Source organism: Rhinichthys klamathensis, unplaced genomic scaffold (assembly GCF_029890125.1).
Source record: "Rhinichthys klamathensis goyatoka isolate OS25496 unplaced genomic scaffold, OSU_Roscu_1.1 h1tg000485l_1, whole genome shotgun sequence".
Lineage (NCBI taxonomy): Eukaryota > Metazoa > Chordata > Actinopteri > Cypriniformes > Leuciscidae > Rhinichthys > Rhinichthys klamathensis.
Genome location: NW_026606972.1, coordinates 1,892,840 through 1,964,928, shown reverse-complemented (window position 1 = coordinate 1,964,928; position 72,089 = coordinate 1,892,840). Strand labels below are relative to the sequence as shown.

The following is a 72,089-nucleotide window of genomic DNA, read 5'->3' as shown; positions in this document are numbered from 1 at the left end:
TTTAAATGATCATGAGCTGCGCTCACTCCGCCCCTCTGTTCTGTGCATACACCGTTTGTAGCACAATAACACAATAACCATAACGCGTTGTTCAGTATAAACGTGGAATTATGAATTATATTGAGAACGTCATACATAAAACATGCCGTAATGTACCCTGACTGAGTGTAAACCTTAGACACATTCATTGTGAAGCGTGCAGCTAGCGATTTGCAAAGATTAATATATTAATATAAAGTTTAATAAAACGTTTCACTCACTTCCGTTCTTCTGGAGGTTCAGCAGGAACACGAATATCTGGTACCGATCCTTTTTAGCAAAGCTTCTTAGCAAATCCAGCTTTATACCCCTCGTTTATAAAGCAGTCTGGTGTGTGAAATGATTCGCGCAAACATGAAAGCATTGACGTTGCTCGTGTGGAATATTCCCTTCGAAAACAAAACTCAGCCACTGCGTCTTCAGCGGTTCGGATTCAGGAACATTAAAATGACTGTGTTCGTTATTACACCCAAGAACAGAACACCACAATCGCTTAGACGCCATTCTGCTCATAGACAGTGCTCCGGCATATCAACAATGACCGCGCCGGTCCGCGCTGCGCAGACTATGATTGACAGCTACCTCATGTGCGAGGGCGGGTCTGTGTTGAAACGCTCCTGTCAATCAACAATCGTGGGAGGGGCGTCCGTTTTATTGACGTCACAAAAACGAACGGCTCGATTTGAGGCAGGGGAAAACATATAAGGAGATTAAAACAAAACCACTGGATGGATTTTTATCATTATATGATGTTTGTGTACAGGCACTGCCAACACACATTTCAGTACAATCAACTTGTAAAAGTGCATGTACCATTATATGACCCCTTTAATGCAATTATCTAATCAACCAATCACATGGCAGTTGCTTCGATGCATTTAGGGGTGTGGTCCTGGTCAAGACAATCTCCTGAACTCCAAACTGTATGTCAGAATGGGAAAGAAAGGTGATTTAAGCAATTTTGGGCATGGCATGGTTGTTGGTGCCAGCCGGGCCGGTCTGAGTATTTCACAATCTGCTCAGTAACTGGGATTTTCACGCACAACCATTTCTAGGGTTTACAAAGAATGGTGTGAAAAGGGAAAAACATCCAGTATGCGGCAGTCCTGTGGGCGAAAATGCCTTGTTGATGCTAGAGGTCAGAGGAGAATGGGCCGACTGATTCAAGCTGATAGAAGAGCAACTTTGACTGAAATAACCACTCGTTACAACCGAGGTATGCAGCAAAGCATTTGTGAAGCCACAACACGCACAACCTTGAGGCGGATGGGCTACAACAGCAGAAGACCCCACCGGGTACCACTCATCTCCACTACAAATAGGAAAAAGAGGCTACAATTTGCAAGAGCTCATCAAAATTGGACAGTTGAAGACTGGAAAAATGTTGCCTGGTCTGATGAGTCTCGATTTCTGTTGAGATATTCAGATGGTGAGTCAGAATTTGGCGTAAACAGAATGAGAACATGGATCCATCATGCCTTGTTACCACTGTGCAGGCTGGTGGTGGTGGTGTAATGGTGTGGGGGATGTTTTCTTGGCACACTTTAGGCCCCTTAGTACCAATTGGGCATCGTTTAAATGCCACGGCCTACCTGAGCATTGTTTCTGACCATGTCCATCCCTTTATGGCCACCATGTACCCATCCTCTGATGGCTACTTCCAGCAGGATAATGCACCATGTCACAAAGCTCGAATCATTTCAAATTGGTTTCTTGAACATGGCAATGAGTTCACCGTACTAAAATGGCCCCCACAGTCACCAGATCTTAACCCAGAGCATCTTTGGGATGTGGTGGAACGGGAGCTTCGTGTCCTGGATGTGCATCCCACAAATCTCCATCAACTGCAAGATGCTGCTATCCTATCAATATGGGCCAACATTTCTAAAGAATGCTTTCAGCACCTTGTTGAATCAATGCCACGTAGAATTAAGGCAGTTCTGAAGGCGAAAGGGGGTCAAACACAGTATTAGTATGGTGTTCCTAATAATCCTTTAGGTGAGTGTATATATATATATATATAATATATATATAATGTAATTCTGTGAAAGCATCAGTATGGTCTCATCAATCTTCTCTGTATGTCTTTTAAAAATATTTGTCCCTGTCTTACTCCATTACACACAGATTCAGATCCCTAAAGATTGATGAGCGTTTGAATAATCAGGGAATTATGTAACCCCTCACCCGGGTTCACCACAGCAACTACTAGCTGGCCTCCGTTACATATATAAGCTTGAATCAACTCTGGTCTGCTTCATTGACCTTCACTCTGTTCAGTAAGTCAGTGCTGGTGTGATGAACAGCATGTTTTCTGTCTGGACTCTCAGCTCTCTGATCCTCAGCTACACTCTTGCGTTTCCCATCTTCAATAACACAAGGTAAGATATTTTCAAGCAGAATTGACAAGTTGTGCTAAAAAAAAGAAAAAAAAAGAAGAAGAAACAAGTATAAGAAAAAAAAAAAAAAAAAAAAAGACCATTCTTTTTCAAATTTGTGGTGTATTTTTTTTTTAGCAGAGGATCTTATATGGAGACTTTCCCCAATGTCACAGAGATTATGGAACACAATAAGACCAGACTTGCCACTGGCACAGTGGTCGAGGACAGGAGGTATGTACGTGTGCTGTGTTGACATTCGTGTTACAAAACATATTATCTCTAAAACAACATGCAATGAATCAAATAATTCAACCTCGAATATAAATAATTTTGACATTGTGTGTGTTTAGAATTGTCTATGTGGCTTGCTTGTTATAAAGAAATGCTAGTAAAAGTTACTGGTTTGTTTTGTTTGTCTTTTTAGGCCATTTGATGACATGCCCTTAATGTAAGAATTTATAATTAACATGACAAGACTGAAATGTGAATGTTATGAATAAGTTTATGTCATTCACATGAGTACAATACAATTAAGCATGCAAGATTCTTCCTGCTCAATTTCTTCTTGGAAAAACGACTATATGGCATTCCAATGCATGCTAATATTTATCTGTACCCTACAGCGCCGGCTCATGTCCACTTCCTAGCTGTAGCCTGCAAAGACTGACCGACAGCCTTCAGACTGGGGATGAGAAAGCGGGAAATACCGCACATGACCCATGGGGGCCTGGGAAAAAATAAGAGATGTAGAAAAAGGAGAAAAACTTTTGATTGTTTTTAGATAGATTTAATTGCAAAATGTCTATCCTTTGAACCTTGCTTAGATTCAAAAGTACCACATTTCCGTTGACATTTCATTATTTATGCAAAAAGAGCAAATATAGAAATGTATCAACATTTTGCTAATGTCATCTCTTCACACCAATGAAGAATAAAATCATTTTTAATACTATCCATTGACTCCTTTTCCTTCCTTGCTTTAAATAAAATAAAATAAAAACTCACAGTAAAAGGAAACAAGAGATTGTGGCAAAATAAATGTAAAGCTGCACTTGCATGAGACTACCAGAAGAGGGCCCCATGCTATTAGAACACACACACACACACACACACACACACACACACACACACACACACACACACACACACACACACACACACACACACACACACACACACACACACACACACACACACACACACACACACACACACACACACACACACACACACACACACACACACACACACACACACACACACACACACACACACACACACACACACACACACACACACACACACACACACACACACACACACACACACACACACACACACACACACACACACACACACACACACACACACACACACACACACACACACACACACACACACACACACACACACACACACACACACACACACACACACACACACACACACACACACACACACACACACACACACACACACACACACACACACACACACACACACACACACACACACACACACACACACTCTGAATGTGTATGTTACTGATGACCTCTAAGCAGTGGCACAGCTGGCACCATAAGACATTTCACTGTTGTATGTGCACACAGCTCAATTGTATCAATCTCCTTCAGTGGACAGGTTTTATGACACCATTTGAAAGCTGTACAAATAAACAGAGTAACAGTGAAGCGGTCAAGCTGTGAAATTCTGAAGGTCTTCTAAAGGGCTCATCATAAGAAATTAAGACATAATACAATAAACTTAATTTAATTGAAATTCACTATCCAGTATCTCACAAGACAAGTGCAATTTTATATCTCATAATTGTGACTTTATATCTCACAATAAGACTTTGTATGTCACAGTTTAAGCTTCATTTCTCCTAATTGCAATTTTATATCTCACAGTTGTGACTTTATATCTTACAATATGACAATTTAGAATTGCAACTTTTTTTTTAAAAATAACTTTGTTTCTTGGAATTGTGAATTTATGTCTTGCAATGTAACTGTCCTATTTTAAACATTAACATTTTCTCACCACTTGTCAGAAAGGGGGGGGGGGGAGGGTGCATAATTTTTTTCTTCGAAATTTGGTTAGTGCAAAACATCGTTCTTTTTGAAAGCTGGTATATATACATGTATAGCAATCTTAAATCGTATAAAATCATAATATGGTTGTAACATCAAGGTAAATGTTCCTCATTTCAAAGACACAAGATCACACAGGGCATCACAATGTTTTTGAAGCCCTGGAAGTTTCAGATTCCAGATTTACGATAAGAGCATTATGGAAGAATGAAGAATTAGTTCCGATTAGTTCCACCCACTTTCCAACCTTCTGAGCGATTCCAATAATTCTGCTGCCACTCACACGCTGAGAGCTAGGGAAGAGGACAGCAGATTTAGTGAATATTGAGTTCTAAGATGGGAAAGACACCATTATCTGTGATTACTTTGAGTTAATCAGAGGGTCTTCATCATCAGATTCACTCGTCAATCAAAGGTGAACGTGACACATCATGTTGCTTATGATTATCAGCTTCCTATAAAGGAAAGGAAAGAGGCCTCAAGTGGTTTATGTGTCCTTGGAAGACCTATTCCAACAATATGTTCATCCTCTGCAAAGGAGGACACACACACACACACACACCACTGAAATTTGGAGTTGCACAACTTGCACTTCACAGCCAGCAGGCCAATTTCACGTCATTAAAGATGTAAAAATGGCTTGGATTCAAAAGTGCTAACTTTCATTAGACATTTTATCATTTATGCAAGAGAGCAAATATAGAAATGTACGTTCTCAACAATAATGTCATCTCTTTGTACAAATGAATAAAATAATTTTTATTACTATCCATTGACTTCTTTTTTTATGTTGATGATAAAATACTCCCAATATGTAACAAGTAATGTTGCCTTATTAAACTAGAAAGTAAATGTTGCCAACCTAAAAGAAATGGCAAAAATATATATTTTTTGCACATGGTATCCAAATAAAATTCTGTATTCTATATAGAACCCTAGAGTTCTTGACTCAATTTTAAAGATCCCTTTATGCCAAAAAGGTTCTGTATAAATCATTACATATTACATATTACTTTAATGTTTAATGGGTTATTCAATTTTAAGTAGCCCAAAAATGCATATTTTCATAAATATTTCAATTCCTCACGCTGTCAAGAGCAGGAAACAAAAGAATGTGGGGAAAATAACTGTTTAGTTACAACTGCGTGTGACTACCACATACTATTGGAATGCAATAACACATTCAGAGATTAATATATATAAAACAATTCATATAAATATATATTGGTATTATAAATTCTAAAATGTAATTTTGTGAAAGCATCAGTAGGTCTTGTCAATCTTCCCTGATGTCTTTAAAAAATATTTGTCCCTGTCTTATTCAAGGACAAAACCCACTCTGGCCTGTGGGAATTACACACACATTCAGATCCCTAGAGATTAATAAGCATTTGAATGATCTGGGAATTTTATATAAGCTTGATTCAACTCTGGTCTGCTTCATTGACCTTCACTCTGTTCAGTAAGTCAGTGCTGGTGTGATGAACAGCATGTTTTCTGTCTGGACTCTCAGCTCTCTGATCCTCAGCTACACTCTTGCGTTTCCCATCTTCAATAACACAAGGTAAGATATTTTCAAGCAGAATTGACAAGTTGTGCCAAGTTGTGCTAAAAAAAAGAAGAAGAAGAAACAAGTATAAGAAAAAGAATAAGAAAAAAAGACCTTTCTTTTTCAAATTTGTGGTGTATTCGTTTTTAGCAGAGGATCTTATATGGAGCCCAATGTCACAGAGATTATGGAACACAATAAGACCAGACTTGCCAATGCCACAGTGGTCGAGGAAAGCAGGTATACACACACACACACACACACCACACACACCACACACACCACACACACCACACACAACACACACAACACACACAACACACACAACACACACAACACACACAACACACACAACACACACAACACACACAACACACACAACACACACAACACACACACACACACACACACACACACACACACACACACACACACACACACACACACACACACACACACACACACACACACACACACACACACACACACACACACACACACACACACACACACACACACACACACACACACACACACACACACACACACACACATGCTTGACAGAACAGAAAGGAAACAGTGTGAATGAGTTGAGATGAGACTCGGACAGAGATCCAATGGATCCAAGAGATCCAATCCAGATCCAATTGACAAGAAATAGTCATGAGCATGATCCTGAATGAGAGAATTCCAGTGATGTCTTTATGGTATTTTTTCATTTCAGTATAAAATATGCTCAAATTCTCATTGCATTATTGTCCACAAAAGCGACCAATTCTGCTTCATCAAGATGTTTTCAGCAGGGAATCTTTTATGAAGATCATTCTCAAGTTTAAGGGAAACACACACACACACACACACACACACACATTTTTTTTACATTTCAGTAACAAAATTCTCATTGTAAAATTGGTCCTCCTGTCTTTTGGTAATATTCATAAAAAACAATTTTATTGAATCAGTTTTAAGTGAACTGATTTGTCATTTCTTAATTTAAATGTTATAAAACTTATGTGTGTTGACATTCGTGTTACAAAACATTGTATTATCTCTAAAACAACAAGCAATGAATCAAATAATTCAACCTCAAATCTAAACAATTTTGACATTGAATTGTCTACGTGGCTTGCTTGTTTGTTATAAAGAAATGCTAGTAAAAGTTACTGGTTTGTTTTGTTTGTCTTTTAGGCCACTTGATGACGTGCCCATCTTATAGTAAGAATTTATAATTAACATGACAAGACTGAAATGTGAATGTAATGAATAAGTTTATGTCATTCACATGAGTACAATACAATTAAGCATGCAAGATTCTTCCTGCTCAATTTCTTCTTGGAAAAACGACTATATGGCATTCCAATGCATGCTAATATTTATCTGTACCTTACAGCGGCGGCACATGTAGACTTTCTATCTGTGGCCTGCAAAGACTGACCGACAGCCTTCAGACTGGGGATGAGAAAGCGGGAAATACCGCACATGACCCATGGGGGCCTGGGAAAAAATAAGAGATGTAGAAAAAGGAGAAAAACTTTTGATTGTTTTTAGATAGATTTAATTGCAAAATGTCTATCCTTTGAACCTTGCTTAGATTCAAAAGTACCACATTTCCGTTGACATTTCATTATTTATGCAAAAAGAGCAAATATAGAAATGTATCAACACTTTGCTAATGTCATCTCTTTTCCTTTCTTTCTTTAAATAAAAAAATGCATCTAAAAATTAAAACTCACAGTAAAAGGGAATGAGATTGTGGCAAAATAAATGTAAAGCTGCACTTGCATGAGACTACCAGAAGAGGGCCCCATGCTATTAGAACACACACACACACACACACACACATACTTGTTTGGGGTGCCTCGTGGGGGCACCAGTTATTTACCACATTTTGGGGACACCACTTTCCTGACATCCTAGAGACTAGATAAACACATCAAAAAATCTAAAAAAAAAAGTTTAATAAATACCTCTCTTAAAATGTAATTAATTCATTAAAATAAGGGTAGGTGGTAATCTGGGGACAGGTCAGGTTAACACATGTGGGGACACGGGGACAACTGCTTATATGGGCATTAACAGGAAGTCCCATCTGGGGACAAAACCCTGACCAACTAGTGTATCAATAAGTACACATGGATGTCCAATCTGGGGACAAACCAGTGTAATCTACAGACAAAGAAAGGTCATAATATGGCCAGCTGGCCAATTCATTTATATTATAAAGCCCTTTAAAACAAAGTTGTCACAGAGTGCTTTTACAAACACCCTAAACCCGACAGAGCACACAAGTAGATACACAAAAAAAAAAAAAAAATTACCAAACCAATTAAACTTATACATGGTAAGCTTACTGTTAAAAGTATGTATTATGTTTGAGGTAAAGTTAAGAATCCTGTAGTTAACCAGTAATAACACATTTGGGAAGGTTAGTACATCAGAGCTACAATTCTTAAATTGTCTAAAATTATGAACGTTATCAGTGGAATGGAGTTTTTTTGTCTTGTTTTGAAATGCTCTAAGAATTGAATATTTAAGTCATTAAAAAATTCCAAGAGAAATAAAACCACCTTGATACAAATTGAATCAAGAGCCAAATTTAATCAGTACAGTATGGGTTCCGTGCTTGCCACCAGATATTACAACATATATTTTTTATGATGTGTTTTGTCTACTGTGCCATCAGAAAATAAATCAATCAATTTAAAATTAAATCCACAACACAATTAAAAATGTGAAACGTAAAGGGGCCTGAATAAAGGCATTGTAAACTATAGGCACTCTGTCGTATGGCTACTGTACAGTAAAACTAGCACCAAATTTACAACCAACTGTTTTAACTCTTTCAAAACTTAAAGGACAAGTTCGGTATTTTACACTTAAAGCCCTGTTTCAAGATCGTTTCTGATGAAATAGAACGGTTAAGATTAAAATTTGGACACATGCTGCTGTCCCGAGAAACTTCGGTTTCTGTGGTCGCACCCCCCCAACCCTACAATGGTTGCATAGGTGCACAGAAACAATCCTTCATAAAACGCATTAAACTTTAGTTTACAAAGGCGTGAAACCCACCGAGTTGTCAGGGGTGTTCACTGATATGCTCACATAAAAATCACTTCAAAAGATGCTTTCCAACAGGTTTTATCGTAGTTTTTGTCCAAGTCCATTTTCTTCTTGTTTTTGGTCGAAGTCCACAGTAACTGTCGATTGTCGAGTTTGCGTGCGCGATCCTTAAGATCGCGCGCGCGAACTCCAGTTACTGTGGACTTTGACCGAAAACAGGAAGAAAATGGACTTGGACAAAAACTATGATAAAACCTGTTGGACAGTAGTCGATTGTCGAGTTTGCGTGCGCGATCCTTAAGATCGCGCGCGCGAACTCGACAGTTGGTATGGTATGGTATACTTTATTGTCCCCAAAGGGAAATTTGTTTTGGGCTCACAAATACAAGCACTGCAGCACCAGACATTTAAAAACAACACAATACAAAAAAAACAGAGAAATACACATTTAAAATCAAATATTTGGCCTCACAATATTGTGTGCACCAGAGGGTACCCGGCATACTGCCACTAAACACTGGAAAAATGTTTGGCATCACACCATTCTACCCACTGTAAAATGATGGGCATCTCTTCACTCTCTCCCTCCACTGGGACGCAAACGGCATCACGCCACTCTGTATGCTAAAAATTAATAGGCATCACGCCACTCTGTCCACTATAAAGTAATCGGCATCACGCCACTCTGTCCACTATAAAGTAATCGGCATCACACTACTCTGTACACTAAGAATTAATTGGCATCACACTACTCTGTACACTATAAAGTAATCGGCATCACGCCACTCTGTCCACTATAAAGTAATCGGCATCACGCCACTCTGTCCACTATAAAGTAATCGGCATCACGCCACTCTGTACACTAAGAATTAATTGGCATCACGCCACTCTGTCCACTATAAAGTAATCGGCATCACGCCACTCTGTCCACTATAAAGTAATCGGCATCACACTACTCTGTACACTAAGAATTAATTGGCATCACACTACTCTGTACACTATAAAGTAATCGGCATCACGCCACTCTGTCCACTATAAAGTAATCGGCATCACGCCACTCTGTCCACTATAAAGTAATCGGCATCACGCCACTCTGTCCACTATAAAGTAATCGGCATCACGCCACTCTGTCCACTATAAAGTAATCGGCATCACACTACTCTGTACACTAAGAATTAATTGGCATCACACTACTCTGTACACTATAAAGTAATCGGCATCACGCCACTCTGTCCACTATAAAGTAATTGGCATCACGCCACTCTGTCCACTATAAAGTAATCGGCATCACGCCACTCTGTCCACTATAAAGTAATCGGCATCACGCCACTCTGTCCACTATAAAGTAATCGGCATCACGCCACTCTGTCCACTATAAAGTAATCGGCATCACGCCACTCTGTCCACTATAAAGTAATCGGCATCACGCCACTCTGTCCACTATAAAGTAATCGGCATCACGCCACTCTGTCCACTATAAAGTAATCGGCATCACGCCACTCTGTCCACTATAAAGTAATCGGCATCACGCCACTCTGTCCACTATAAAGTAATCGGCATCACGCCACTCTGTCCACTATAAAGTAATCGGCATCACGCCACTCTGTCCACTATAAAGTAATCGGCATCACGCCACTCTGTCCACTATAAAGTAATCGGCATCACGCCACTCTGTCCACTATAAAGTAATCGGCATCACACTACTCTGTACACTATAAAGTAATCGGCATCACGCCACTCTGTCCACTATAAAGTAATCGGCATCACGCCACTCTGTCCACTATAAAGTAATCGGCATCACGCCACTCTGTCCACTATAAAGTAATCGGCATCACACTACTCTGTACACTAAGAATTAATTGGCATCACGCCACTCTGTCCACTATAAAGTAATCGGCATCACGCCACTCTGTCCACTATAAAGTAATCGGCATCACGCCACTCTGTCCACTATAAAGTAATCGGCATCACACTACTCTGTACACTAAGAATTAATTGGCATCACGCCACTCTGTCCACTATAAAGTAATCGGCATCACGCCACTCTGTCCACTATAAAGTAATCGGCATCACGCCACTCTGTCCACTATAAAGTAATCGGCATCACACTACTCTGTACACTAAGAATTAATTGGCATCACGCCACTCTGTACACTAAGAATTAATTGGCATCACGCCACTCTGTCCACTATAAAGTAATCGGCATCACGCCACTCTGTCCACTATAAAGTAATCGGCATCACGCCACTCTGTCCACTATAAAGTAATCGGCATCACACTACTCTGTACACTAAGAATTAATTGGCATCACGCCACTCTGTCCACTATAAAGTAATCGGCATCACACTACTCTGTACACTAAGAATTAATTGGCATCACGCCACTCTGTCCACTATAAAGTAATCGGCATCACGCCACTCTGTCCACTATAAAGTAATCGGCATCACGCCACTCTGTCCACTATAAAGTAATCGGCATCACACTACTCTGTACACTAAGAATTAATTGGCATCACGCCACTCTGTACACTAAGAATTAATTGGCATCACGCCACTCTGTCCACTATAAAGTAATCGGCATCACGCCACTCTGTCCACTATAAAGTAATCGGCATCACGCCACTCTGTCCACTATAAAGTAATCGGCATCACACTACTCTGTACACTAAGAATTAATTGGCATCACGCCACTCTGTCCACTATAAAGTAATCGGCATCACGCCACTCTGTCCACTATAAAGTAATCGGCATCACGCCACTCTGTCCACTATAAAGTAATCAACATCACGCCACTCTGTCCACTATAAAGTAATCGGCATCACGCCACTCTGTCCACTATAAAGTAATCGGCATCACGCCACTCTGTCCACTATAAAGTAATCGGCATCACACTACTGTACACTAAGAATTAATTGGCATCACGCCACTCTGTCCACTATAAAGTAATCGGCATCACGCCACTCTGTCCACTATAAAGTAATCGGCATCACACTACTCTGTACACTAAGAATTAATTGGCATCACGCCACTCTGTCCACTATAAAGTAATCGGCATCACGCCACTCTGTCCACTATAAAGTAATCGGCATCACGCCACTCTGTCCACTATAAAGTAATCAACATCACGCCACTCTGTCCACTATAAAGTAATCGGCATCACGCCACTCTGTCCACTATAAAGTAATCGGCATCACGCCACTCTGTCCACTATAAAGTAATCGGCATCACGCCACTCTGTCCACTATAAAGTAATCAACATCACGCCACTCTGTCCACTATAAAGTAATCGGCATCACGCCACTCTGTCCACTATAAAGTAATCGGCATCACGCCACTCTGTCCACTATAAAGTAATCAACATCACGCCACTCTGTCCACTATAAAGTAATCGGCATCACGCCACTCTGTCCACTACAAAATAATCGGCATCACGCCACTCTAAACATTAATTATTATTTCTACTTGATATTATTTAATAACTTAACCGCTGAAGGAATGAATGAGTTCTTAAACCGGTTTAGTCTACAACTAGGCATTCTAAGTCTTCTTCTTCGGTCAAAGTCCACAGTTACTGTGGACTTTGACCGAAAACAGGAAGAAAATGGACTTGGACAAAAACTACGATAAAACCTGTTGGAAAGCATCTTTTGAAGCGATTTTTGTGTGGGCATATCAGTGAACACACCTGACCACTCGTTGAGTTTCACGTCATAAGTTTTTAAAAAAGTGAACTAATCCTTTAACCGTTCTATTTCATCAGAATCTTTAATCTTGAAACAGGACTTTAAGTGTAAAATACCGAACTTGTCCTTTAAATTACATTATAATGTTTCAACTATGGTATTGAGACCAAAAAAATATAATATAATTCAACTAAAACGCAAAAACAGAATCAACAACCAAAATCAACCTTACTTTTTAGTGGTCCTTCTCTCATATGCTGTGATTCTGTTTTTTATATAATACTTCACCGCCTGCCAGTCTCGTTCACCGAGGGCTTTGGGGGCTGCTTTAATGCATGCAATGCAGTCGACTTTTCCAGGAGTAATTCCCGAGTGAATAAATTTCATCATTTTCTCTTCTACAGCTGCAATCTCCACCTCACTCCACCTTCTCTTCCTAGGAACTAATGATAAGAAAATTACATTAATTGCACTTTATGTGTTGTAGGTGCAAGACTGGATTATTTTTATACTATTTCTTTATGATGTTGTTGACCTTTTATAAATAAAGCAAATAAAAACTATTACTGGACAGGTTCCTTACCTGATGTTACTTTCATGACCTCTCGTGTCCTCTCTGGAGATCCTTTAGAAACACAATCATATACATTTCTAAATCAAACTACTTATTACTGATAGGCTGTTTGGGGGGAATTCTTGATATTCTGATTGCATTAAACATTTAACTGCCTGTTCATACATCTTACCTTCATTCGTGTTTACCGGCCTGCTGCTATTCACTCCTGAAGTGCCTGCTTGAAGGCATGATTTAATTATTATTTAACTAATGGAAATGACAAACATCTTTAAAAAATGTGTTTACAAATCTTTACCTGGCTCACTTGACGTCACATCATGAGAATGATCTGACAGTTCGTTTTCACTCTCCATCCCAGCATCAGGCTCAACGCACTCTGAAATATAGTCTTAGTATTCAGAGATATGCACAGATTCTTCCAAAATCACTAGGACACGCTTGACAGGTAGTTTAAACTCGATTAACAGGTTACATACCTGTTGGATTGATGCTGATCTGGTCAAGACCTTTCCCTCTGAATTCGTTAAGCCTTCCCTGCTCCATTGCCATCAAGACTTTGGTGATTTTTGCCAGCTGGAGTGTTCCCTCTGGTAATCTGTAATATTTCCTGTGGATACGAATGTCATGTCCCAGGAAATCAGCAAGTTGGTCCATTTCGGTGTCGTTCATGTTAAGAACTCTGGACATTGTAGAGATGTGTTTGCGCAACTTGGTGGACGATAGGGCTTTTGGACATTTAGCACCACACTCCACGGCAAAGCAGCGCAGGCAGTCTGATCCACGAAATGATGTCTCGCAGCCTGGGATTGCAAACATGTAGATGTTCTCCTTCAGAACACCGCAAACTTCACGTGTTTTAACCAGCAACTCCATGGATTTGATCATTTCCGGTGCCAAAAGTACTGCAATTTTCCTTCCGCGCTTTCCACGGATTTCTACACGACTAAAGTACTTGCATAGTGCTTGTTCAACTTCTGAGAGAGAGTCAGCAATATCAACATTTAAAGTAGATTTGTCTCGAGACTCGAATGATTGTACTGGCATCAGACAGGCTTCCCCTTGCCTTTTTCTGTTGAAGATGATCATTTGTGCAAGAGTGACTTTAGCCAGTTTTGCCCAGGTCTTGGTGTTCGGTGCATTAAAAAGTGTGCTGTAGTATTCTTGCTGTTTCTCCTTTAAATATATATGGAGTTTCTTGACATCATCTGCAAATGGCAAGATCAATGGAGCGTTGTACCTTTTTTCTTCCAGGGTATTGTGAGCATGACATGAGATCATCTCCCTCCAGCGTGTCTTATAGATGTGTTTGAAGTCCTCTGCTTTTTGAACTTTTGTTGTGTCACCGCAGATCCTTGCATCACAACTTACAATGTCGGCAACCTTCATGAGGCTCTGACCAAGTTTGTTGGCTAGCGTTGGCACCGCTATCTTATTTGTCTCACACTGAAAGCCTGTAACAGCTTTAACTGCATTAACTGTGTGTTGGAAGTTGGCTGGATCAATGTATTCCTCAAGTGATTTGAGGGGGGACACCTGCCTTCCTTTCAAAACCAGTCTCCCTAACTCACGCATTTTCTGACGGATCAGTTCATGATCAGAACGTCGGTGTCCCATGATGTTGTATTTCTGCTCGCCATACTTGAGGATACAATGGTCACTCTTTATGACATCTACCACTTCACCGTGTTTCATATCACTGAGAAGTTTCCACAGTCCCTTGCTAACTCCTTCCTGCACAGGTTGCGCAAAGGCGCAAATCGATTGGGCTCGAGTTCTACCAGGTTTTGGAAGAACACCTCGAAGTGGGCACCTTTTCATATGTTTCCAAAGAAATCTTTTTTTGAAAAGTCCTTGGCAATTTGCACAATGTAAGAATTTATTTGGATTGACATTTGGAGAACTCGCTTGTTTACATGGAACAATGACACCTTTTCCCTTTCTAATGACATCTACATTGTGTGCTCTGTCCCCCTGTTTCCTTAGTATAGTCAGTTGGAGCTTTCTTTCCTTGGAGTTCTTTGGAGATGAAATGGCTTTAGCGACTTCAGATTCATCTTTGTGAACGAGTTCCAGATGCCTGGCAATTTTGGATTGTGGTTTCTCACAAAAGAGACAGTAATGTTTTTTGGTGTATCTTCTAGATCCATCGTCAGTCTTTTGACTGTGCATGACTGTAAGTGAAGTTATGGAGCTTTCCCCAGATGTGTCAGATTCAGAGTTCCGGTTTCTAGGTCCCTTGTATGTTTTTCTATTTCCATCTTTAACAGCAGGACTGGCCATGGTGGCAGCATTTTTCTTTAATATACTGTCTCCCTCTGAGCTGGTCTCACTTTCACAATCTGACCCTGGCACATATTCATCCTCTGTTATTTCCATGCTGCTTAGTGAGTCTTCAGAATCATTTCCAAGCATTTGTTTTTTAAACTGAAATTAATCAGAATTCAGCCAATTAAATTTCCTAAATAAAAGGTCTGTGTCACTGAAACAGAACTACAATATCTCCAAATGTTTGTAGAATAAAAGTAATTCCTTCGAACATCCACAAAAAAAACCCTATATTTTAAACTGCTAAAAAAAGTAAAAGCAAGCATTTGTTACATGCACGCAATTACTGTAGTTTAATATATAATTGCATGAATAAATGCAAAATTAAATGCAAGTTATCAAGTATGAATGGGTCTAAGGCAGGGATAGGCAACTTCGGTCCTGGAGGGCCACTGTCCTGCAGAGTTTAGCTTCAGCCCTGATAAAAACCTCACCTGCCTGTATCTATCTAATCCTGAAAACATTGATTGCCTTGTTCAGGTGTGTTTAATTAGGGTTGGAGCTAAACTCTGCAGGACAGTAGCCCTCCAGGACCATAGTTGCCTATCCCTGGTCTAAAGTATCAAACAAACATTGAAAGGGTTGCCTTTTAAACTGTTACGAAAATCAGTCAATATAAAATTAACGAATTCTTCAAACTTTTATGAACTGTGGCCATCATCTATACTTTCTTACCTTGGGATTGGAGTGGGACACATTCCCATCTTCTGCAGAGCTGGAATCTGTGTCCATGTTGTTTTGGAAGGCAACCTGTAATCAGTCAAACATGACAAATATAAAAGGTATTGAGAATTTTACACAAATTATATTAGCAATAAAGGTGTCCCCATAAGGACAGTTAAAATACAGGTCAATGTCCCTAAAAGCTATCATAAATACTCATTACTACCATTACTATTACAATTTGTCATTCATAACTGTAAATGCGTATCGTAAATATGTGCAAAAAATCCAGTATGCCCTAACAGGATTGGGACAAAGCCTGTAATAATGCAATCCTCGCATCGTTCTGTCAAACACATTATGATAAACATTGTTGCTGGGAAATAATTATTACTACAATATAATGTATACTGTGCAGCTCTGAAACTAAATGGTTATAAAAAAAAAAAACTGTCTTATACCTGTGTGTCTGTTGGTGAGCATATCACAGAATTTTCTGCTGGTTGAGTGACTGGATGCAATTCTAGGCCCAGCTAAAAATCAAATAAAAAATTCAATGCTACAGAAAGAGTGTAGAATGATTATTTAACTAAGGTAGATACAATTGTAAACTGCAAAAAAAAAATGTAACATTAACACATAACATTTTTGTTATGTGCATGCAATGATTTTCTGTTCTCTACATTTATAATTAGTAGTCACTTCTCTAAAGTAATGATCCAACTTATTTGAATTGCGATGTGATTGTATTAGAATGTAGGCATGGGCCAGAACAGATTAATAATCTAGTTTAATATCTAATTGCAAAAATAAATGAAAGTTATCAAGTATGAATGGGTCTAAAGTATCAAACAAACATTGAAAGGGTTGCCTTTTAAACTGTTATGAAAATCAGTCAAGATAAAATTAATGAATTCTTCAAACTTTTATGAACTGTGGCCATTATCTATACTTTCTTACCTTGGGATTGGAGTGGGACACATTCCCATCTTCTGCAGAGCTGGAATCTGTGTCCATGTTGTTTTGAAAGGCAACCTGTAATCAGTCAAACATGACAAATATAAAGGTATTGAGAATTTTACACAAATCATATTATCATGAATATAATGCAATCCACCCTTAAACAAGGTGTCCCCATAAAGACAGTTAAAATACAGGTCAATGTCCCCAGAAGGTATCATGCAAATAATGCAATCCACCCTTAAACAAGGTGTCCCCATAAAGACAGTTAAAATACAGGTCAATGTCCCAAGAAGGTATCATGCAAATAATGCAATCCACCCTTAAACAAGGTGTCCCCATAAAGACAGTTAAAATACAGGTCAATGTCCCCAGAAGGTATCATGCAAATAATGCAATCCACCCTTAAACAAGGTGTCCCCTTAAAGACAGTTAAAATACAGGTCAATGTCCCCAGAAGGTATCATGCAAATAATGCAATCCACCCTTAAACAAGGTGTCCCCATAAAGACAGTTAAAATACAGGTCAATGTCCCCAGAAGGTATCATGCATCAGGGCATATGCGACCATTTTTTGAGAATGTGCGAGTTAAAACGTTATGTGGTCGCATTTGTGCGAGTGGGCGCTCGAGCAACAGAACGCCGTTGTATCAGCTGCTGCAGTCTGTAACTTATGTTCAAAATGAACGAGTAGGCTACATCATGAATCCATTTTCCAAACCGTGTTTTTGACTTATTCTGAATCACTACGGTACGCCTATAATAAGTGTTTATATTCTGACTATTTTATCCCGGGGTAGTCTCGGCTGTGGAGTAGCTCAGTGCCTGCCATAGACATTAATGGAGAGAAGTTCCGTCTACAATGTTCTTCCGCAAGACACGTGCAGTTTATTTATTGACGAACGTAGACGTCACGCGCATTGCACACTGATGGTGAAGCGCGCCAATTACGAATTCACGAATTAAGGCATATAAAAATGATAAAAATGGTCTCACGAAACACAGAGCCCCTTCCTCCTACGTCTTTTCAGCGGTTATATTTTCCTCTGTCGAGCGATTACTCTCATGGTCGCTCGACAGAGGAAAAGGAAATTATTATAAAATGCAGAAGGTAAGGAGTGTGAGATTTCTGCTTTTTGTTACAACTATAAACTTTGATAACGAAAAATCTGTATCAGTTTATTATAATACTCTAATCTTTTAAAATGTAATGCATACATTCGAATGTTTAATGTTTTTTAAAAGATAGAAAGATGATAATAGACAGATAGAATATGATTTAAATGTAAATAGATGGATTGTATATAATTCAAATGTAAAATGCTTAAAATTACTGTCCAATATCCATGAAAATCCTGAAATTTGGCAATGATAATTAATATTACAGGTATTTCTGCTGCAACCCAGAAAGCCTTTGCTAGCCGTGGTCCATTAAAACCACTATTCATCAGCATGCATTGATTAATCCCATGGCATGTAGCAAAAAAAAAAAAGGTGCGACCAAATCATATGCTGGTGCGACCAACTGAGAAAGTTGGTAGCACCAGTGCAACCAGTGGAAAAGTTAGTCTGGAGCCCTGTGCATACAATGCAATCCACCCTTAAACAAGGTGTCCCCTTAAAGACAGTTAAAATACAGGTCAATGTCCCCAGGAGGTATCAAGCAAATAATGCAATCCACCCTTAAACAAGGTGTCCCCATAAAGACAGTTAAAATACAGATCAATGTCCCCGGAAGGTATCATGCAAATAATGTAATCCACTCTTAAACAAGGTGTCCCCATAAAGACAGTTAAGATACAGGTCAATGTCCCCAGAAGGTATCATGCAAATAATGCAATCCACCCTTAAACAAGGTGTCCCCATAAAGACAGTTAAAATACATGTCAATGTCCCCAGAAGGTATCATGCAAATAATGCAATCCACCCTTAAACAAGGTGTCCCCATAAAGACAGTTAAAATACAGGTCAATGTCCCCAGAAGGTATCAAATAACATCACACATCGCTTGTTCGTTCTATCCTCAACTTATACATGAGCACAACAGCAAAAATAATACCTCACAATTTCATGTTGGCTGAGCGTGAGTTGGGGCAATATCTTGAATATTGCACTCTCATCATGACATTTCGATAAATAATCTTACTGTGGTTTTGTCTCTTACAAAGAGATCATTAGAGACATATTGGTTTAACGTTTAGACATTATACAGTTGTATGCAGAGCAGTACACAATCAAAATATTTCTTGGTGAGTCGCATACCTTTTAAACCCTGTCACAGTCAAATGTGATCTTCAGACCACAAAATTTCAAGAATAGTGACTTAAAAGGTAGATATTTTATGTAACCCTAATTGATAGACTTAGGCAAGTAATTAATGTTGTTACTTACAAATACACTATCTGTTCTTTCCAGTGGTGGTACACATTCGCTGGTTGAAGGAGATGCATGGTCAATTTCTGACCATACCTGCAATAAAAAATTATCATCATTTGAGGCTATGAAATTACAAAACAGATTTGGCACAGAGACTGAATAACAGTCTTACAAAACAAAAACAAGGGGAAACTAAGCTTTTCCTTTTGCTAGAGTGACATGTGACAGAAATTCAAATCCAGGAACCAGTTAACACATCTACAGTGCGCTCTGTAAGTATTGGGGCCAACACATTTTATTGTTTTTGCTCTGTACACAAGCACAGTGGATTTGAAATAAAGACCTGAGGTTATTACCAACTTCTGTTTAGAGAATGTTTCTATCCATCTTCTATGGACAGTGTATGAGGGTAGCCATTTAAATACATGGTCTCCAAATTTCAGCAGACAAAGTAATTAGACAAAAAATATTTTAGGATTTATAATGGTTTTTACTGACGGATGTACCCAATGAACTATATAGGGAAACTGCTTCGGTGCACCTTATAGTTTGCAAAAAACAGTAGCAGGATCATAATAGTTTTTGGTTGTATAAAAATACAAAAATTATATCAGCAAGATATTACATATCAGTTCCAATGGTTATCCTTAAGAGGACTAGGATTCCATCCTCACTAAGCCAAAATGTCCCCATAAGGACAGTTAAAATAGAGGTCAATGTCCCCAAAAGCTATCATAAATACTCATTACTACCTATGAGGTTAAAGTGCCGACCAAACTTTCAGGTTTGTTTAGAGGGTGTTTGTATCCATCGTTTGTGGTAAGTCGTTTAAAATGTAGAAACCGGAAATGGGAAATGTTACAAGTTGTAACAGGATTGGGACAAAGCCTGTAATAATGCAATCCTCGCATCGTTCTGTCAAACACATTATGATAAACATTGTTGCTGGGAAATAATTATTACTACAATATAATGTATACTAGGGGTGCGCCAAAATATCGATATGGCGATATATCACGATATTTACTCCCGCGATCGATTCTCGATGCGCTCTTGCCAAGTATCGATCTTAAAAGCCGTTATAAAACGCTCTATTCATTATCCGAGTTGACTGGATTTGACTAGCTTTCATGAGGCACACACGCAAAGTCTCTCGCTCTCTCCCGTGCTATGTATGTTATGCGTGCAGGCTGTTCTGTCTCGCATGCGCGCTCTAGATTCCGGGAGATTTGAACTAATTTGCTGGCATCAGGGAGACGCTATCATTATGCGGGAGACTCCCTGAACTTCCGGGAGACTTGGGATGTCTGGCTTTGCAAAAGTCCGCAAAACGGGAAACACGACCACATGTACAGACACCTCACGCGGCATCACCCGGAGCTCTGTGAGAAAGCCGTGGTTGGTGCTGGCTCGAAGCCGACACACCCCGGCGTAAACATTTTTATTACTAGGCTACTGATTGCAGCAATGTTACACTAAAATAGTGTCTGTGACTGTTTTGTTGCAACTGATAAGACAAAAGTTGTTTTTGTTATTGTGTTTCATCCCAAAAAATAAATGGAGATTAATTTTCCTAATTTAAAAGAAAATTGTATTTCTTAAAAACATGATATAGCTATTGTGAGTTATTACTGATAATATCGATTATCGCAGTATCGCCATATCGTGATATTATCGGTATCGTGAACAATGTATCGCATATCGTATCGTATCGTGAAGTACCCAGCGATTCCCAGCCCTAATGTATACTGTGCAGCTCTGAAACTAAATGGTTATAAAAAAAACTGTCTTATTACCTGTGTGTCTGTTGGTGAGGGTATCACAGAATCTTCTGCTGGTTGAGTGACTGGATGCGATTCTGGGCCCAGCTAAAAATCAAATAAAAAAAATCAATGCAACAGAAAAAGTGTAGAATGATTTTTGAACTAAAGTACATACAATTATAAAATCACTGTTGTTCCCTATCCCTTATGCCTATTAATTACAAACAGTAATGTTTAAAATGTTTTCCATCAAATATATAAATAGCAGTAGGTAAATCTTATTTTCAATTCATGCAAATCCTGGTTTACCTTAGCCTGGGTGTTCCCAGGCTGCCTTGCGCGCGATTTGATTCACGCTGCTAAGGCAGCCTGGACACCATGGACTAAATTTTCCCCTGAAAAAGGGAACCAATCACAGAACGGGGAGGGATCAGCAAGACAATGACGACATCTATGCGACACAAAGAAGTTTCTATGGATCCAACATGGCATCAGACGCGAAATTACCTTTCGATGGTGTTTTAAGTAGTTTAAAACGCAAGTTTGTTTTGAAAAAAGAGCAACTGCCAATTTCATAAGCAAGAGCATTTGATAGACATTCGTGGCGCCCAATAAACGGCTCTGGGCATTCGTTAACCACGCCTCAAATACAAGAAAATGAACCGGTGGTTCCCAGATCAAGTCTCGAATGAGAATTGGTCTGACGTTAGCCAGGCTAGGTTTACCTGCTACATTTTTTAGAACAGAAAATATTTTACCCAAGTTCTGTCAACGTACAATAAAACGACTCACCATTTTATCCAAGTTTGCCAATTGGAGTAGGAGTAAGACTCGCTGTCTTTGAAGAGCGTTTCGCTTCTCTGCCGTAGATTCATACCGAGTTTCACACCTATTGTGGTGTTCTTTTAATTTGTTAATCCTGGCCTGCAATTGTTAAACCAAATATAACAATCAGTGTACCAGAAATTATTGTTTAAAAAAAAAGAATGAAATGCAATACTACAAAAAAGTTGATAAATTAATTTGGATTTAAGTAACCTGGAATGGTCTATTACTTCAGACAGACTGACACTAGGGATAAGATTTTCATGTTGAAAATGAATTTCTTTTGTTCTGTACACCAGTAATTTGAAAAAATATAATGAAAACACATCACAAACCTTTTAAAATGTAAATATGACAGGGTGCCAGCAAAGAAATGCAGGTTTGGAAACCAGACTTGTCTTTGTTACGGTCATGCCGTATGGATTAGTTATTCGACTAAAGTCAGAGTTATCAATTCAGCCTCAAACCATCATGCTCATGCTACCAACATAAGCTATGTGTATTAATCTCTTTAATAGTTTGTTAAGTAATTACCTTACTCTACTTTATAGCACTGATTTGATGAGAAACAAATGTGGAAGTCTTTCCTACTTGCATCAAAACACCATGTATCCACATTGTAATTGTGTAATTTCAAATTTAAAGTACAGAACATGAGAAATTAGTATTAGTATAGCAAACAAATAGATGTGGAAGTGACGTTTTTGGGCTATGCAAGAGTATAATTCAATGTTCATTTGACTTTGGAACCAGACACTGGAAACTTTGACAATCATGAATACATAGTGCAGATCCACAAACTGACCCAGTCTGGGGCACTTATGTGCTTACCTTTGAGCGCTCACTCTGCAAATTATCATCTGCAAGAACAACATAATTTGTTAGTCCTTATTTATACTTTTCACTTCCCTTACACAATAAATAATCAATCAATCTATAGTTTGAGACCTGCAACAGTGATATGTGTGATGGGGAAGGGGGGCAGTTGCTTTTACCTGAGACGGGCATGTTGGAGAGGGTGTCTGTGCCAGTGAAGTGTGTTTTGGGGGCTAGGAGAGGAAACCACACAGATGGCAACAAAAGTGAAATATAGTAAGAGGATATTTACACTGAGAAACACATGGGACATCCTTGCAGAGGAGGATAGGTATTGATCAGACAGCACCACTGCATTTATTCTGCATACGCGGTTCTAATCTTTGTAATATAGGCATGTAATTCAATCATTTTTAATGGATGCATTAGTGCAACAGAAGTTAAATTAACTTTTTGCTACAACTTTGTACGTTCTAATTGTGTGTACACAATGGGTGCATACAATAGATAAATCCAAAACAGAATCCACTGTGACATCTGAACTAATGCAATTCATTAAAACTGTGGATATAAAGGTATTTCCATAAACAAAAACCAGTTGGTGTGATCAAACCTTTAGCATAGGAAATGTATCTCATAAAAACAAATTGGCCTGAACAATTAAAGAGCAGTGTTTCAGGAAAGGGTTTTAGAGTTGTAGTGGTCTATACCTGTGTCAGCAGGCTGTGAGTCTGCAGTTGTGACTGTGGTGAGTTCAGTCCCTACTGAATCAGCATGTACTATAGCAGCAGCAGACTTTATACTCCCAATCTACAAAGGGAAATGTTACAAGTTGTAATGTGCAATTGCATAGGCCACACCTAAAAGTTCAACAGCTACTCCACAACAACTCGCATGTGGGCCAATATTATGCTTGAAGTATTAGTATAGCAACAAATAGATGTGGAAGTGACGTTTTTGGGCTATGCAAGAGTATAATTCAATGTTCATTTGACTTTGGAACCAGACACTGGAAACTTTGACAATCATGAATACATAGTGCAGATCCACAAACTGACCCAGTCTGGGGCACTTATGTGCTTACCTTTGAGCGCTCACTCTGTAAATTATCATCTGCAAGAACAACATAATTTGTTAGTCCTTATTTATACTTTTCACTTCCCTTACACAATAAATAATCAATCAATCTATAGTTTGAGACCTGCAACAGTGATATGTGTGATGGGGAAGGGGGGCAGTTGCTTTTACCTGAGACGGGCATGTTGGAGAGGGTGTCTGTGCCAGTGAAGTGTGTTTTGGGGGCTAGGAGAGGAAACCACACAGATGGCAACAAAAGTGAAATATAGTAAGAGGATATTTACACTGAGAAACACATGGGACATCCTTGCAGAGGAGGATAGGTATTGATCAGACAGCACCACTGCATTTATTCTGCATACGCGGTTCTAATCTTTGTAATATAGGCATGTAATTCAATCATTTTTAATGGATGCATTAGTGCAACAGAAGTTAAATTAACTTTTTGCTACAACTTTGTACGTTCTAATTGTGTGTACACAATGGGTGCATACAATAGATAAATCCAAAACAGAATCCACTGTGACATCTGAACTAATGCAATTCATTAAAACTGTGGATATAAAGGTATTTCCATAAACAAAAACCAGTTGGTGTGATCAAACCTTTAGCATAGGAAATGTATCTCATAAAAACAAATTGGCCTGAACAATTAAAGAGCAGTGTTTCAGGAAAGGGTTTTAGAGTTGTAGTGGTCTATACCTGTGTCAGCAGGCTGTGAGTCTGCAGTTGTGACTGTGGTGAGTTCAGTCCCTACTGAATCAGCATGTACTATAGCAGCAGCAGACTTTATACTCCCAATCTACAAAGGGAAATGTTACAAGTTGTAATGTGCAATTGCATAGGCCACACCTAAAAGTTCAACAGCTACTCCACAACAACTCGCATGTGGGCCAATATTATGCTTGAAGTATTAGTATAGCAACAAATAGATGTGGAAGTGACGTTTTTGGGCTATGCAAGAGTATAATTCAATGTTCATTTGACTTTGGAACCAGACACTGGAAACTTTGACAATCATGAATACATAGTGCAGATCCACAAACTGACCCAGTCTGGGGCACTTATGTGCTTACCTTTGAGCGCTCACTCTGCAAATTATCATCTGCAAGAACAACATAATTTGTTAGTCCTTATTTATACTTTTCACTTCCCTTACACAATAAATAATCAATCAATCTATAGTTTGAGACCTGCAACAGTGATATGTGTGATGGGGAAGGGGGGCAGTTGCTTTTACCTGAGACGGGCATGTTGGAGAGGGTGTCTGTGCCAGTGAAGTGTGTTTTGGGGGCTAGGAGAGGAAACCACACAGATGGCAACAAAAGTGAAATATAGTAAGAGGATATTTACACTGAGAAACACATGGGACATCCTTGCAGAGGAGGATAGGTATTGATCAGACAGCACCACTGCATTTATTCTGCATACGCGGTTCTAATCTTTGTAATATAGGCATGTAATTCAATCATTTTTAATGGATGCATTAGTGCAACAGAAGTTAAATTAACTTTTTGCTACAACTTTGTACGTTCTAATTGTGTGTACACAATGGGTGCATACAATAGATAAATCCAAAACAGAATCCACTGTGACATCTGAACTAATGCAATTCATTAAAACTGTGGATATAAAGGTATTTCCATAAACAAAAACCAGTTGGTGTGATCAAACCTTTAGCATAGGAAATGTATCTCATAAAAACAAATTGGCCTGAACAATTAAAGAGCAGTGTTTCAGGAAAGGGTTTTAGAGTTGTAGTGGTCTATACCTGTGTCAGCAGGCTGTGAGTCTGCAGTTGTGACTGTGGTGAGTTCAGTCCCTACTGAATCAGCATGTACTATAGCAGCAGCAGACTTTATACTCCCAATCTACAAAGGGAAATGTTACAAGTTGTAATGTGCAATTGCATAGGCCACACCTAAAAGTTCAACAGCTACTCCACAACAACTCGCATGTGGGCCAATATTATGCTTGAAGTATTAGTATAGCAACAAATAGATGTGGAAGTGACGTTTTTGGGCTATGCAAGAGTATAATTCAATGTTCATTTGACTTTGGAACCAGACACTGGAAACTTTGACAATCATGAATACATAGTGCAGATCCACAAACTGACCCAGTCTGGGGCACTTATGTGCTTACCTTTGAGCGCTCACTCTGTAAATTATCATCTGCAAGAACAACATAATTTGTTAGTCCTTATTTATACTTTTCACTTCCCTTACACAATAAATAATCAATCAATCTATAGTTTGAGACCTGCAACAGTGATATGTGTGATGGGGAAGGGGGGCAGTTGCTTTTACCTGAGACGGGCATGTTGGAGAGGGTGTCTGTGCCAGTGAAGTGTGTTTTGGGGGCTAGGAGAGGAAACCACACAGATGGCAACAAAAGTGAAATATAGTAAGAGGATATTTACACTGAGAAACACATGGGACATCCTTGCAGAGGAGGATAGGTATTGATCAGACAGCACCACTGCATTTATTCTGCATACGCGGTTCTAATCTTTGTAATATAGGCATGTAATTCAATCATTTTTAATGGATGCATTAGTGCAACAGAAGTTAAATTAACTTTTTGCTACAACTTTGTACGTTCTAATTGTGTGTACACAATGGGTGCATACAATAGATAAATCCAAAACAGAATCCACTGTGACATCTGAACTAATGCAATTCATTAAAACTGTGGATATAAAGGTATTTCCATAAACAAAAACCAGTTGGTGTGATCAAACCTTTAGCATAGGAAATGTATCTCATAAAAACAAATTGGCCTGAACAATTAAAGAGCAGTGTTTCAGGAAAGGGTTTTAGAGTTGTAGTGGTCTATACCTGTGTCAGCAGGCTGTGAGTCTGCAGTTGTGACTGTGGTGAGTTCAGTCCCTACTGAATCAGCATGTACTATAGCAGCAGCAGACTTTATACTCCCAATCTACAAAGGGAAATGTTACAAGTTGTAATGTGCAATTGCATAGGCCACACCTAAAAGTTCAACAGCTACTCCACAACAACTCGCATGTGGGCCAATATTATGCTTGAAGTATTAGTATAGCAACAAATAGATGTGGAAGTGACGTTTTTGGGCTATGCAAGAGTATAATTCAATGTTCATTTGACTTTGGAACCAGACACTGGAAACTTTGACAATCATGAATACATAGTGCAGATCCACAAACTGACCCAGTCTGGGGCACTTATGTGCTTACCTTTGAGCGCTCACTCTGCAAATTATCATCTGCAAGAACAACATAATTTGTTAGTCCTTATTTATACTTTTCACTTCCCTTACACAATAAATAATCAATCAATCTATAGTTTGAGACCTGCAACAGTGATATGTGTGATGGGGAAGGGGGGCAGTTGCTTTTACCTGAGACGGGCATGTTGGAGAGGGTGTCTGTGCCAGTGAAGTGTGTTTTGGGGGCTAGGAGAGGAAACCACACAGATGGCAACAAAAGTGAAATATAGTAAGAGGATATTTACACTGAGAAACACATGGGACATCCTTGCAGAGGAGGATAGGTATTGATCAGACAGCACCACTGCATTTATTCTGCATACGCGGTTCTAATCTTTGTAATATAGGCATGTAATTCAATCATTTTTAATGGATGCATTAGTGCAACAGAAGTTAAATTAACTTTTTGCTACAACTTTGTACGTTCTAATTGTGTGTACACAATGGGTGCATACAATAGATAAATCCAAAACAGAATCCACTGTGACATCTGAACGAATGCAATTCATTAAAACTGTGGATATAAAGGTATTTCCATTACTAAAAACCAGTTGGTGTGATCAAACCTTTAGCATAGGAAATGTATCTCATAAAAACAAATTGGCCTGAACAATTAAAGAGCAGCGTTTCAGGAAAGGGTTTTAGAGTTGTAGTGGTCTATACCTGTGTCAGCAGGCTGTGAGTCTGCAGTTGTGACTGTGGTGAGTTCAGTCCCTACTGAATCAGCATGTACTATAGCAGCAGCAGACTTTATACTCCCAATCTACAAAGGGAAATGTTACAAGTTGTAATGTGCAATTGCATAGGCCACACCTAAAAGTTCAACAGCTGCTCCACAACAACTCACTTGTATTTTTGCATTTGATAAGATTTAAACAGTATGCACTTAAATTCCTACCTCAGGTTTCACGCTAGGTAGTACATCCTTGTTAACCTGCTAAGTAAACCAAGATAGAAACAAATTCAACTACCGCTTTCTTGTTTGGAGTGTCTGCAACAAATTGCATGAAATATAAACTCGTCTCCAGGTAGGTGGCATATTGGATATAGAAACAAAAAGGTAACTCACCTGTGCTCTCCATGCCCAGTTTGAGTCACCGTAATCGTAAGTCAATTCTTCTCCAACTGTAATATCTCGAATCGCGAAGAGGCACAAGTGTGGTTTCTCATTTACTTTAATGGTTTTCATTTTGCAATTAGGTCTTCTGTGGTCGTCATTAACAAGTCTCCCAAGGGAGAGGTCCTCTTCACATGCATCAATGCTGTATAGAAACATTTGTTTCATTAATAATGTATAAGCACAGAGGTTCGACTATGAAGAGGCAGTATTTGGTTAAGAAATCCATTTTAACAAGATTACATAACACATTACATCAGAAAACCTTTGGTTTTATTTTTTCAGTTTGACTCATGCTCCTTAGCCAGTGCATAAAGGAAAATATTTTTTTTGATAAAGAGCTCATGCTCACCCAAGCTGAATTTGTTTGATCAAAAATACAGTAAAACTTGTAACATTGTGAAATAGTATTACAATTTAAAATCTTATTTGAATAAATTTCAAAATGTAATTTATTCCTGTGATGTCAAAGCTGAATTTTCAAAATCATTACTTCAGTGTCACATGATCCTTCAGAAAAAAATTCTAACCAACCAGCACATTTTTGAACGGCAGTGTACATTCAGTTATTATTGCAAAACACTGTCAGAGTGATCAACAAGGTATCTCTTCATTTACCAGTCAAGTCAAGGGCTTTATCATATCTGTCGTGGTACCGGTCTTTGCAGCAATTATTTTACCGCAAATACTGCATTGCGCGCTTTTGACATTGAGCCTGGAGAAATTTAGCCACACTTTTGATCGATATATCCACATGGGTATTGTGTGTGTGTGTGTCTCTCATATACGAGTATGTGTGCGGAGAGTTTGTGTGTGTGTGTGCTCGCGTCTCATTGAGTATGTGCGCTCGCGTCATATGACTGTGCGTGGAGAGTTTGTGCGTGCGCGTCTTATATGAATGTGCGTGGAGAGTTTGTGCGTGCGCGTCTTATATGAATGTGCGTGGACAGTTTGTGCGCACGCGCACATCTCATATGATTATGTGAGCGGAGAATTCCGCGCGTCTCGTGTTTGTAGAGTTTGCGTGTATGTGCGTGAGCGACTTTAGGTGTGTCGTTGTGCATTTCATATGTATTTGTTTGAGCACTGACGTTGACGAGTTAACCCCTTAGGTATCGAAATCTGGTACCGAACAACAAGTCATTTTTCGATACTCGATAGTATCAAGGCAATTCGGTCGGTACCTAAAAAGTATCGAACTCCGTACCCAGCCTTATCTATAAGCAACTATTGTATGGAATAATGTAATTGTAATAGCAGATTGGACATATGACTCACAACATGTTTTTTGCCTTTTCTGAAAATAGGGTTTCACATGAGCCTAGCTGTTTTTAATACAAATAATGACTAGTTCAAGTAACCAGGCAATATACAGAGATATGCACATCTCTCGCTCATTCCCAGATATGCAGCTTAAATAGAACGGTGTGCCTCAAACTAAAAAAATTAGTTTATTTGCAATTCTGTAACGCTTTGGTCTGTAGGTGGCAATAATTTGGAAACATTAGTTAAAGCACTTTTGTATTGTTACATTGAGATTAGGGCTGGGCGATAAAACGATAACGATAATTATCGCGATATAATTTCTCGATAAAACGATATCAAGAGTTCGATAAATGTTCGATAATGTTTATGCGCCAAAAGCGGAACGAAACTCATTTGAACCACGCACCACACGGACTGTTTATCCGCTCGGCTCAAAGTCCAAACGGCAGCCTGAGCTCACTAGAGCAGACGCGTTTACTCTGATCGGCCTCGGTTACGAGATCCAGTGAGAAGTGCTTGAATTCAGCGAAGAACACAAATGACTCGGTGATTTAAACCAGTTTAAAGGCAGATGAAACAGAGCTGATGAACAGGAGAAACGCACAGTGCGCAACGATACAGTCAATCTGAATTGATACTGAATCCTTTACCATGGATTTACTTTAACGTTAGCCTAGTAATATTAACTATATATACATATTGAATTGTATTATATTATTAATGTAGACATGTATTAAATGACTAATGGAATATAATAACAGTATTTAATAATGTATTTAGGCTACTGTTTTTCATACAAATACCATAGAAACCATAAAGTTACATTTTGCCATGATAGTGAGGTGCTATAGGCTATGCCTGGTTTTATCTGTGGTTATCATGATCTAAATGCATGATACTGGATAACCGATGGTTAATTTTAATAAAACTCAAACAGTCAGAATATTACTTTTTACCAAATAAAAATGTGGCTGTCAATTTTTTTAATGAAGGTGTACTGAAGGGTTGAAAACGGTCACTGTGAAGGTGTACTGAAGGGTAGAAAACGGTCACTGTGAAGGTGTACTGAAGGGTTGAAAACGGTCACTGTGAAGGTGTACTGAAGGGTAGAAAACGGTCACTGTGAAAGTGTACTGAAGGGTAGAAAACGGTCACTGTGAAGGTGTACTGAAGGGTTGAAAACTGTCACTGTGAAGGTGTACTGAAGGGTAGAAAACTGTCACTGTGAAGGTGTACTGAAGGGTTGAAAACGGTCACTGTGGAGGTGTACTGAAGGGTTGAAAACGATCACTGTGAAGGTGTACTGAAGGGTTGAAAACTGTCACTGTGAAGGTGTACTGAAGGGTTGAAAACGGTCACTGTGGAGGTGTACTGAAGGGTTGAAAACGGTCACTGTGAAGGTGTACTGAAGGGTAGAAAACGGTCACTGTGAAGGTGTACTGAAGGGTTGAAAACTGTCACTGTGAAGGTGTACTGAAGGGTAGAAAACGGTCACTGTGAAGGTGTACTGAAGGGTTGAAAACTGTCACTGTGAAGGTGTACTGAAGGGTAGAAAACGGTCACTGTGAAGGTGTACTGAAGGGTAGAAAACGGTCACTGTGAAGGTGTACTGAAGGGTTGAAAACTGTCACTGTGAAGGTGTACTGAAGGGTAGAAAACGGTCACTGTGAAGGTGTACTGAAGGGTTGAAAACTGTCACTGTGGAGGTGTACTGAAGGGTAGAAAACGGTCACTGTGAAGGTGTACTGAAGGGTTGAAAACTGTCACTGTGAAGGTGTACTGAAGGGTAGAAAACTGTCACTGTGAAGGTGTACTGAAGGGTTGAAAACTGTCACTGTGAAGGTGTACTGAAGGGTAGAAAACGGTCACTGTGAAGGTGTACTGAAGGGTAGAAAACGGTCACTGTGAAGGTGTACTGAAGGGTAGAAAACGGTCACTGTGAAGGTGTACTGAAGGGTTGAAAACTGTCACTGTGAAGGTGTACTGAAGGGTAGAAAACGGTCACTGTGAAGGTGTACTGAAGGGTTGAAAACTGTCACTGTGAAGGTGTACTGAAGGGTAGAAAACGGTCACTGTGAAGGTGTACTGAAGGGTTGAAAACTGTCACTGTGAAGGTGTACTGAAGGGTAGAAAACGGTCACTGTGAAGGTGTACTGAAGGGTTGAAAACTGTCACTGTGGAGGTGTACTGAAGGGTAGAAAACGGTCACTGTGAAGGTGTACTGAAGGGTTGAAAACTGTCACTGTGAAGGTGTACTGAAGGGTAGAAAACTGTCACTGTGAAGGTGTACTGAAGGGTTGAAAACGGTCACTGTGAAGGTGTACTGAAGGGTTGAAAACTGTCACTGTGAAGGTGTACTGAAGGGTTGAAAACTGTCACTGTGAAGGTGTACTGAAGGGTAGAAAACGGTCACTGTGAAGGTGTACTGAAGGGTAGAAAACTGTCACTGTGAAGGTGTACTGAAGGGTAGAAAACTGTCACTGTGAAGGTGTACTGAAGGGTTGAAAACTGTCACTGTGAAGGTGTACTGAAGGGTTGAAAACTGTCACTGTGAAGGTTTACTGAAGGGTAGAAAACTGTCACTGTGAAGGTGTACTGAAGGGTTGAAAACTGTCACTGTGAAGGTGTACTGAAGGGTAGAAAACTGTCACTGTGAAGGTGTACTGAAGGGTAGAAAACTGTCACTGTGAAGGTGTACTGAAGGGTAGAAAACTGTCACTGTGAAGGTGTACTGAAGGGTAGAAAACTGTCACTGTGGAGGTGTACTGAAGGGTAGAAAACTGTCACTGTGGAGGTGTACTGAAGGGTAGAAAACTGTCACTGTGGAGGTGTACTGAAGGGTAGAAAACTGTCACTGTGAAGGTGTATTGAAGGGTAGAAAACTGTCACTGAAGTAGTACTGACAAAGGCACTAACATAAAGAGAACTCTAGATTTTAGACATGGCCCTTGCATTGTAACGTTGCTACATAGCCACTTTATCTACTTACCACCATGTTTTACTCTTCCACTGAAAATCAAAAAGAAAAACCTTTGCAGACTCATTGTACTCAATAGTTTGGAGCTCTGCCTGCTGCTGTGACAGTAGTTTCCCTCGGTACTCCACAACAAAGTCGCCTTTGAATAGGAGTTCAGTGGCAAAAACACCTCGGCCTAAGACAAAAGAAAAAGATGATTAAATTAGCAGTTGGTAGCTCAGTGGTAGAGTGCATGCTTTGTTTGTACGACGTCCTGGGTTCAAATCCCAGCTGCTCCTCAGGTCACCGTTGCAAATGAGAAATTGTTCTCAATCGGCCTACCTGGTTAAATAAAAGGTTAAAAAAAATGTGTCTTTTTACAGGGAATAATCCCTGTCAAACCCTTAGATTACTGCAATCAGGCTGGGCACAGATCAAATGTCTAAAAGCTGTTGAATTGTCAGTTTTATTATCCCTGTGTACTAGAGTTTAGATTCTCTACCCGACCCGCGGGCCGGGCCGATATGTGACCCGTCACGGAAACCAGGGACACAAGTCGGCAGCACAACTTGCGAGCAAAATGAGAAAGCGTTTTTTTCCAAAATTGGTGATTTCCGCTTTTTTGCAGAATCTGTTAGTTGAGATCATGAAGAAGCCTCTACATGTTTGAGATAACAGTATTGGTATATTTAAAAGCGTACATTTTGAGGTTGAAATCGGCTTGTTTTTCGGAGATTCTAGCATGCAGTAGGGGCGTGTCATTGTCTGTGTGTATTTCCATACTGAATAGCCGCCGGCGCTTTTGCCCCCGCCCCCCAACAGCGTGGCTACTTAATATGCAGCGCTCTGGCCGGCTCTATCTGATATCAAAATTCAATGAAGATGGACGCCGCAAAGATTGTCGCAGACGAGCTGAAGCGTGGCAGTTACACAGAAAATGTTTTCGCCGCACTTTGTGGGCTCGGGAAACTGAACCGGAGGTATGGGCGCGGCGCGCGCGCCCTCGGTGCTTGAATACGGCGGCTCGGCTCGCTGACAGCGGTGGCTAACTGTTTCATATGTGATGTCCCGATTGCTTTGAATGGGGAACGTTTTGTGAACAGGGAACAGACTTAATGGACTGGCAACAATCTCCATAGAACATGAACTGGCACAGAGAATCGAAATAGAGGATGCAGTTAAGACCTTTGCTGCGATGAAGGCCTGCCGTGCGCGTTTCTGAAACGTAAGTTAAGCTTCATTTGCTCTCTAGTCGTTATTTAAGATGCTGAACCTGCTGATGATATAATGTGCTTGCGGACATTTCATTTGTGTGTGTATACGCACATAAGAAAGTGGTGTAAAGAGATTTGCAACAGTAATCTGAGGAGGAAATATGATTATTTGGAAAATTCCTGTCATGACTGCTTAAAGAAAAATGCCAGCAGGCATTTACCTCCTGCATAAACTTTAATATTGTTGACATTTTGGGCACACGCGCGTTGCGCACTATTTGCGTTATATGTAGGCCTATGGCTTATTGGTCTTTGTGTGTTGTTGCTGGTTTTGCGTTATATGTATATGGCATATTGGTCTTTGTGTGTTGTTGCTGGTAAACGTTGCAAATAGAGGGGCAGCACAATTGTTTTTCGCCTAGAGCGGCAGAAGTGCATTCGCCGGTCCTGGGGGTGAGTTTGCATTAAGCATTAAAGTTTGTCGTTTTGTTTTAATTCTAAGAACACGTACATGTTATCTCATGTTTAGTCTGTTTAGACCTTCCCATACCTACCTATTGTTATTAGCTAGCTCAGGAAAGAAAAAAAAGCTGTAAAGCACAGGGGGAGCTTTACAGGGGGTATGGCTTATCTAAATGAGATGTAAATGAGCCCTATTGTCACTCCCAGCAGGAGAGAGAGGTGAGAATGCACAATCTTTTGAGGCCGTTTTCTCACATTTTACCTTTTTTGAGTTCCTACCTTCAAATGGCCACAACTTCTCCAAATATTATCAGATTTCCACGTGTTACACATCGTTGGAAAGCTTGGAGACTACACTTTCAGAATCTATGAATAACTCAAAATGCCGAAGAACCGACTTGTGTCCCTAGTTTCCGTGATCGGTCACATATTTCCCGCCACTATGCCTGGGTCGGGCCCTTCATCAAGCACGTCACGTGTCACGCGCAGCGTCTCCTCCACTCGCACGCACACTGTGCTGTATTGTGTAGCTTAAGTGCAACATGGAGCTTGAAGTTAAGAAAAAAAATAAAACAGGAAAATTAACTTTGAGCAAGTATGAAGGAAAGTCGGAGGTATGGAAATATTTTAAATTAGTCGTGGGCAGTGACAACATATGTGTTGGCTTTGTTGAGTGCAAGTGCGGCGCGCTGCTCGCCTATGACAGCAAAAAAAAGGGGACTACGACGATGAGCAGACTGATTATGAGCAGAGCAGACAGATTATGAAAGTGAACAGAGTAGATAGGAGGATGCGCAATATCGGGAGACATGGAGTGGTTCAGGCATGATTTTGACCACTGAATTATTTTTTGTTTTGTAGAAAGCCTTTCTTTAAAGTGAATTTTGTTTTGTATAAATTGTATCTTAATTTTAATAAATTTTTCATCAACCAATTGTCTGTATTTAATAAGAAGCAAATATAGCAGACAATATAATCATGACATGGAGGCGCCGGCGAGCCGCGGTCACCATAGCCTGTGAACTGGAGCCATCTCATCATAAATTAAATCAATTCTCGGCACGCTGGTCACCGAATTTACAAATGCACATCTTGCTTGTTGCACGCGTCGCACATATAAGTCAAAATAACATTATTAATAATAATGAATCTTTAAGAATAGGCCTATTTGATTGAATGCTGAATGTTGTGCTTGTTCAATTTAATAAAATTAAAACTTTCATTGTGATAATTAAAATAACTGAATATTAAATATGAAGTCGCCAATTTTTGTACATTTCTTAATAGTAGGCCTAGGCTATTTATATAATATATATACTGTAAAATTGCGCAGCTTCCCCCTGTCAATGGTCTAGCACCCATTCAGCACCTGTTAAAAAAAACGATCTGGCGGCCCCCTTGGTTATAACGGCCCACGTATTAAAAATGGTCGGGTTTAAATCGGGCTCGGGCTCATAATTACAGTTAATGTGTCGGGCCGGGCCGGGCTCGGACACAACGTGCACAGGCTCGGGTCGGGCTTGATTTTTTGGGCCCGATCTAAGCTCTACTGTGTACTAGCAACCACCATTGTGCAGTGTGCAAGAGACTTGATCACTGCAGGCATTTCACCGATTCCAACTAAATCATATTCAGGAGTTTAACATTTACCTTTAAAATTATTGATAAAACGCTGCTGGAGACATGGTTTATCAATCCCCGCTTGGATATGGTACTCCGCATCTTGGATTGGTCGAAGTCGTCGTCTTCTCTCCATGAGTGAAAATCTAAGTAGCAACCATTAACCTAAGTAGCAAGAGACACAAGTTTAAATGCAGTAAATAACCCATTGCCAATTGTATGACAAAGTAGTTCTTAGCCTGTCAGATATAACACAAGAATAATCTTTATATGGTATAATTGGGATTGTGTTGCCTAGATTGCAGTCAAGTGTTTTCTTAAACTACCAGTGAAATCAATGATTTCAAGCATTTAAAGATGTTTGAAGTTGTTCTACGACATAAAACACCTATACAGTAGGTCCATTATAATGTTTAAATAGTTTAAATGAACATTCAGATATTTAAAAACGGTCTAATTAGTTTTACTACAGATAATTAATGTGCCAGCTTTTACAACCTAACCACGCTGTAGTGCAGTGCAATGACAGATCCTGTACTCTATTTAACTTGATAATTGTCATAGTAGTCCATCCGAACATACAAGCTAACTACTGTAGTGTGCATATCATATAAAACACACATTTATCGATTATCAATCACATTTGTGATTAAATTATACAACACACGCAAAAAAAATAGGATTTAACGTTATGGCATACATTAAGTTTCAGTCGTGCCTAGCTAATAAGTCGGTTAGCTTGGTAGTGGTAGTTAGCTAAATAGTTTCCATTTACATTGCACATGTATGCGCGTTATCAAACTAACTTACCTAGCATGATAACGTTCCTGACTTTACCCGACGGAACAGAAAACTGCGAAGTTAAAATTATCGCTAGCAAGGCCTGCTTTGTTATTAACCTTCTCCATAATATATGGTTGTGGCATTTGTTATGCAGTTAACACATGAATTACATTTGAAATAAAAGTGTTTAGCTTACCTTGGAGATGAACACGTTGATTGATGCTGCATTTGCACCCGCTCGTCCAGTGAGTCACGAGATGCAATCATTAGCTCCAGACGAGAGACGCGCGCGCGAGTACAGGTGTGGGGGAGGGGTTGACTATGTGGGGACTCGGATAGTCTTAACCAGGACATACGCCGGTCTTGAGTGTGTGTGTATAAGATGGAACAACTCAGAACAATCAACCAACACACTCTTGATATTGGTTAATTTATGCACCCTCTTTTATCCAACTGAAATGTAGGTCTCTACAGTTAGGCTCTGTATTATAAATAAAAAAGACAAAATATTTTGTCATGTTGATAAAAGAAACAATCACGTTAGTAAAATAAACTCCTGCCTGGCAATTCAAGTGTGAGGCAAGGGTTTTAAAGGGGGGATTGTAGGATGGAACACATTCGATTACAGATAATATGAAAGTTATTTTAAATTAATAACTGGAAAGAATATAGTTTTGCAGATGAAGTATCATATTGTTTGCAGTCATTTGAACTCAGTGTTGCAACTCCAAAACAGTGTCAACATGGCACTTTTAAAATAAGTGTTCCCCTCAGTTATCTACAGTGGGGAGAAAAAGCATTTGATACACTGGGAATTGTGCAGGTTCCCACTTACAAACCAACGAGCCTGTCATTTTTATCATAGGTATACTCTTTTACTCTGAGTGACAGAATCTAAAACAAAAATCCAGAAAATCACATTTTATATTTAAAAAAAATATATATTTTTGCAGTTTATTGTTTATGACATAAGTATTTGATCACCTACCAACCAGTAAGAATTCCAGCTCTCACTGACCTGTTAGTCTTTCTTTAGGAAGCCCTCCTGTTCTCCACTTTTTATTAACTGCACCTGTTTGAACTCGTTACTTCTATTAACTGCACCTGTTTGAACTCGTTACCTGTATAAAAGACACTTGTCCACACACTCATACAGACAGGGGGAATGGGAGAAGGTCTGGTGAGATGAAAATGGAGCTTTTTGGTCTAAATTCTACTTGCTGTGTTTGGAGGAAGAAGAAGGGTGAGTACAACCTCAAGTACACCATCCAAACCGTGAAGCATGGAGGTGGAAACATCATTCTTTATGGATGCTTTTCTGCAAAGGCGACAGGACGACTGCACCGTATCGAGGGGAGGATGGATGGCCATCTATTGCAAAATCTTGGCCAACAACCTCCTTCCCTCAGTAAGAGCATTGAAGATGGGTTGTTACTGGGTCTTCCAGCATGACCTGAAACACACAGCCTATCACGATGACTCCAAACAACACAAGGAGTGGCTCTGTAAGAAGCATCTCAAGGTCCTGGTGTGGCCTAGCCAGTCTCCAGACCTGAACCCAATAGAGCATGTTTGGAGGGAGCTGAAGATCCTTGCTGCAGTGTGTACAAACCTGGTCAAGAACTACAGGAAATGTATGATGTCTGTAATTGCAAACAAAGGTGTCTGCACCAAAAATTAAGTTTGGCTTTTCTGATGTATCAAATACTTATATCATAAACTGCAATTTTTTTTTTTTTTAAATCATACAATGTGATTTTCTGGATTTTTGTTAGATTCCGTCACTCAAGAGTTTAAGAGTATAGCCTACCTATATACTTTGTGGGAAACACTGGCGATTTTGCAGGTAATCAAGTAGGCTACTTGTTCTCCCCACTGTATGTGACTTAAACTAAAAGAAAACGAAAAGCCAATGAAAGAAATCCATGTGATTAATCTGCACACCTAAATGTAATCTAAGCATAAAACTAATTTTAAATGTGTATTCATTACAATTATTGTAACTATTTTTAGTTATAGTTTGCTAAGTCCATTAGTCAAAGTCTAAAGAAGAGTTTCTACCATCGGAAATTGCGTAACCTGATTACCTGAAGAAGTCGACATTGTAATTGTAAATTTACTGAAATCAAAATGTTGTTTTGAGATAAGTGCAGATTTCGTAATTTGAACTTAATTGTTTTAATCTATTTTTACAGTTAAAAAGAATCTGAAAGCACAGAATAAAAAAAATGATGAAATTGACCTAATAGCTGCAGCAATATCAAAAGCAAAATGTTGGTGATATAAAAAATACTGCCTATGAGCATTAAATATTTTAATTATTTAAAAAAAAAAAAGCCACAATTGCCCCACTATCACGTCACGTGCAGTAATGGTAATTGCACCTATGAATTGGTCATAGAACTTCAAAATGAGTTTTAAATTCATAATTTTATAAACAGATTTTTTATTCGGGTAAGGTTCTTATTCTAAATGTTTGTTTGTAAATGCTGTGTGACTGTGACGCGTTTTAATGTGCGTGCGCGTGAACACTCGAGCTGCCTTTTTTGCAGTCTATGCTTCAAACACTGGAGCGGAGATGAGTTGCCATGGAAACGGCGCGGGATCGCACTACTGCAACTGTCGGCAAAACTCCGTCTCTCGCTGTTGTTTTCACTGCTTTCAGGTGAGTTTAGCCTCTAAAATCACACAAATAGTACACACAACTGTTCTTGACGCTTATCTTACTTGTAATTGACACGCTTCTGTTTAATATTTGCTTTATAGCAATGGTTTAGTGTCTTCGAAAAAGTCCGTTAGCATCTCCGTTTTCAGAAGAGGTAACTTAGGCTAACTTTATAGCTTGAGCTTTTGTTTATGAAAGTTTGGGCCTTTGATCACATCTTATGTGTAGATGAGAGGTTTTGTAAAGATTTTGCTTGGACGTAAGCTAATTTATTTAAAGTTTTGAACACCGTACTGTTAATCGGTGACGTCACTTACATGGACATGGAGTGCTTAAAAATTGCTGAAACTAGCTCAACGGTTCACAAATATTGATAAAAAAGTTTCTGTGATTTCAGCAGCAACACAAATAATTCCTCTACAACAGAGGAAAGCTCCAAAATGTCAATTTCTGAAGAAAGCTGCTGCCAGAGAAGTGGAAAACACAGACAGAGGTGAGGAAGCTCATTAAATAACAGATGATTTGATTTTTCCCGAAAATATTAGTTAATGTTATCTCATTGGTATTTTTGTCAACTTGTTCTCTTTCAATTAGGACTGGTTTTATATTTCTATTTCCATCTGATTAATCATGGGCCTCATTAAACAGTAGGCATTTATGAATAATTTTGGAAATATTAAATAAAATTTGAAAAACATTGCACTGTTGATCAAACTAGTCTACTTTAATGTTTCAAAAGGAAATTTGTTTTGTGTGTATCAATGTCAGATGGATAAATGAATATTAAATGCAGTTCAGGGTAGGATCAAGTTTCTCTCTGTGAAAAAGAATGTGTGTAATACTCAAAATAGTTTCTTTGTTTTAATGTGTGTGTGTTTAGGTAGCGTGTGTATGCATGTATCCACACATGCTCAGGTCCAAGGGTTTGATGTTTGCAAGCACACATGCACATGTGTACATGAACATAATGAACATGTTCATATTTTACTTAATATTTCCAAAATTATTCATAAATGCCTACTCTCAGAAAAATGAGGCCCACGATTAATCAGATGCAAATATAAATATAAAAAAACAGTGGTAACTGAAAGAAAACAAGTTGACAAAAAGATTGAATCCAGAATTGGGTTTAGCATAAGTGATTTATAAGCAATTTTTTGTAGACCAGTTATTTTTGACCAAGAACACCACAAGTGTTATAGGGTTTTGAACGCAACACAATGAAAAAGTAAACCTAAAAACATACATTTTGTTATCCTAATTAAGAAATCATTTTCTGTTCTTTTTCTTTTCTGCATTTCACTTCTGCTGTAGCTTCTGTACTTTTAATAAACCTGTCATTATTATACAATGTTGGCTCTGTGACAAATGGTTTGTTGTGTTCCTAGATCATTCCATGCAGATGCCCTGCACCGTAGCAGAGTTGAGCTGATCATCATCTCGAAGGCGCTATCACCCATATGACTAGTAAGTAAAATCAAGCCAAAGACAAATTTCCACTTGTGGACAATAAAGGAACTAAACTAAAACTTCAAACATACTCTATTGTTGTTGGTAAAAAAAAAAGATGTGTTTTGAAAGAAGTCTCTTATGCTCACCAAGACTGCATTTATTTAATTAAAAATACAGTAAAAACAATAATATTGTGAAATAATATTAAAACATTTAAATAACTGTTTTCTATGGAGAAGCATGACATTTATACTTCAGAAATCATTCTAATATGATGATTTGATGAAACATTTATGATTATCAGTTTTGAAATCAGTTGTGCTGCTTCACATTTGTGTTTTTCAGGATTATTTGATGAATAGAAAGGGAAAAAATATTTATTTTCTATTCTTATAAAAATAATAATTCTATTGAACCCCAACTTTTGAATAGTAGTGTAAACTACCATTTATATATGTTGGGTCTATTTAACAATTAATCCTGGAGAGAGAAAAAAGAAAGTGGATTAAACTGTTACACTGGTTTATAAAAAAATATGAATCAGCACAACTGTTTTCAACATTGATAATACTCAGAAATATTTAGGATGTTTGCATTGTGAGAAGGTATAGTATTAAAATATAAAAATGCTGACTCGTTAAGTCATGTTTTCTCATTAAAATCGGACTATTTCCTATTAATTGAATAGAATGTAAGGGAATAACTCTACAATAACCTTCCTGATATGTTTGGGGCCCAGAAACATGATCCTAATTTAAATCTAGATTAAAGATATCTCTGTAGCCAAGCATTCAATTTACACATCTCTTGTGTAAATAATCTTGCACTTCAGTTATATGTGATGAAATAATAAAAAGTGCACATGATCATCTTTTGCCTGAAATAATATGACAGCAGCAATGCTAATCTTTCTCCTGTTGCTTCCCTGTTTCTATCCCAGGATGCTCAGCAAGTTCACTAGAGATTACAGCAGCTCCAGTGTGGATCCAGCCTCACTCGTGAAGACTTCAGATGACACCAACACTCACAAAGACTTCAGATGGTGGCAACTATAGATGGACACAAAACTGCCAGATATTATCCTTACATTGCATTGGCCCGGTTTCACACACAGGGTTTAGATTAAGTCAGGATTAGGCCTTAGTTAAATTAGGATATTTAAGTAGCTTTTTAAAATGTACTTCAGAAAAAAAGGAAAAAAAAAAACATTACTGGTGTGCATCTTGAGACAAACCAGTGACACTGAAATATTTTAAGATATGTCAGTGCAAGTTGCTTCCAGTTAAGACCGTTAAAAAATGCATTTTAGTCTGGGACTATATTAAGCCTTTTCTGTGGAACCGGGGAATGTTTGCATGACAGTTTTGCTGACAAATAAACAGGAATATCTTAGTACACGTAACTAAGAGAAAGAGTAAACATTGTTCTAACATATTACCAACATTGTAAGAATAGCGGGTTGAAAATCTGCAACCCTTTAAAAATGTTGAAGGATAGCAATTAGGACTTTAAACTCATGTCATGACTTGTATTATCGTATAGCCTAGACATTACTTTGTTGCCAAAAGATGCTCTCCCAGTGAGTAGCAGTCACCTCTGGCTGATTAAAGGATATTTTGCGATTGTATAACCTTGAACATGCATTTTTTTGTAAAGCTGCTGAAACAATTTGTATTGTGAAAAGCACTATATGGTTTTACTATGGTACAACTGTACCAACCATGTTATTTATTTATTTTTCAAACCATGGTTCAACTAGTAATATTGCTGTAAAATTATGGTAATCATGACCATAAACGTATGTTTTTAAACCTTGGTTGTTGTGAAACCATGGTTAATTTTGTTAGCAACTACGGTTTTACTGCAAATGCTGTGGTAAAACCATGGTTAATTTTCATAAGGATACAACTTTTCCTATAATGTACTTGACTAATAGTCACATTTAATAAAATAATCTGATAAATGTAATGCAATTGTATCCATTCCATCTGTTCACTGAAATGTAATAAAAATACATTTGCAACTGCTATTGAGACTGGTGTATATTGCGCTTTTTTTATCCATTATAGTGGATTTTGGTTAGCATGAGTAACTGATTATGAACCGTGGATCGACTGTGGTCCGCCAGAAAACACTTATTATAAACCAGCGGCACGATAGCGGACCACCGTCGGGGGAGCGGCGGCTGCCGCTGGAGGTCCGCTAGAATAACGATGAGCAAAACGCCAGTGACGCCGCCGGCGGCCCACCAACTTTGCCACCGTTGGTCCGCCACTGGCCCGCTGGACTCATGTTAGCTGGGACCTACTATATCTCATCTACTGCGCGAAACCGGATCATCACCTTTTGCCAAGCTAAATCTAACTGTCAGTGGAGTTATGCTGCAAAATAAGTAGAATTGACACGATGACATCAAACGATAGTTTGGACATTATCTTCGCCGACAACATGTCTAAGGTAGGATAACAATAATTACATAATCTACGTTGTTTAATAGCTTTATCATTACTTTGTATTGGCCGCGATACAAATGTGTGGGGTTACTGTGTTGCGTGGACAGGCTGTACCTACGGTAATCACGTATGCTATCTTGTTAGCTAGCCTAAGCTATCAGCAACGCGATCTACTAACATGATACTAACATAACATGAATTACAACATGGGTTTCTGATTTCAGTACTAGTAATTGACTATGTTTAGCAGGTGTTTGTTTTTCAACGTTTTGGTAAAACAATTTGATATTTTATGGCTGCTTGTAGAACAAGATCTAAACATCCTAGTCTATAGCATACAAACAAAGTGTCTGAAAATGATATTAATTTTTATAGACAAAGCGTAGGATAGTCTATATTCATCATACTTTATTATTTTACTATAATACATGATTGATTTCCATCAAAAGCTGAGCAGTTAACTTGAGATAACTTCCTTGTGTCCAAATACGTGGCATTTATTGATATGTAATATCTGGCATTTATTTATTATGCACAATGCTGTACCAGGACCGAACCATAGGGGGAAACACGTCTTAGTTTCCCGCCATACATGTAAATATGAGGCGGAGATTTATTAAATATGCACACTGCAGTACCAAGACCCGGCTCCAGGGGCAAATCCGAGTACACACCCTCACACTCCAACACTGGTAAAACCACCTTCTGGGGTCACAAGTAAGGAACTAAGAAATTTGCACAGGCTATATTAGCATGCTATTTTCTATCAGTTCCAATGGGCATCCTTATGGGGACACAGATTTTGTCCCCAGTTGGTCATCGTGTCCCCACATGGAAGGTAAAAAAACACATCCATGTCCCCAAAAGGTAGCATAAACACACCCACACACACACACACACACACACACACACACACACACACACACACACACACACACACACACACACACACACACACACACACACACACACACACACACACACACACACACACACACACACACACACACACACACACACACACACACACACACACACACACACACATAATGGTGCTGCTCAACTGTTTTGTTGGCAATGTCCATAACACGAGTACGTCTTACAGTTCAAACAGAACAAGTCCAAATTATTCACACTTCCATGTTTAGGGTTTCCAGATTGGAGCTGGTAACAACAAAAGGTAACAGGTTTCGGGTAAGATTAGAGGTTACCGAAACCGAAATCCGTTACCCATAAATCCTGTTTTATTCTAAAGGATTTTGGCCTGATGTGAACAGCTGGATATATATCAGGGTCACGAATCTGAACAAACAGAGGATACTGAAATGTTTTCACATTGACTCGCTATAATGTTAGACCAAATTCACTCTGAGGTCTATCCTCTATTTTATATTCTTCATTTTGGTTTTCTGCATACAGCTACCGAACCTGACAAGGCAGCTTGTCGTCTAACAGGGAATGTTCTCAGAACATTTGGCTTACGTTCTGGCAAGGTTCTCTTATGATCAAACATTATTCTGGTAACGTTGTTTGTTCAAGGTTATCTGGTCTTTAATAATGCTCTCAAAACATTAGCACAAAAACATTATTTATACAATGTTCATGGAAGGTTTTTCCCCCAACACCTGCTACAGACTGCGATTTTGGCAATCCTATAAGATCATTACAAATCACACTGCACGACATGGATCTAATAAACTTGGGTGTGAAATGTATGTAGACTGTACGATGATGACACCTATTGAATCGTTGGCTACGCCGCATTTTAGTATAGAAGAATAAAACGTCATCAGCATGCGCTAGTGGTAAACAAATAGAGCAAGATAAATCACACTTTGGCAAATGTGTTTTGTATGTGCTCTGAAAAAAAGATGAGGAAGCAAAAGCGGAGAATATGGACGCGGTCATGGCTAGGGGAAAGAGGCCAATTTGGAATGCTAATTTTGCAAATGGGGCTTGAGGTAAGAACCCAGCAAATATTGGTCAAAAATAGTCGCAGTATGGGATACATCAGTAAAAATATGTAACACAGAACAGATAATGTCCAAGAATTCCGTTCAAATTTCATTTTGGAACTATTTTTCAAACATGACGGGACGTGTCAGAGGGATGTCTTTTCAATGGTAATTAAACGTCCTCATGTTTGCTGGGTTGGTTATAGGTTTTAGCGCCATTGATCCATACTCCATTTCATGTCGCATTTTTATGGCTAGTCAGTGGAGAAGAGAAGACACTCTCAGAAAATTATTGCAAACTATCTTTGGATGCAAGACTGTGACAACGGCCATCTTTGAACATCTCTCACTGTACGATGTAGGACCTCCGTTTAGGAGCCACAACCACAGAAATCGCCACGATTTGTCATCTTTTGCCTGGGACAGCCCAAAATCATACAATGTACTGGACATTAAGCACTGTACGATTGTGGCAAAGATTCCCAAGTGAGAAAATCCTGAAAGATTCCTCTGATTCTGGGCCAAATTCTTTTTTTTGATCGCTATTTTGACATGTTCGCCGAGGACTGATTTATGACCATTGCGATCAAATATTAGTTCAGACAAAATTTAGGCAGTGTCAGAAGTTTTGAGGCACAATCCTGCAGTGTGACTAATCCTATACGACAATCATCAAACAAAAAACAATAGGAGCGCAGAAACTGATTCCGCAATTATTGAGACAACAAACCACCACTTGCTCCACACGTCTTTGTTTTTTTCATTTACTTTTCAAGAAAAGCCATGTTCAAAATTAATGCTCAAGACTGTTTTTGTTTGCTAGACACCATTTTAGTCCTGCATGTAGGCTCACAGTGGATTGATAATGTAAAACTGTGGACGAGTCTAATTGCGTGTGTCCGTTTTTAACGTGTCTTGCAGGGATTAGAGGTTACCAGAATCTGTTACTTAGATTTGGTGACCCTGCTGAGAGATTAGCAATGTTTCCCTTTCTTGTACTCTTTTCATTCTTTTAATCGTTGCTTTCAGTAACCCCAAGGATAGTCTGATAGATTTTAATGGTTTGGATTACTTTTCTTTTGTGGCAAACAACAGCTTTTCATGCCACAGTAAGGTCACCACAAAGTGGATTAAGACAAAGTGGTGCTCTCATGCTGTGCTACGAAAGTGGGTGACTGCCTAACACACACACACACCAACTCACCACTGAATTTTGGAGTTGCACTTCACAGCCACCAGGCCAATTTCACGTCAATCCCGAAAATGCAGATGAAAAGACTGTCATTGTTTTTGAATGCTTCCATGAGCACTCTCAAGAAAAAAATAAAATGGAAAGAGAAACGGGTAAGCAGAACATTCTGGAAATTTTTCCACTCATCCACTCCCACACAACATTTTCCTCTCCGTGGTTGTTTTTCTGTAATCAAGAGGTGTTAGTTTCAGATTAAAATGCTGAACATTGCCTCATTATGATACCTTATTTCACTTGAGTCATTCAAAATTCCTCCCCGTTTAAAAATAAAATAAGCCTTGCCTGGTCGATTGTCCTAATCATTGTCATCTCTACCCTATCAGTCCATCCTTCTCCCCTTATCTTCATCATTCACAGCCTGATGGAACAGTCAATGTAGGCTGATCATTAGGGATTATAATGAGAGTGTACCTGTCTTTGCTCATAGCCACCGACCTGCTTCTATCCAATTTGACTCACTGGAGACCTCTTCATTTTCTGAAGAATAAGCCAACCCTCTCAACACCCACACTGGTGACTCTGTCGTTACAGAGGTGTGTTGGATGGTAATTTGTCATTGAGCAGATGCTTCCTTTCCAAAGCAACTTACACTACACTAACACTTACCCCAAGGGAGCAGCATTAAAAGGCAGGGTATAGGCAAATGCATGTTAGCTTTGTAAGCATAAGATCCCACCCTCCCTTCAGTATGCTCTTCAAAGCCACGCCTCCTTCCAAACAACTGAACACACACAGCCAGTGCAGAGTCTGCAAGTGTCACGAGATAGGGTGTTAAATTACCTCGTCTCAAAGGAGCTATGGAAATACCAATGTTAACAGGCAGGTAGGACATCCTATTATTGCACTCGGACCGAATGCAATGATTGGACGAACATTTTTTAGTTCTGAGACTTCTAAAGAAGATATATTCAAATATTGATTGCTGGTAAGGGAAGACAGTTCCACCCAATAAAACAAAAAGTGTTTATGAAAAACATTGCTTACACTACCTTTAAGTAGCTAATCTTCATCTCATCCTTAATATAATCTCAATCTAAATCTGAGTCATATTTAATTTGATCTCATCTCATTTCAACTTAATCTCATCTCACCCTTCATCTCATCCCAGTCTCTCTCTGTCATCTCACCTCATTCTCCATCCCATCTCAACTCCGTCTCATCACATTTCAGTTCCATCTCATATCATTCTTCATTTTACTTCAACAATTCAGCTCCAATTTATATCATGATTCATCTTACTTCAATCTAAATCTCAGTGTTATCTCACCTCTTCCTTTATCTCATTTTATTTAAACTAAATATAATCTCAACTCCAGCTCACATAATCTCATTCTTAATCTAAATCTTAGTCACATCTCAGTCTCAACTCCTCCTCAGTCTTAAATCTGTCACCTCTCATTCTCAGTCCAATTAATCCTTAATCTCATTTCATTTTAATATAAAACTCAAAATCATCTCATCTTAACTCCATCTCATCTCAGTCTAAATCTCAATTCAGTCTCACCTCATCCTCCATCTCATCTCAAGTGATATTTCATTCAACTCTCCATCTAATCTAACTAATCTCTCTCTCATGAGCTAATCTCTGAGCTCATCTCATCTCATTCCACCCCATCTCATCCTCAGTATCAAATCATCCTCAATCTCATATTTTCATTGTCATCTCATCTCTTCCACATCGCATCTTATCTGAAGCTCATATTAATTTCTTTAATTGCATATACTGTTCTGTCTTAAACCTGGACTATCAGTGGGGTAATTATGTGAAACATGGAAACAAATTACAGTTCATTTCTGCAAATGATGGCACTGGCAGCTGGCTGTCGGCCACCCTGGCAATGATTCACACGGGTCACAATCAAATTACCAAATGCCTTCACACTCCCTACACACATGTCCGTGCCAACCGAGCCTCCTCTGTATTTGAGATGTAGTCTCTCCCACATATGAAATATGGCAAACATTACACAGTAATACAGAGGAGCGCCATATGCCCACAGAGATTGTTGAAGTGTTAAAGTCTCCGCCAACATGAGAGCGAGTTAAGAGAACTTATGATGACAGTTAATGATGAGAAAATCACAAGAAACAAATGTTAAATGAACCTGAATCCTATGATCCTATTACAGGTTATTCAATGTTAATTTAATACACAAATCTGATTTTAAAGTGCAAGCTTATATTAAGGAAAGGACAAATATGGATCATGTCACCTTCACAGGACAAGAGCTGCATGGTGTAAAATGACTGCAAATTAGAAACCCTAGATATTGTTATGCTCTTAGCAAGGCCATCAACTCCATAATACAAAATCCTTTTTTCATTTTCCCTGCATCTCTTCATATATTTCCCTCCCATCCATCTGTTTTTCACACATTATTGAATCATCTGCTTTAATACTCTGTTACTCTCCCCTGGCTGAGACTGTGGACTCTCTCCCATTCTTTTGTGTGATGTCCCTGCAGATCCCAGATGCATATAAATGTCAAATGTCAGGGTGTCACCTCTCAGCTGTGTTGGACGACTTTTGTCACTCTGCTCTGCCAGAGCAACATTCGCCTGCTCCCAGACAGATATTTTCCCTTCATCAGGTGTTTACGGTCCTGCCAACAGACGGTCTGGAACCAGAGCCAACAAATGAATGTGGGCGCCACGTGTTGGCCTGGTCGTCAGTCACATCCTTCAGTACACGGAGAAGCAGTATCTTCAAATATCAAGAAAACGGCTACATTTTTTTAATTAGCTTAGATCAAATGTAGGCTATCCATCTTCACCCTGAAACAGCATCAAATCATGTTTTTTTACAACAAACAAATATCAATTGAAGAACACACTGGCAAAATACAAACATATTTAGAAATTAATTGTGTTTGAAAAATAAAATAAATTGTTGATTAGTCTACAGCAGTTAGTTTCGGTCCACAAATTTGATTGGGTGAGTGACTATATGTAGCCCACATAATATTAATGAGCTAGTGGGGACAAGTTGTATGAGTAAATGAATCATTCATTCAAACTATTCGTTAAGAACTCCGATTCATTCAGAAACTAAACAACGATGCTGCGTCACAATTCGCATTCTATCCGATTCCGTCCTAAAGTATTTGAAAATAGAATTAGTACGTCCCAACTCGTAGTATGTTGAAATGAGTGTTCCAAAGAGACCCGGATGGTCTACTATTTCCGGTCAGAATCCGAAGTGCAGTTTGATGCACACTCTAACGGCTAATATTGCCCACAACCCATCGCGCGTTGGACAAGCATTCGGTTTGAACTACAAACACGAGTGAAAAGTGTTCAAAAACAGGTTAGATAAAGGGGTTTAAGTGATTATCACGAAAATGTATTTAGCCTATTCAATGTTGTCCACATTGCATCTGCAGCAGCATTGTGAACTTTTGTAAAGATACGTTTATAGTCATTAACCTTTAAATGCATTATTATATATTTAAATTCCAAACACATGAGGAGAGTCTCGGCATGAAAGACCCATGACTGGCAGATGAACGTGCTACAACATTTCTCTCCGAAACCGTAAGAAATTAACTTAGATTGAATGGACGATTTTAACTGTGACGAGTGATTGACACAGGGCAGTTTACGGTGATAGGATGCACTCGACAGATCTGTCCGTTAAAGATGACGAATTAGTGTGTCCCGAAGCTTGCCTACTCTTTTGCTACACACTCAAAAGTATGTACTTTTTCTTCACAAAAAGAGTAGATACTTTTAGGGCGTAGTATACGTAGGCGAATTGGGACGCAGCACGAGAGTCTTTGTGAGTGAGTCGAATCATTCACTCAACGGATTCATTTAAAACATTAATTCATTCAGGAGCTAAGGAGACGTTGCTCGGAGACGCAGGACGTTTGATATTCCCGTGGCTTAATTTGTAGCTGTTTACGGAGTGAAAATAGACTATCTGCCAAGTTATCTGACATTTTAAAAGGTAAGTTACTCAATTTCTTGTTTGTTTGACTTTGTTTCAAAGCAATATCACACATTTGCAGAGTCGCAGTTGTGCTGATGGTATGAATATCAGAATTAAAGCACTACGCATGTAGCAGCAGTGGCGTAACTATCGGTAAGCAGGGTACGCGGTTGCTTACGGGCCCGGACCAATCAGGGGCCCGCTTGACTGGAAGATATTGATTGACAGCCGGGGCCCCCTATCGCATATTACTACTTTTAGTTTGATCGCATTTTACTTTATCACGATTTTGTTTTAAATAAATAATGACAACAACATATTTTACAGATCATTAAATACATGTGTGAAACGAACAATCATGGATTTTGGTGTAATTTGTTTTGAGCTGGGACTGGGGAATCCCGGGTCGGCTATTTAACGTTACACGCGCGCGCCACTTCATGCATTTTCTCAGATCGGATAGCTACTGATTTATCAAAACGATTCCATTTACAGCTGGTCACATAAATGTGTTTTTGCAATATAAGACATAATAATAAATCCGATCTTCAATTTCCGCGCTATATGCAGATTTAATAGAGTTCACGTCACCGAAAGCAACAGATAAGCTGCATTTTATTGATCATCAGCTAAAATGTCTAAATCGAAGACCGCAATTAGAGAGAGCGGCAACAGTGCTGGTAAGATCATTTCGTTTCTTTACTTTTAATGAAGATGATTGTGTGTTAAGCGAGCGTCTGCGACTTACTTTCACTTTGATTTGCGATAGTTTGTGCGTTGGCTTGATGAATAGATGCTCATCTGCGGTGATGCGTGTTGTTGCAGAAGCGTCGTCATATCTGACTATGACATATAACACGCTCTCACACGTTTATTTTTTTAGCATTTTTAGAGGAGTAAAATTGACATATGTGGTTTCAACAACCAGATGCATTTACACTTGTCCAGTGTCGTCTGGAATGCGGCCCAGACCACCTCCTGAAGTTGTTTGAGCGACCGGATTCAAATCCGTCTCGAATGCGTTTCGAAGGGAATTTACACCTGGTCTTTTCACGATCGGATAGCTATACGATCACAGAAAAAGCATGAAGTGGCCAGGTGTAAACAGTTCCTTGCGTATTGCATGCAAAAGCCTACTCGTGGACATTGCGTCATCACGTGTTGTAGGGGGCCCGCCTTGATAATCCTGCATAAGGGCCCGGTGTTGGCTCGTTACGCCACTGTGTAGCAGCTAGTTTGATTCAAAGATGTCGTGTATGGAATAACGCTGTTACATCTAGTGACATATTCTAGTAATTAATTTTTTGATTAATTGAAAAATTTCACGTTAGTTTAGTAGCTACTGAAATGTAGTCTACTAATGTTCTGGCAAAGTTCTCTCAAAGTAGACCTAATGAACAACGGTTTTTTTCAGTAGGCTAATGGTAATAATTTAAGAGTTCTCGGGTCTTTAATGATGTTCTCAAAGACTTAGCAAAACAAATAAAATCACTTTATTGTCACAACGTTATGATCGTTCATCATTTATTTCTAAAAAGCTGTTGAGTGTTCATGCGTTTTTTAAATGTTACCTGTTAACATTCCCATAACCGAAAGAAGAAGAAAAAAAGTTTTAACATTTAAAAAAACTGGAAATAATGAAATGATTCAGGAATAAAAAAAAATTCATAAGTTCTTAAAGGGATACTCCACCGTTTTTTCATATTAAACTATGTTATTCTCTTATTATCTAAGACGAGTTGATACTAGGGATGTCAATTTTCACAAATTCCCATGATCGATCGTCGTTTAAATTAACGATCAATTAATCGATTAATCGTTAGCCTTAATACTGCAATATGCGTCTGCTGCAGTGCATATGGCCAACAGCATGACAGCGTCTGCAAATGCTGCTCAAACCGCTATGTTCCTCACCAAATTAATGAGAATGGTTTTAATCTAAATAAAGGGCTAGTAGGATTGTAAAATGTTTCGATGTGATTGATAATTAAATTTCAGGGCTCGAATTTCGGCGCGGGATTGTGGGTATTGCGCATAATTCTAATAATTCCCACAGGTCTCCCATTTATAATGCAGGAAATTCCCGCAATCGTAATCCACACAGATTATAAAATCAAATCATTCTTTTAACAACTATCTGCCAGGCGCAATTTCACAAACAGCGTGAGTGTTCAGCGGTACCGCGTCTTCTATCTCTTCTCTCAAAATGTGTTGTGCAAGGCAAGCATCAAGCGCTGCGGCGATAATACACACTCGCGTTTAGGAGTCGGGACATGATGGAATATTCACTTGCACAATCGGGCCAGCAGTGCATCGTGACTGAAGTTTACCATTTGCACGTCTTTTTAAGTCTTACCAGTTTAAACATTCAAGCGATTTTAAACTAATCAGTGCTCGCGCGCTCTCTGAGATGATTTTCTATGCGCACATTCATAGAAAATCCGCCTCAAAAACAGCTGGCCAGTAACAAAAGTTATTTTTGGCGGATTATATTGCTTTAACACGCAAAATTGTGTCAATTTCGGTCTTCGTGAGTATACTCTAAACATAGTCGGTTTTGTCTTTTAATAAGCATAAAACGCATGCCAGTATAATGAACACAGGATCCGTGCACTAGCTCATTAATTTAGTTGTCAAAACAACAAAATATAGCTTTAAGTTAAAGGAATCAGGATTAATAGCCTATATATATTTAATTTATTCAGGACTAAAATACTACCCAGTGTTATTTTCCATTTGATTACTTTATTCAGTTTCTGTAGACCTATATGAAGTTAGACCCATTGCAAAACTTTTCTCTTTATTTGTCTTTATTTTGTATCTTTATTCTATTGTATTTATTTGTGCCAATTTAATTAAACAGTTTAAATCAAGCTTCCTTGTGATGTGTAAACTCTTAACAACAATATTACCCCATTGTAAAAATGCAATGAGCGCAAACATTTAGGCAAGATAAATGTAATTTTTGTTTGGAAAAAATGCCCCCCGCCCTTCTCCCCCTCAAAAAAAAATCCCCCCCATGAGAATCATCTAAGGGGGGATTTTCCCCCCCATTTTCCAAAACGAAATTCAGGCCCTGAATTAAATTAAATATTTAATAATCAAATATAACGACTAATACAACGTGTCACCAACGCCGCCTCAGATGCGCTTGTCAGAATGTGACTTGTGGACGCGTGCTCTTCCTGGAACAACGCACTTAAAACGGCAACTAAACCCAATGAATTCACACCGATTTAATAAAATAGTGTTCTCATGTTATGTAATATGACAGTCCCAAATTAATCCTCGTTATTAGTCGTGCATTCTGCTTGAGCGGCGCGCGCTGAATGAATAACTTAACCGTTGAGCACTTTGCTAGCACGTTATTTAACTCAAAGAAACGCATCCTATGAGATTAATCAGATATATACAAAATAAACATAATATTACAAATAATATCTGCACAAAATGACGTGAATGCACAAGTGAACTTGAACTAAGTTACGTGCCATTCAGAATGACTCGTTGTGGACGCGCTCTTCCTGGAACAACGCGACACGGCAACTAAACCCAAATAATTCACAATGTTTTATTACAATATTGTTCTCTTTATAATGTTATATAATATGACAGTCCCAATAGTCGTTATTAGTCGTGCATTGCCATTTGAGCTGCGCGCGCTAAAGATCACGCTGCGTCAATTCTTAACCAAATGCATCCAATATGAGATAAATCAGATATAGATAGGCACACACAAAATAAACTATTACAACTTACATTTGCACAAAACAAAAGGAAGCGAATGCACACGCAAACTTATAGTCATGATGAAGGTGTAAAATAGTCCCAAACATAACTCCGGCGCGCTCGCTTACATGTTTCGCGGTTGAGCAGCACGCACGCGCATGAACCTGCTTAATCGATGATCGATAAGGTTTATCGATTAAACTATGGGATTAATATCCTGCCATGATTCAAAACTGAAAATAAAGTTCTGAAAGGTTGAAACTAAGTGTTCGAAACTCAAAATCTTACAAAAAAAAGTTTTGCAAGATCGAAAAATAAGATTTGCAAGCTTGCAAAATGTAAAAAAATTAAAAATATCTCTGCAAACATTGTTGTTTTTGAGATTTCCTTCTTCAGAACTGCAAAAAATTTTTTTACGATGTTGCGCAAACAATTTTTCAGAGTTTCACATTTGTCAGTGTTCTCCCACTGTATTAGTTTGTTTTCCAGGTTTGAAACCTTGTAAATGGTGATCTGAAAACTGGTGTGCGAATAGGTGAAAAAAAGTTTTGAAACTCTGAAAACTGAGGTTCGAAAGGGCGAAACTTATTACATTACATTACATGTGCACTCCTATTGCAGACAATTTTTTCAGAGCTGAGTTTACAACACCCAGTTTGCGGACATACGCCCACACAGTTGCGAGTTTGCGACTCACGTGATTTGTGGCAGCTTTGTCACGCAGTTCTGCTCTGAAACTCTGAAACTCAGACTGAGCGAAAATGAAGCTTCGCAACCTCGCAACTTAAAAAAAAGCCTGGAGGGAGGGCCTTCTGCTCTTGGCCAATGCTTTGCTGTCTGCTGACGTACAGTCCAATCACAAGTCGTATTTACTGGAAAGGTGGGATTGACCGACTGCTCCGCCAATGACGAAAGCGTATGGATTGAATATAGTCAGTCATATTTATTTATAGAGCACATTAAAAAAAAACAGCTGTTGGCCAAAGTTCTGTATCAAAATATAGTATCAAAATGATTAACACGTGCAAGCACAATTATCAATGAACTTGATTAATGTTGCAGAAATGTTTTATTATCCACAACCAAAGGCCTTTCAACAGGCCTTTTCAGGGGCGGCGCCAGATCATTTTTAACGCAGGTGCTGAGGGGGTGTCAGATCATTGACAGGGGGAGCTGCGCAATTATATATATATATATATATATATATATATATATATATATATATATATATATATATATATATAGTCTATATACATACACACACACACACACACACACACACACACACACACACACACACACACACACACACACACACACACTATTATTTAAATGAGCAAAATTTATAATAAAATGCTCCAGCTCATGTGCAATGCAATCGCGCCCGTGCCTCCATGATCATATTGTCAGCTTTTTGCTTCTTATTTATTATATATCCAATTGGTTGATGAAAAAATGATTAAAATTAAGATACAATTTATACAAAACGAAATTCACTTTAAAGAAAGGCTTTCTACAAAACAAAACTTAATTTAGTGGTCAAAATCATGTCTGACCCATCATTTCTTCCGATATATTGCGCATCCATCTTACACATGCTGTTCAATTTTCATAATCAGCATAGATGTGAAAAAAATAACATTATAATATTTTAACAAAAATGAAACTAAATGCGCTTATTTAATGGCTACAACACATATTGGGCCTATACAGACTCTCTAAATATTTACATTAATATTAACAATGAAGTGCAGTTTGTCCGATTCAGAGGTCTCGTGAGTTCAGTGTTGGACAGGTCAGTTGTTTCAACTATTCATTAAAGTGAATAGTTAAAATGAGTCATTCGTTTGCGTATCGGACGTGTCATTATTGGACGTCTAGCACGCTTGTGTGATTATCTCGGCAGAGGAGTAGGACATCACACAAGATTGTCAATTTGTACAAATAGAGACATTTTTGTGAATACAAATGTTTTCTTTTGTATTAGTGTTTCATAATTTGCGCATCCAACAAAGAAGACGTGCATGTGTGGATCAGGTGACACGTGTGCATTCATTGACGTTTTTTCTGAGTCAATCTCATTTGATTCATTTGGATTTTGAGACTTTCTTTTCGCGGGTTTTAAGCATTTCACAACCCACACACAAACAACTACAAATGAATAGGCCTGGTGCTAATTATTAATTTGGGCACAACTACACATCTATTTGACAAATTCATAAATGTGCGTCACTACATTTAAATACAATTCAATGTGTGCGCAAAATCCAGAATCACATGAATGTGCAGCATTTTGTACAACTAGAGCCATATAGTTGTTAATACAAAACCTCGATTTTGTATTAATGTAGCTCAGAACTTGTGCATGCAACAAGATGTGCAATTTTTGATCAGGTGAAACGCGTGCATTCATTGCTCCGTTTCTAGAATGCATGAATATATTATATTCATCCCATCCCATACGCTTTCGTCATTGGCGGAGCAGTCGGTCAATCCCATCTTTCCAGTAAATACGACTTGGGATTGGACTGTACGTCAGCAGACAGCAAAGCATTGGCCAAGAGCAGAAGGCCCTCCCTCCAGGCTTTTTTTTAAGTTGCGAGGTTGCGAAGCTTCATTTTCGCTCAGTCTGAGTTTCAGAGTTTCAGAGCAGAACTGCGTGACAAAGCTGCCACAAATCACGTGAGTCGCAAGCTCGCAACTGTGTGGGCGTATGTCCGCAAACTGGGTGTTGTAAACTCAGCTCTGAAAAAATAGTCTGCAATAGGAGTGCACATGTAATGTAATGTAATGTAATAAGTTTCGCCCTTTCGAACCTCAGTTTTCAGAGTTTCAAAACTTTTTTTCACCTATTCGCACACCAGTTTTCAGATCACCATTTACAAGGTTTCAAACCTGGAAAACAAACTATACACTGGGAGAACAGTGACAAATTCGAAACTCTGAAAAAATGATTGCACAACACCGTAAAAAAGAGTGTTGCACTTCTGAAGAAGGAAAACTCAAAAACAAAATTATGTTTGCAGAGATTTAATTTTTTTTACCCCTTTGCAAGCCTGCAAAAGTCTGTTTTCAGAGTTTCAAAACTTTTTTTCACACATTCGCACACCAGTTTTCAGATCACCCTTTACAAGGTTTCAAACCTGGAAAACAAACTAATACAGTGGGAGAACACTGACAAATGTGAAACTCTGAAAAATTGTTTGCGCAACATCATAAAAAAAATGTTGCAGTTCTGAAGAAGGAAATCTCAAAAACAACATAATGTTTGCAGAGATATTTTTAATTTTTTTACATTTTGCAAGCTTGCAAATCTTATTTTTCGATCTTGCAAAACTTTTTTTTGTAAGATTTTGAGTTTTCGAACACTTAGTTTCAACCTTTCAGAACTTTATTTTCAGTTTTCAATCATGGCAGGATATTAATCCCATATTAAACGTGTTATCGACAATTAATCGATCATCGATTAATCGTTGACATCCCTAGTTGATACATACCTCTCTCGTCTCAGTGCGTGCACTGAATCGCTCTGTCGGGCGGAGAACTTTGAGAGCAGTTAGCTTAGCCCCATTCATTGTACATGGGCCAAACAGAGATGAAGTTAGAAGCGACCAAACACATCCACGTTTTCTCTATTTAAATATAGTTACACGAGTAGTTACACGACCAAGTATGGTGACACTAAATAAAATGTGGCGCTTTTTATAAGCGGGTAAAATGGATAACTATAATGTATGGCGGAATAGCACTTATTGGGACCACTTCGACTCGGCGCTGTAATATCTTCACTCGTGAAAAGTCCTCTCCCTCTCCCTGATACTTCGTCAACTCTGCACAAAAAACGACTACTACTGCAGGCGTGCAGGTCACCTTGGTTCTATTGACGGAAATGACAGGGAGAGGGAGAGGGAGAGGGAGAGGACTTTTCACCATAGACAGTAAAAGAAATGGACAGAGCCATCTCATTGGAACTCAGTTGAGACAGTTGAATCCCATTTTTAGCGATTTTTGAGCACTTCCGTTCCTGACGCGCAGACTCAAACCGACTCAAACTAAGCTTGATGACGTGAGCAACCTGTCTGACAGACGTTAATCTTCTAGTAGCTGTGCCAAGAGGAATCTGAATCATTCCCTTCCGAAACTTGCAGAACCGGAGATCGTGAGTATTAGCTGTCCATGAGCTCGCAGCAGGAGCAGCGATTGCGCGCGAGCTTCTCCTCCTGTCTATACGGTAATTTCTGTACAGCGCGACAGAGAGTCGAGTGGTTATGACGCAATCGTTAGCCTATTTTTACTAAATCTGTTTCTACGGGGCCATAACGTAACATAGAAGGTAATGGAGCCTTTTATACATTGTCGTGTTTCTTTAGAAATAAATAATGGACAAATGGAGTCTTTAAACGCCTCAGATGTAAAGTTATTCGCTGTCAAAGTGACGCCAAAATGAATGGGAGTCAATGGAAATGCTAACGCAAGTGAAGTTCTGCTACAAGATGGCGGCACCCGGCCGACTTCAACTTCCGGTCGATGGATTACCCCCTTGCTTTTCACGAGTGAAGATATTACAGCGCTGAGTCGAAGTGCTCCCAATAAGTCCTATTCCGCCATACATTATAGTTATCCATTTTACCCACTTATGAAAAGCGCCACATTTTATTTAGTGTCACCATACTTGGTCGTGTAACTACTCGTGTAACTATATTTAAATAGAGAAAACGTGGACGTGTTTGGTCGCTTCTAACTTCATCTCTGTTTGGCCCATGTACAATGAATGGGGCTAAGCTAACTGCTCTCAAAGTTCTCCGCCCGACAGAGCGATTCAGTGCACGCACTGAGACGAGAGAGGTATGTATCAACTCGTCTTAGATAAGAGAATAACATAGTTTAATATGAAAAAACGGTGGAGTATCCCTTTAATGGGAACATTGGCAAAATATTCTTTGAACATATTTTAGTTAGCTGGGATTAGTGAAACTTTTTTAAAATTTGAAAGTAGGCTATTATATTGGCCAACGCTGCAATTTTGCTGGTTCACACCATAGACTGTCACAGTTTAACAAGCTTGAATTTGATTCAATCCATGCATGGAGAAATGTTTGCCTTTTGCCAGGATGTTGACCACAAAATTTTGCTTGGTGAAATTTTTTGAGTAATATCCAGGCATTTCAATAGGAATCTGCGCAGTCAAGATTTTTGCATATGGGACGAAAAGTTGTCCACACAGATTCCGCTCGTGTTCAAGTTGGCCACTTGAATTCAATGTGTTGACCAACAGAAAGCTGTTGGACACCGATTGTGTCACCACGGGACGAAGAAGGCTGTCCCAAATCGAAAGGCTCCTTCAAATGAGGCCTCCAAATGAGTTCTTCGTTTTGCGGTAAATTAAGGATATAACAGATCCTTCGCAGCCCCAGAATTCATTGTGCGCCTCTGACGACACGTTTTTTTTTTTAGAGAAATTGTCGAATTACACTTAGCCTACTGAAATATCCAATGATATGTAAAAATAAAGAAAAACCTTTAAAGCGGTTCAAATGTTGACTTATAACTTAAGATGCGATTATATAGTATACTCTTCATTATATACAGAAGTGGACCATGGTGAACATAATAGAAAGTTTGTGAACCCTGTTTTATTTTCAGACAGTTAAATATAACTTTTAAAAAAGTTCAGTACAAATGTTACTCATCAACGGCAGCTGTGACAGTTGCTAGGTGACAAGAACAATCCCCCATAGGCTATACGTCCCATTTAACTCTTGGGCTGAATCTGAAATCGCCCCCCTAAACCCTCATTCACTATTCCCTACGTTAGTCCACTAATACTGTTCACTTGAAGGAGTGAATGAAAAGGAGTGAGCGAATTCGGACGGTCGTTGAGTGTACATTGAGTTAGGGATGGGCGATATGGCCTAAAATCCATATTGCGATATACACTCACCGGCCACTTTATTAGGTACCCCATGCTAGTAACGGGTTGGACCCCCTTTTGCCTTCAGAACTGCCTCAATTCTTCGTGGCATAGATTCAACAAGGTGCTGGAAGCATTCCTCAGGGAGTTTGGTCCATATTGACATGATGGCATCACACAGTTGCCGCAGATTTGTCGGCTGCACATCCATGATGCGAATCTCCCGTTCCACCACATCCCAAAGATGCTCTATTGGGTTGAGATCTGGTGACTGTGGAGGCCATTTTAGTACAGTGAACTCATTGTCATGTTCAAGAAACCAATTTGAAATGATTAGAGCTTTGTGACATGGTGGAAGTAGCCATCAGAGGATGGGTACATGGTGGCCATAAAGGGATGGACATGGTCAGAAACAATGCTCAGGTAGGCCGTGGCATTTAAACGATGCCCAATTGGCACTAAGGGGCCTAAAGTGTGCCAGGAAAACATCCCCCACACCATTACACCACCACCACCAGCCTGCACAGTGGTAACAAGGCATGATGGTTCCATGTTCTCATTCTGTTTACGCCAAATTCTGACTCTAACATCTGAATGTTTCAACAGAAATCGAGACTCATCAGACCAGGCAACATTTTTCCAGTCTTCAACTGTTCAATTTTGGTGAGCTCTTGCAAATTGTAGCCTCTTTTTCCTATTTGTAGTGGAGATGAGTGGTACCCGGTGGAGTCTTCTGCTGTTGTAGCCCATCCGCCTCAAGGTTGTGCGTGTTGTGGCTTCACAAATGCTTTGCTGCATACCTCGGTTGTAACGAGTGGTTATTTCAGTCACTGTTGCCCTTCTATCAGCTCGAACCAGTCTGGCCATTCTCCTCTGACCTCTGGCATCAACAAGGCATTTCCGCCCACAGAACTGCCGCTCACTGGATGTTTTTTCTTTTTCGGACCATTCTCTGTAAACCCTAGAGATGGTTGTGCGTGAAAATCCCAGTAGATTAGCAGTTTCTGAAATACTCAGACCAGCCCTTCTGGCACCAACAATCATGCCACGTTCAAAGTCACTCAAATCACCTTTCTTCCCCATACTGATGCTCGGTTTGAACTGCAGGAGATTGTCTTGACCATGTCTACATGCCTAAATGCACTGAGTTGCCGCCATGTGATTGGCTGCTTAGAAATTAAGTGTTAACGAGCAGTTGGACAGGTGTACCTAATAAAGTGGCCGGTGAGTGTACATTGCAGCCTCTTGCGATAACGATATATATCACGATATATAAATTATAATAGAACCATTTCAGAACAGGTTAGACAGACCATAAGGAAAGCCAAACTGCAAAATGTATTTGTTTTAAAAACATTTATTATGCAAAACTGTAATTATAGAACATAATGTTGCAGATGAATAAAATTCAAGTACACTAGCTGCAGAGACTTTAACAAAGAAAAAGCTTAAAGTATTGGGTTTATTTCCTGTAGTGCACGCCTGTTTCACACATACTCCTTGTGCAGTGCAGTGCGGTGGTGTGCGGCACAGGAGCAGCACGCGCTATTGTGCTTTCACATATGGTTTGCAGTGCGCAACTGATCTACGGCTGTACGACAAACAACATTAATCCTCTATTTTTTATTTTAAATCACTATTTATATTATTAGTGTCTTTTATAAAATAATATAAAAGAGTTTCAGCATTGTGATTCTATTTGTACACAGACAGTAGGCTAGTAATACGCACTCTTTCACAAGGCTATTCACGTTTAAATTTATAACACTTAAAAACATATTATTACTTCTATATAGATTTATATAGTAAGTTGCTCAAGCAAGTGGCAAAACATTTATACATTTATGTTAACATCGCAAACATTTTAAATTAAAACATACATAATTGACATAAACAGCTCTCTCATACCTTTTCTTTTGCATTTAAATCTTTTTTACAAGAAATATTGCAATCACAAAGAACTTGTTTCACGAAGAGACAAGTGCATCCATTATGTCGCGTTGTTGAGGTAATGTTACTGTGTAGTTTCCTTGCTTTAATTACCCCGAGCTTAAAGTTAAAAAGAAAATGATTGAAAAATAGTATAATTTTTTTTTTTACTATATTAGTAAAAAGATTACTATATTTTCATATCAATCCGTGTTCATTTTGACCATGAACCATGCGCTGTCACTTTAATTCAGCACGTGCAGCACAGCAGAAATAGACTGTGTGGAAACGATCACTGCACTGCTGTAGACACACCGCTCCTGGAACGCATTGCCGCACCGCATCCGCGTGCAGGCCTGTTAACATGGGTACGGAAAAAATATATAGCCTACATATGCACTGCAAACGGAATATGTGTGAAATAGGCGTTAGCCAGAACTGTTGCCCATACAGAGTATAGTTTGCTGCTGCTCGTCGGACGGCTTAAATCCGAACCAATGGATTTTGCATCGGTTTTTTTTTACCAGCTCCTCCGTTTCGCTTTCAGCCATGTTTACTCAAGATGTCGAATACGATGATGCGTTGCAGCCGTTTGCAGCTCGTGGCTCTAAATTTTGCGGGTAGATTGCGTCAACATGCATTATCGCGATAGTGCAATATAATTAAAATCCATATCGTAGACCAATTTTGTATCGTTTAAATTGCATATCGTTTATATCGCCCATTACTACATTGAGTGTACATTGGCTGTACATTTTAATTAGTGTACATTGGCTGTACACTCATTATTGCAGTGCAATTTTGGATTGAATAAGTGGACTCAATAATGTCCACTATGGTTTCGGACACCACTACAAGGCTTACCAAAACAAAGTTACTGGGTTCTCACTTTTCATGTTTTCTGGGTTGGTAGATGCACCGGGGACCCGATTATAGCACTTAAACACGGAAAAAGTCAGATTTTCATGATATGTCCCCTTTAAAAGGGAAAAAAAAAACAAGTAGGGACCTGTCATGGCAGTGCTGAATGACTGTTTAAGAAAGATGTAGATTTTGTAAAGACCTCAATTTAGATGAATAAAAAATAAAAAATGGCGTAAACAATGCAAGCCCTTTAAAGCAGCACTAAGTAGGAATTCCGTTTTTGTCAAACAGCGACCCCTAGAGTCGCTGTGGAGTACTTGTACTGTCGTGAATAGCACTCACGCAGAGATGGCTCGCACTCACGGCCGGATCCCCTCCCCCTGTACACCGGTACCTTTTTCAGTAGGATGGACGCTGTAACGAGTGGAAATAAGGTATGGCCCCTTTAAGAGCTGCGCGCGCCCAACACCACATGTATACGGCGCCGGGTTATTTCTGTTTGATGCTCATTTTATCAGATCTGTTTTTTGCCGTAAAGCAATTCGTTACCTCGCGAGACCTGATATCACACGATACTTCCTAACACTGAGGCCGCCGGTTCGCCGGCCCAAAGTTGCAAGGGTGGTTTTGCGGCTCACAGGCACTAGGGGGGTGCGAGACGACCACCATTCAACACGAAATCAGTAATATAAACATTACAATGACTTCAAAGCTGTTCGGTTAAGGTAAAAAAGTTACTTAGTTCACTTTTAAGTAGTAATATGAACAGTTTCCCAATATCATAAGACTTTCCAGCCGTATCCTCATACCCAGTCATGGTCTTCCTGTTTTAATTAGTGGTGCTGATGGCAGCTGCAGTGGGTACCTATGAACAGTGAGTGAGTCAGGGTGAAGGAGGGTTAACTGATTGGAAAAGCAATCACAGCCCACCGTAGCTGCCTGATTAGATGATTATCTGCAGGGGTTGGGAGCTCCAGGAGCAATCAGCCGTGGCTGAGGAGGAGACAGGAGCAGGTGCGAGGGAGTCGCTTTTATGGGAGTTATGAACATGGAAGCTGCCGAGGCCTGGAATACCGAACATCAAAAATGTGGCGTGATCGAGGGGAACTGCCTCCAGCTGGCAGTGATGTAACAAGTTGTTGGATTAGAACACTAATGGGAGGCAAACAGGCAGGAGAGGGTAACGTGAACACGTGCACAAAAGACCAGATGGCATGTAGACAGCAAACAAACCACCTCAGCAACTTACCTTAAACTATTACGTGACACAAGTTAACTACACCTTTATTAGCGGTAGAGCAGTCATTTTGAAAATGTGTGGCTTCCAGTAACAAGCTATTTTTGGCATCACTGCTTTTTATGGCACATTATTAGGCACATAGCCGTACAACCGGAGGAGTTTAGATAACGAAACACTCTCTCTTAGAATGTCTCAAATAGCTTTGGAAAATAGGCTACAGCTCATTTAAGGGAATTGGTTCAATCAGATGGTTCATTTCAATGAAGCTGTTAAAAAGTCATTTTCCCCCCAGTATTTTTCGACTCGTTCTTCTGAACATCAGTGTAATAAAGTGCCTGCAGGGGATTTTGCATATACTTAGCAAGAATAATATTTTGATAAATCCTTTAAAAAAATATTTGAATGATGGCAGTTTCCTTTAATAATGCTACAAATAATCTTCCAATGATACAGACTAATAATACTATAATCATTCAAATCCCTAACTGAATCAGTTGAAACTAATTTGTCAGTGAACATGTGAATGAGCATGAATGTGCAGTTGATAGATATCAGATACCATACGAACAAATTTATAGCTGGACTCATTTTAACACTGTCACTTCTAAATGGATTGGCTGGGGAAGCTATTGACTGACACCAGGGGATTTTTAAATGCCTGTCAATATCTCCACCACAGGAGGACGACTAATGGACATTGTGGGGTGCAAACACCATTTAGAAACTCATAAAATGTATTCTGTCACAGTAATGATTGGCCAAAAAAAAAAAAAAAAACCTGCACGTTAATTACCAGACTGCCATGATTGACATTTTTTGTGTTAGTAATGAATGGACTAACTGCTAAATCCCTTGGACCACTGAGGGTCATACAGCCCCTTATTAGAGGTATCGCTGAATAGGAATAGTGAGAAACAACAAGTAGATTAAATTACATTCATCATAACCGAAAGGCACTCTCTTGGGGCTAACAGCAATTATCATTCACGGCCATCAGTGTATCTCAGCTTAAATATCTCTCTTAGTTGAAAAGTACTTACAATAACACAATTTTTAAAACTGAATAGATGGTCGTTAAACAGAAATAATGTTTGAAGGCGCTGTGCACAGTACACATGTAACCTGCATATTTGTGCAGATACTGCAATGAGCCAGATTAAACGCAATGTTAAGTCATCATTAGAAGCTTATTTTCTACATGCAGTGTTTATGGGATGATGATTACTTGCATGTCTGAAAGGGAGAGTCAAGCTTATCAAAGTCCCTCCTGCTGCTTTAACTCGAGTTGGTCTGAAATGCAATCTGCTCTGGGCTTTTGTTCTCTTAGCAGGAGCTTCGGCAGCTTCTGTCAGACAGCTCTTTCTTCCTCTTATGAATAGTATGTTCAGTTTCAGTTGCACACATTTTCAGTTGCAGGAAAGAGTATGTTCAATAAAGAAAGGAAAATGTATAAGAGTAGACTGTTGATCCTTCGTGTTACTGAGCAGAGAGAAGGTTAGCATAAATTAAATTTGTGATTAAAACCAGCGTGGTTCACATAGCTTTTTTCCAGAGCACTTTTATAGTTGACATGAAACAGAAGTAATTTTCTTTCCTATTGTGGCGCATATCCGAGTGAAATGGCTTCTCGAACAAGGAAAAAAATTAGGGCAAGACTTGATTTTGTCCATCGGAAATTGATTGGATCGTTGTGGTATGCTAGCTGTTGCTGCCAGTAATTGGACTAAAAACACCATTTAAGGAAAATATATGTCCCATAATTTATGATAATGATTAAGCAGCATGATAAGAAATGGTGGCAATAGAGACACTATATGTATATATTATTTCAAAATGTCATTTATTCCTGTGATGGCAAAGCTGAATTTTTAGCATCATTACCTCACTCTTCAGTGTCACATGATCCTTCAGAAATATGCTGATATGCTTATTATCAATGTTGAAAACAGTTGTGCTGCTTAAGCTTTTGTGTTTTTTTTCAGAATTCTTTGCTTAAAGGGGTCATATAATGGTACATGCACTTTTACAAGTTGATTGTACTGCAATGTGTGTTGCCAGTGCCTGCACACAACCATCATTTAATAATAAAAATCCATCCAGTGGTTTTGTTTTAATCTCCTTATATGTTTTCCCCTGTCTCAAATCGAGCCGTTTCACCGTGTGACGTCACACGGCGCATGACGCCCCTCCGGTTTTTGATTGACAGCAGTTTCAACACAGACCCGCCCTGAGCGAGCTCTCATCATAGTCCGTCATTGTTGATACACTGGAGCAGAATGGCGTCTAAGCGATTGTGTTGTTCTGTTCATGGGTGCAATAACAAACACAGAAATCATTTTGATGTTCCTAAATTTGAACCGCTGAAGACGCAGTGGCTGAGTTTAGTTTACGATGGGAATATTCCCCACGATCAACGTCAATGCTTTCATGTTTGCGCGAATAATTTATCGTAGACTTCTTTCAGGGTATCCGCGGGGTCTTGAAAAGTGTTAAAAGGTGATAAATCAATTTTGGGGAAATTAAGACCCTTAAAAAGTATTAAAAAGTCTTATCACGGCTTTATAAAGTCTTAAATTTTGAAAGTATTTTTTCTAGGGATGCACCGAATATTCGGCCGCCGAAAATAGCCAAAAGTGTATTTTCGGTTTTCGGCCGAAAGACTTTTATCACCGAAACAATACGGCCGAAATGTTGTGATGACGCAAACAGAAACCGCGACCTGCACGTGCTTGTCTGAAGCAACATGTCTACGGTGTGGACGTATTCATAGACAGTAAAAGAAATGGACAGAGCGACCCCATTGATTTCAAATTGAGAAGACTGAAGCCCGATTATTGCACTTCCTGTCTGATGTCTGAGCGACTGCGCAGGCTCAAACTGAGCGTGACGACAGTCTGGCAGTTGAACATCTTCTAGTAGCTGTGCCAAGCCAAATCTGAATCACCTAATTCCTCAAAAACGTTGTTGAAATATTTTGTCCCATTGCTTTTATAGACTCTCTATTTATGGGCTTCTACCTTGACTTTGTGCCTCCATGTCCCCCCGATTGCCTCATAGACAGTTAAAGATTGCCAGCGAGCTTCTCCTCCTGTCTATACGGTAATGTCTCTATTGTGCGACAGAAAGTCCCGTGGTTATGACGCAATCTTTAGCCTATTTAAAAAAAAACGGCTTCTACGGGGCCGTAACGTAAGATACAAAGTAATGGAACATTTTATACATTGTCGTGTTTCTTTAGAAATAAATAATGGACAAATGAAGTCTTTAGACGCCTCAGATGTAAAGTTATTCGCTGTCAAAGTGACGCCAAAATGAATGGGAGTCAATGGGATGCTAACAGCAGGTGATGGTCTGCTACAATGGCGGCTCCCACGAGGCTTCAACTTCCGGCTAATGGATTACCCCCTTGGACGTATTTCGTATTTCAGTATATCTGAACCCGCGAGGAGACGGAAGCCTTGTTTATACTTCCGCCTGCCTCCGCAGCGCACGTCTCCACAGACAGCGCGCGCACCTCTCCAAACGGTCGAGGCGTTTATACTTGACGCGCTCGCCGTTGTACTATCGGGGATTATCACGCTGATACGTAGTACTTCCGCATTCAGTGATCTTTGTGCACTGCCACTTCCGTTGAATCACCGATCACTCTGGCGAACTGATGACGGACTACACTAAGTTTATTTATATGGCATCTCTGGTAAATTAGTCTGATTCACTAAAGTGCCGGCTACAAACAAACGTGCTACCTTGTTTTATTTTAAAGTTTGGACCTTAATCCCGGCGAACCGCTTTAATCCACTTCTTCCTTATACTCAATTCAGTCGGGAATCCATGAGAACTTAAGTAGGGTTAGCGTTGTTGGTTAGATTTACAAAGTGGAACAGAGCAGTGACATCTAGCCTTCGTTTCAGCCATTGTTGAATTGCGTCGGAAGTGGACATGCACAAAGTTGACAAATCCCGCCCATGAAACCCGGAAGCGTGATAATCCCCTATTCTTTGAAACGACAGGGGACGACTCAAGTAACTGTCCTCTAACCATCAGGAATCGGTGAGAAGAAGAAAGATAAACACGTGACAATGTTTATTTTTTAGTACCACCACCAATACAAAAATAATCATGTAAAACCCAGTAAACCCTGAGATTATTACTTGTGACATTACAACAAAATATGTATAGGAATATGTACTAAATTAACGCTCTCTTAAATATTTTCTAATTTCACTAAACATATTTCATTAAGTTTCGTGTACATTTGTATTAAACATGGACCTTTGTTCATTAAAATGGCTTTTTATGCTAGTGTATGCTAATTTTTAAAATGTAATCAAATGTAATTTAGACGTGCAAACTGGGTGCTGGTGTGATGAAGTTCGTGCTCGGCTTTGTTTTTATGAGAGAACATTTCATTTTAAAACCTTTCTGCAGGCCAGCAGATTATTATTTAATGTACACATGAGTGGGGTCAAGTTAAACATTTTAGTTTGAATTTTATTTTATACTGTGCATTGTGCTAAATAAATATTTGCATAATTTGTAATTGATTTATTCTTTGAAAATGTTAATTTATGCAATTGCAATGCCTTGATTTTAGTAAAGTTTGTACACAGTCATAACCATAAATGCAATGGTACTTATAATTGGCATAATTTCTTTCTGTGTTTCAGTTTTCGTTTTTTCGGCCTTGGATTCCTCTTTTTCGGTTTCGGCCAAGAATTTTCATTTCGGTTCATCCCTAATTTTTTCTGAATTAGCTGTCCAACAGTTTGAGTCCCAAAAACATTGTAAAAGTGTGTGAATTTAGTCATTTTTATTTTTTTAAAAAACGAAGAACTGAGGCACATGTCAGCATGATTGTTGTTGAGGGTGGAGCAAAGTTTTGTTTTGTTTTTTAATAAACTTTGCTTTGATTTACTATCCCAGCCTATTTGATTTTTTTGTTTTATCAGAGTGGTCTATAGTCTTTATCACAAACTAAAACTGTTAAGTTAAAAGTATCACTGATGTAAATGGTTACAGCTTGAAGTGGCGGTGAGGTATTAAAAAATATTGAGAAGGTCTTGAAAAAGTCTTGAAAAGGTATTAAAATTAACTCCAAGATTCCTGCATATACCCTAATGAGGGTCAGTAAAGCTGTTTTTTCTAAGAAGCTGCTCCTGAAAAAATAATCGGTACCAACTATTTATGTTCCCTCTGCACCTCCAGAAGAAGGGAGTGTAAAGTTGTATTAACCTTTATATTAATCTTTGCAAATCGCGGGAACAAGTTTTTCATGACCATTAGTTGAAACGTCAATCTGTCAATGAACTAACGTATACATCAGTAAACACAGCGTTCGTATCTCACTACTCTACCCTGCCAGTGCATACAAAGATAGATCAAAGTGACATTACGTTAACCAACCATTCAGAAACGTCGTGTTCGAGCCTTAAAGTGTAAATTGCAGGTAAAAAATTTCACGAAGATAATGCAATGTGCTTTCTAAACATAAAGATAAGAACCGTCCACCATTGTTTTTTTTATGTTTTTTATACCAAAATGCTGAATATAATATGAAAAGTTGGTACGTTTTACAGTGCTTTTAAGCACGCCCCCTCCCTTCCACTAGCTGGGCGTGACGTCATAGAAGGTACTCAAAGCTTTTACTGTCTATGCTACAAGCCTAGAGTTACGTTATATTGGAGACCTAGCTAGCAAAAATGGTTAACTATTGTGTTTGTGCGGGATGTACGAATACATCAAAAACGGGGGAGAGGCTCCACAAGTTACCCAAGGACAAACGGCTGATTCGTGCCTGTAAGTGTTAGCATAACTTACCCGAGGTAGAGCTTAGATCGGGCCCAAAAAAATCAAGCAAGACCCTACCCGAGCCTGCTGTGTCCGAGCCTGGTCCGGCCCTGCCCGTCACATTAACTGTAATTATGAGCCCGAGCCCGGTTTAAACCCGACTATTTTTTAATACGTGGGTCGTTATAACTGACGTTCTCAACTACTTTCTATATTACTTTCTCCCGCCCGCAACATGTATGTTTTGTCCCACTCCCACCCACAAAAAGACTTTTTTTTCTGTACCTCCAAATACTTTCAAGTTAGCCTACGTGTCGCCACCATACACATCAGCATAAATGCTCCTGATAAATTATTCGTTATAAAGCATTAACACACAAACCACTGTTATAACATAAAAGCAAGCAGCTACTGCGTGCATGGTTTGGCATGCCTGATGCACGCTCCCATAATAATTCCTAAAAAGCTGACATCTCATTGCGATCTCACACATCTGTTATTATCAATGAAGCTTTTTATGTTTGTTATAATTAGAGGATTTGCCAGCATACAGAATTCATCACTGAACAAAAAGTCCGTTTTGAGCGGTGAGGGGAGTCCATCGTAAATGCTTCTGATTGGTCATTATTGCGTTCAAGAAATCAACACATATGTCTGTGATTGGCTACATCGCTCAACGCTGCAGACATGTTAGAAATATGAACTCTGCCTGTAAATCGTTTCTATTTTGTTTTAGTTGCTCTTATTGCTTTTCTGAAACAGATGAATACAAATGTATTAGTTTTTATGTTCTCTTACGAGAGTATCTCTCGTACTGCGTAAATAGCTTTACGCTATGGGGAAAACCTCTTTTCCACGAGATATTGAAGGCAAAAATTATCCTTAATTTTTTATTAATGTAAAACGTTTTGCAGCAGCAAGCAAACATAGGCGAGACAGCTCGCGCGCCTATTGGCTGCTCATGCGGCAAATGCAGCAGCCTATCGAGAGAGACTCTGCGTGACTTAATGACCAATGGGGGCAACTCGCGCCCATATCGTCACGTCCCGCCAGAAAAGGCGTGGTCTCGCCCTATAAATAAGCTCGGTAGGCTGGTACAAGCTGATTTTCATCTCTTCAGCGAAGCGTACGCATCGCTGGATCCGGAGTGAGAAGCCGCACCGTCGACGCAAGCCTTTCAGCGGGACGAGCTTCTGGAGTCGCTGGCCTCGCTGCATTCAACTGCCGTACCTGCTGCGCTTTCCGGCGTTCTATATCCTTTATATACCTTACTCTGCTGAGAGTGTTAGCTCGCTTACGTGACGCGACTTGCACTTCTCATCACAAAAAGAGCTGCGTCTTTTTAAAGATGCCATCCTGTGGCTCGTGCCGCGCCCCACTCAGCGACGAGGACCGTCATGTCATCTGCGTGTCCTGCCTGGGTGAGGATCACGCGGCTCTCGCGCTCGCAGATGGCGGATGCCCTCATTGCGAGCTTCTGTCTATGGTGACTCTGAGGACTCGCCTGGCGTCATTCTCCGAGCCTTCACAGCCCGCCGTGGCGCCGCGCCGCAAGAAGCGCCGCGCCCAGCGCGCTCCCGAGCTCTCTCCAGCCCGCCAAAGCTCGCCGGTTCGCCCGCCAGCTTCGCCGGTTTCGCTCGAGTCGCTCACTGACGGACAACGGCCGCCGTCTGCCGCCGTGTCCGTCCACGAGTTCGACGAACCCACCGAGGCGTGTTCTCTTCTGGCATCTGATAGCGAGGATTGGGCGAGCTCCGTGGACCTCCCCTCCGCTAGCGTTTCCCGCCAATCCACTGGGAAGAGAGCCGGCATTGAGACTGAGCTGATGCGTCTGCTCTCTCAGGCTGTGGAAAGCATCGGCCTCGACTGGGAGGCGCCCGCGCAACCGCCGCGCAACAGACTGGACGGACGCTTTCTCGGGAAAGACGAAGCGCCGTCAAAGTCAAGGCCCGCGCCCTTCCTCCCCGAACTACACGAGGAAGTGACTAAGTCGTGGAACGCCCCCTTCTCCGCCAGGCTGCGTACCTCTGCCTCTGCTGCATTCTCCACGGTGGATGGTGTGAAGGACAGA

At 39.4% G+C, this 72,089-nt stretch overlaps 1 protein-coding gene and 2 long non-coding RNA genes across 6 annotated transcripts; 1 reads left to right on the top strand and 2 right to left on the bottom strand.

Moving 5' to 3' along the window:
- Nucleotides 1-12,969: 12,969 nt before the first annotated feature.
- LOC130072311 (uncharacterized) lies at nt 12,970-23,951 on the bottom strand. Of its 3 annotated transcripts, XM_056237361.1 has the most exons (13): nt 23,820-23,951; nt 23,289-23,342; nt 23,125-23,153; nt 22,261-22,392; nt 21,502-21,573; nt 19,721-19,798; nt 17,330-17,404; nt 16,382-16,456; nt 13,858-15,805; nt 13,677-13,757; nt 13,551-13,595; nt 13,388-13,429; nt 12,970-13,247 (listed from the first exon to the last, which is right to left on the bottom strand). In XM_056237361.1, the coding sequence occupies exons 2-13, from the start codon at nt 23,299-23,301 to the stop codon at nt 13,033-13,035; spliced, it is 2,805 nt and encodes a 934-aa protein (XP_056093336.1). In that variant the 5' UTR covers nt 23,302-23,342; nt 23,820-23,951; the 3' UTR covers nt 12,970-13,032. The 3 variants fall into 3 exon arrangements, with proteins under 3 accessions (XP_056093336.1, XP_056093337.1, XP_056093338.1); XM_056237362.1 differs by lacking the exon at nt 17,330-17,404; XM_056237363.1 differs by lacking the exons at nt 17,330-17,404; nt 19,721-19,798.
- A 3,613-nt stretch (nt 23,952-27,564) lies between these two features.
- On the bottom strand, nt 27,565-28,371 carry LOC130072223 (uncharacterized). Its single transcript, XR_008804099.1, has 3 exons — nt 28,331-28,371; nt 28,096-28,195; nt 27,565-27,618 (listed from the first exon to the last, which is right to left on the bottom strand). It is a non-coding gene; the product is annotated as an uncharacterized LOC130072223 (long non-coding RNA).
- Nucleotides 28,372-39,408: 11,037 nt separating this feature from the next.
- Nucleotides 39,409-42,496, top strand: LOC130072312 (uncharacterized). 2 transcript variants are annotated; one of them, XR_008804113.1, is made up of 4 exons: nt 39,409-39,515; nt 39,916-40,008; nt 40,904-40,982; nt 41,908-42,496. It is a non-coding gene; the product is annotated as an uncharacterized LOC130072312 (long non-coding RNA). The 2 variants fall into 2 exon arrangements; XR_008804112.1 differs by having other exon boundaries at nt 39,913-40,008.
- The last annotated feature ends 29,593 nt before the right edge of the window (nt 42,497-72,089 follow it).

Bases quoted from the DNA above. Each gene is read 5' to 3' on its own strand.
- LOC130072311 (XM_056237361.1), bottom strand. The intron at 13,430-13,550 runs GTAAGATGTATG...GTGTTTCTAAAG, and splicing joins GCCGGTAAACACGAATGAAG to GATCTCCAGAGAGGACACGA. The intron at 13,248-13,387 runs GTAAGGAACCTG...TCTTATCATTAG, and splicing joins GGTCATGAAAGTAACATCAG to TTCCTAGGAAGAGAAGGTGG.